General features: G+C 39.7%; 1 protein-coding gene, 1 long non-coding RNA gene and 1 pseudogene across 4 annotated transcripts; 1 reads left to right on the plus strand and 2 right to left on the minus strand.

The window, feature by feature from the left end:
* Window positions 1-23,693: 23,693 nt before the first annotated feature.
* DCTN4 (dynactin subunit 4) lies at window positions 23,694-56,717 on the plus strand. Of its 2 annotated transcripts, XM_027545934.1 has the most exons (14): window positions 23,717-23,892; window positions 26,425-26,495; window positions 28,618-28,796; window positions 33,675-33,718; window positions 35,803-35,910; window positions 37,087-37,107; window positions 37,499-37,572; window positions 37,792-37,904; window positions 38,206-38,315; window positions 42,332-42,405; window positions 45,210-45,264; window positions 46,287-46,394; window positions 51,135-51,232; window positions 54,124-56,717. In XM_027545934.1, exons 1-14 carry the CDS (start codon window positions 23,758-23,760, stop codon window positions 54,335-54,337), a joined length of 1,404 nt encoding a protein of 467 aa, XP_027401735.1. In that variant the 5' UTR covers window positions 23,717-23,757; the 3' UTR covers window positions 54,338-56,717. The 2 variants fall into 2 exon arrangements, with proteins under 2 accessions (XP_027401736.1, XP_027401735.1); XM_027545935.1 differs by lacking the exon at window positions 37,087-37,107 and having other exon boundaries at window positions 23,694-23,892; window positions 54,124-55,903.
* On the minus strand, window positions 52,958-53,158 carry LOC113896758 (annotated as a pseudogene).
* On the minus strand, window positions 52,963-57,798 carry LOC113895149. Of its 2 annotated transcripts, XR_003511766.1 has the most exons (3): window positions 57,650-57,798; window positions 57,412-57,567; window positions 52,963-54,041 (listed from the first exon to the last, which is right to left on the minus strand). It is a non-coding gene; the product is annotated as an uncharacterized LOC113895149 (long non-coding RNA). The 2 variants fall into 2 exon arrangements; XR_003511765.1 differs by having other exon boundaries at window positions 57,412-57,798.
* Between the last annotated feature and the right edge of the window lie 3,150 nt (window positions 57,799-60,948).

Genomic DNA, 60,948 nt, shown 5'->3' on the forward strand with positions numbered 1-60,948 from the left:
TTGTCAGTAGCTAAATAACCATTATTGGCTCCGTTGCCTCGCTTGTAAAATAGTAAAATAAGACATATTCCTCTGGTCTAATACAATTATTGAGTAAAGTGGGCCTTAGGAAGTATTGCTATGAACAAAGCTTGTGGAGGTGATGGAGCTATTTCAAATCCTAAAAGATGATGCTTTGAAAGTACTGCACTCAATATGCCAGCAAATTTGGAAAATTCAGCAGCGGCCATAGGACTGGAAAAGGTCAGTTTTCATTCCAATCCCAAAAAACGGATTTAGAAAAGGCAAAGGAACCTTTGCCTTTACATAGAGATCAAACCTTTGCCAGAGATCAAATTGCCAACATCCATTGGATCATAGAAAAAGCAAAAAAATTCCAGAAAAACACCTACTTCTGTTTCATTGCCTACACTAAAGCCTTTGACTGTGTGGATCACAACAAACTGTGGGAAATTCTTCAAGAGATGGGAATATCAGACCACCTTACCTGCCTCCTGAGAAATCTGTATGCAGGTCAAGAAGCAACAGTTAGAACCAGACATGGAACAACCGACTGGTTCCAAATGAGGAAAGGGGTACATCAAGGCTGTATATTGTTAACCTGCTTATTTACTTCCATGCAGAGTACATCATACAAAATGCTGGGCTGGATGAAGCACAAGCTGGAATCAAGATTGCAGGGAGAAATATCAATAATCTCAGATATGCAGATGACACCACCCTTATGGCAGAAAGTGAAGAGGAACTAAAGAGCCTCTTGATGAAAGTAAAAGAGGAGAGTGAAAAAGCTGGCTTAAAACTCAGCGTTCAGAAAACTAAGATCATGGCATCTGGTTCCATCACTTCATGGCAAATAGATGGGTAAACAATGGAAACAGTGTCAGACTTTATTTTCTTGGGCTCCAAAATCACTGCAGATGGTGACTGAAGCCGTAAAATTAAAAGACACTGGCTTCTTGGAAGAAAAGCTATGACAAACCTAGACAGCATATTAAAAATCAGGGACATTACTTTACCGACAAGGGTCCAAATAGTCAAAGCTATGGTTTTTCCAGTAGTCATGTATGGATGTGAGAGTTGAACTATAAAGAAAGCTGAGTGCTGAAGAATTGGTGCTTTTGAGTGGTGTTGGAGAAGACTTGAGAGTCCCTTGGACAGCAAGGAGATCAAACTAGTCAATCCTAAAGGAAATCAGTCCTGAATATTCATTGGAAGGACTGATGCTGAAACTGAAACTCCAATATTTTGGCCATCTGATGCAAATAACTGACTCATTGGAAAAGACCCTGATGCTGGGAAAGACTGAAGGTAGGAGGGGAAGGGGATGACAGAGGACGAGATGGTTGGATGGCATCACCAACTCAATGGACATGAGTTTGAGTAAGCTCCAGGAGTTGGTGATGGACAGGGAAGCCTGGCGTGCTGCAGTACATGGGATCACAAAGAGCTGGACATGAATGAATGAACAGCAGCAAGTATATATCTTTAGTTTGCCACCTTAAGAAATGTAAAAGTTATGCGTGTAGCCAGAGGAGGTTTTGTAATGTTTGTTTTGCTAGTAGCTAAATGTTTGTGTATTTCAAAGTGTATTCAGTTACTTGCTTACAGTTATCTCCATGAGGAAATAGAAGGCAGTTACATTGGTTAAATGTTGTAATTTATATGCTAAGAGAGTAGAACCTAATGTTCTCAGCACACTAAGGGAATGGTAACTATGTGATGGGATGGAGGTGGTAGCTAATATTATGGTGCTAATAATTTTACAGTTTGTAAATGTATCAAATCAACATGTTATACATCTTAAACTTATACAGTGTTAAGTGCCAATTATATCTCAGTAGTGCTGGAAAAAAAAGAGAAATGGGTATGATCTTTTTTTAAAAAAAATTACAGCATAGTTGATTTACAATGTGTTAATTTCAGGTATACAGCACAATGAGTTATATATTATATATAAATATATAATCTTTTTCAGATTCTTTTCCATTATAGGTTATTACAAGATACTGAATATAAATTCCCTGTGCTATGCAACAGGACCTTGATGTTCGCTTGTTTTGTATTTGCTGCTGCTGCTAAGTCGCTTCAGTCGTGTCCGACCCTATGCGACCCCATAGACGGCAGCCCACCAGGCTCCCCCGTCCCTGGGATTCTCCAGGAAAGAACACTGGAGTGGGTTGCCATTTCCTTCTCCAATGCAGGCAAGTGAAAAGTGAAAGTGAAGTCGCTCAGTCATGTCCAACTCTTAGCGACCCCATGGACTGCAGCCCACCAGGCTCGTCTGTCCATGGGATTTTCCAGGCAAGAGTACTGGAGTGGGTTGCCATTGCCTTCTCCCAAACTCCTAGTTTATCCCTTCTACCCATTCCCCTTTGGTAACTATAAGTTTGTTTTCTGTGTCTGTGAGTTTATTTCTGTTTTGTAATTAAGTTTGTTTGTATCATTTCTTTAGATTTCACATATAAGTGCTATCATTTGACATTTGTCTTTCTCTATCTGACTTATTTCACTTAGTGTGATAATCTCTAGGTCCATCCATGTTGCTTCAAATGGAATTTTTTTGTTCTTTTTCATGACTGAATAATATTCCGTTATAGGGGGCACCTCTTTTTTTCTCCATTCATTTGACAATGGCCATTTAGGCTGCTTCCATGTCTTTGCTATTGTAAATGCTGTGGCTATGAACATTGGGATACATGTATGTTTTCAAATAGAGTTTTCATCTTTTCTGGACACACACCTAGCAGTGAGGTTGCTGGATCAAATGTTAGCTCTACTTTTAGTTTTTAAAGGAACCTATGTAGTGACTTCACCAATTTATATGCCCTCCAACAGTATAGGAAGGTTCCCTTTTCTCCATACCTTCTCCAGCATTTATTACTTACAGACATTCTGATGATGGCCATTCTGACCAATGAGAGGTGATACCTTGTGGTAATTTTGATTTGTATTTCCCTAATAATTAGCAATGTTGAGCATCTTTTCATGTGCCTTTTGGCCATCTATGTGTCTTCTTTGGAGAAATGTTTATTTAGGTCTGCAATTTTTTATTGGGTTGTTTGTTTTTTTGATACTGAGTTGTATGAGCTATTTGTATATTTTGGAAATTAAGCCTTTCTCAGTCACATCATTTGCAAATATCTTCTCCCATTCTGTAAGTTGTCTTTTCATTTTGTTTACAGTTTTCTTTGCTGTACAAAAGCCTTTAAGTTGGATTGGGTCTCATCTGCTTATTTTTGCTTTTATTTCTTTTGTCTCGGGAGACTGACCTAAGAAAACATCGGTACAGTTTATGTCAGAGAGTATTTTGTCTTTATTTTCTTCTAGGAGTTTTATGGTATCATGTCTTATATTTAAGTCGTTAAGCCATTTTGAGTTTATTTTTGTGTATAATGTGAGAGAATGCTCTAACTTTATTGCTTTACACGCGCTGTCCAGCTTTTCTAACACCACTTGCTGAAGAGAGTATCTTTTCTCCATTGTATACTGATGCCTCTTTTGTTGAAGATTAATTGACCATAGGCATTGTGGGTTTATTTCTGGGCTATCTATTCTATTAGGATCCCATTTTATTCAATATGATGAAAACAAGAAAAATCTTTTTGAGATACACAAAATAAGATGCAAGCAAACATATGAACGTATCACTTTTCTAGAAGAAAAGAATCTAGTTGTGATAATGTCAGTTCTCTTCAAATAAATGTATAAATTTTAAAAAGTTTTAATTTATATGGGCCATTGAGACTATATTAAGAATTGAAGTAGCAAAGAAATATGAATGTGTATGTAAGATTATGAGCTTGGTTTTATCAACATAAAAGAGCAATTTGTCTTGAGGTAAAATAAATGACTGTGTCAGAATGTGAAAGATTAGTAAGAGACAAAATTTGAATGAGTACACTGTAGAAGTTCAAAGGAAAGAAAACTTTGTTTTCTATGGTTTATAATACCTACAAATAATAAGTCTCAAAAGAAGCAATGAAATACATTAAAATTTTGGCAAAATTGGTTCTGCTTTAATGGGCTTGTTAATCATAAAACTTGTTAAAAAGCTCTTTGATGCCAACTGTTATATTAATACAAGAGTAGAATTTGATTTTTTTTCTCTATGTTAAAATGACAAACTTGTCTTGGACTATTCAGTTTGTGGGCTTCTCTTCTGGCTCAGCTGGTAAAGAACCCACCTGCAATGTGGGAGACCTGGGTTAGATCCTTGGGTTGGAAGATTCCCTGGAGAAGGAAATGGCAGCCCACTCCAGTATTCTTGCCTGGAGAATCCCTGTGGACAGAGGAGCCTGGTGAGCTACAGTCCACAGGGTCGCAAGAGTTGGACACGACTGAGCGACTGAACCACCACCACCACAATTTAGTTTGTTCTCAGCAAGAGATAGTAAAAATTAATTTTAATTTCGGTGTAATCTGCCCAGATATCAAATATTATATATCTAACCAGAAGAAACTGTCTGTACTTTCTGCTGACTTTGTCGTGCCCTTTATTATTTCAAAACGAAACAATAGCAGAAGTTCCTCATTTTTAAACAGTTGAAGTTCCTTATAATTATACCTACAGTTATGTTTATTTAGTACCAGTGTTCCCTGGTAGCTCAGGTGATAAAGAATCCACCTGCAATGCAGGAGACCCGGGTTTGATCCCTAGATCAGGAAGATATCCTGGAGGACAGCATAGCAATCCACTCCAGTATTCTTGCCTGGAGAATCCCATGGACAGAGGAGCTTGGCAAGCTATAGTCTATGGAGTCAGACATGCTCAGTCATGACTAAGCAAGCAAGCATTGTCACTCTGGTTAATAAGTAGCCAAGCTACAATCATTCATTGTCCCCAGGTATCTGTGCTTCTGTTTTAAGCTATTGATGGTTCTTTGAAAATTCTTTTCAATATTACCTTCCCAAGATCTGTTTTGTCGCTTATAAAAATGTAAGTATTAATGTGTTTTTACATGTCAAACCATATTTGTTGTTTTCTATTTTAGATGACTAAAATACCAAAGGCTTGGCCTCTTACCTTACAATCCATGGTTTGTCATTCACAGTCAGGAAGGATAAGAACGTTACTTAGGTGTGTTTGATATGCTCTGTTTTCTTAATTGGCTTAATACTGTTGTAGGATACACATTATATATTAAGCCCACAAAATGGGACAAGCTGTTCCATCAAAAAAGGAAGTTCTGTCTTCCCTATGTCCATTTTTTGAAGTAGATTTATCAGTATCCCCATGTCCACAGTATATTCTTACCTTTGAGGAAACCCTGACAAAGTCTGCAATCAGTAGGATTTTAGAATAAAATCAGTATTAGTTGTTTTCTCAAATAAATTAACAGAGCCATCGGTCTGATCAAGATCAAGAGGTTTTGGCTTTCCTTGCATGCTTGCCTCAAGTCTTCTACTGCACGCTTAAGTCTTCAGCCAAGGACAGTCCCAATGTCTCGGTGGGAAAGACTGCACCAGGCACCACTTCTCCATACTAGCTGGCGTTGCAGCCACAAGTAGATACCCATAGACTGAACTACAGCACTGAGGCAGGATAGCTAGGACTCTTGCTAGTCCACAAGTGAAAGCTTTATGGAAGTACGCTTCTGGTCCAAGATTTGTGAGTCAAGAATAAATCATATAAGCCTAATGTTGATGAGGGGAGCATAATTGTGGACTGTGGTCATTTGTTGTAGAATATTGTCGTTGGACTATTTTTAATGGTTTATATTTGTTGTGCCTGTGAGAATAGCCTTTTTTCTCTTTTGCTTTTTTGCTTTCTTCCTGATCTCTCTAACCCCCAATATGGCAAGCTATGCTTATACAAACTAAAAGGAAATATTTAAAAATGATACTTCATTCTCACTGACCCCTTGGAATTCAAAAGTGAAGACTTTTAGTGAGCCCCTAGTAATTATTTGCAAAGAATAATGGCCACGAATCAAAGAATCTGCCCTTAATCTCTATCAGGATGTAACTGAACAAATCTATTGCACAAACAAAGCCATTCAAATAGTTTTACTTTTGAGAAAATATGATCATGTAACCATTAAGGTCCAGGAGTTGTACTTCCTTGTGGAAGCTAGACCATGAATCCTCCCAGGAGACTGGTCTGATAAACCTATTTTATGGCTTACAGAGCCCAGCATTATGCTAGTAAGATAGGAAGAAGTTCACTTGCTGGCAGGTCAGGAAGCTTAGCAAATGTTGGGGGCCTTGAGAAAAGATGAAGTCACTTACTTTTAGGGACTGCAAGTAAAATCTGATAGAGGTTAATTTCTTAGCTTTGGGTTTCTCAGGCTGGAATAGATGAGCAAAGAAGAGCAATTTTAAAATATCATTAAATTATAGAAAATACTACTTGATACAAAAGAAAACAGTAAAGGCGGAATGAAAGAACAAAAATGCATATGAGATATTTAAAAAATGAAATGGCAGGTGTACATCCAACTATACAAAAAGAGCCACTTTTATAATGGGTCAATCCATCAGGAAATTATAAACATATATGCACCTAGCAACAAGACCACAGATACATAAAAACATGACCAAGTGGGACTTATCCCAGAAATACAAGGTTGTTTAACATCCAAAAATCAATGTACTATGCCACATCAAGAGAGTCAAGGACAAAAATAACATGATCATCTCAGTAAATACACATTGATTCAATTTCTATCAAAAGCCCAAGTGTATTTTTCACAGAAATGGACAAGCTTGTAAATTAAATTCATATGAAAATGCAAGGGACCTTAAGTACCCAAAACAATCTAAAAATAAGAACTAAGTTGGAGTATTCCCAGTTTTCAATTTCAAAACTTACAAGGCTACAGTAATCAAAACAGTGCAGTATTAGAATAATGATAGATATATAGATCAATGAAATAAAAGTGAAGAGTCAGAAATAAACCTTCACATTTACAGTCAAGTGATTATAAGGGTGCCAAAACAATTAAGTGGGGGAAAGAACAGTCTCTTCAACAAAAGTGCTGAGACAACAGGATATCCTCGTGCCAAAGAGTAAAACTGGATTCCCACCTCATACCACATACAAAAATTAACTCAAAATGGATCAAAGGCATAAATGAAAGAGTTAAAACTGTGAAATTCTGAAAGGAAAACAGAGTAATTCTTCATGACCTTACAATGGAATATTACTCAGCAATAAAAAAAAAAATGAAGTACTGGTGCAGACTTCAAGATGAACCTTGAAAATATCATGCTAAATGGAAGATGCCAGTCACAAGGGACCACATATTATGTGATTCCATTCACATAAAACATCAAAAACAAGTGAATCAATAGAGGTGGAAACATTAATGGTTTCCTAGGGCTCAGAGTCGGAGAAGGCAGTGGCACCCCACTCCAGTACTTTTGCCTGGAAAATCCCATGGACAGACGAGCCTGGTGGGCTGCAGTCCATGAGGTCTCTAAGAGTCAGACACGACTGAGCGACTTCACTTTCACTTTTCAGTTTCATGCATTGGAGAAGGAAATGGCAACCCACTCCAGTGTTCTTGCCTGGAGAATCCCAGGGACAGAGGATCCTGGTGGGAGACTGTCTGTGGGGTCGCACAGAGTCAGACACGACTGAAGCGACTTAGCAGCAGCAGGGGTCAGAGTAGTTAGGGGGTTGAAGAGCAACATCTAAAGAAGGTGAGATTTCTTTCTGGAATAATGAAAATCTTCTAGAATGGATTGTTATGATAGTTGCACAACTTTGTGAACATATTAAAAGCCAACGAACTGCACACTTTAAGTGAATGAAGTGTGTGATATGTGAATTATATCTCAGTCAAGTTAAAAATATGTTCGGAATGATAGTGGGTAATGAACATTCAATCCTAGCTTCTTGTGAAATCTCAAGCAGAAATCGGTCCTCCAGCTGTGGTAGTTGTTCTAGCACCACGAGTTCTAGATTTGCTGACCACCATATAACAAGGAGTCTTCTATGTAAATGAGTCAGGTCAAATATCCCCAATGTATAATGAAACCAGCCATTTTTGTGATCATAAACAATTTTTAAAGTTTTTAGTCATAGAGGTGAACTGATGAAGTTACCCAGAACTCAGGAATAAATCAAAAGGATGACCAGATGTCTTGTCAACATCATTCAAGAGCATGGCCTAACAAGTTGCCTAAAGTTCATCTGATTCTCTAGAAATACATATGTTTGTTTGATTTACTATTTACTGTTAATTAGGGTCCAGAGATTTTATAATTGTACAAAGTTAGATGCTAACTTGTAGAATGTTTGATAAGGTATAGTTTGTTTGTTTGGTTAGTTGGTTGGTTGGTTTGTCCAGTAGAGATGCAAATTACTCCTGTCTGATAGAAAAGATAACCCCCAAAGTTGTGTTTTTACTGGCCTATGGGGCATTAACCAATTTTGCATCTAACAGCAATATTTTGTCAGCATTCTTTGTCATCTTATATTTCCTTTGTTTAAACATCTAAATCAAACTTTGATACATGCTTACAATATATATGAATACTTTTAGCATTTTCAAAATTATACCTGGACAAACTATTCGGAGAGGATACAGCACTAGGAATAGATCCTAGTTCTGGTACTTACTAACTATGTGACTTGGACAAAGCATTTACTGTCTATGAGTCTCAATTTTCTCTTCTTATGACTGGTAACACTGCTTATTGGTATACATCTGTTGTTCAGTCGTGTCCAACTTGTTGCAAACCCCTGGACTGCGGAACATCAGGCTTGCCTGTCCTTCACTATCTCACAGAGTTAGTGTGAGATACTAACTCTCACACTAACTCCGTGCTCTCATCCTGCTGCCCTCATTTCCTTTTGCCTTCAATCCTTTCCAGCATCAGGGTCTTTTCCAATGAGTTGGCTTTTCACATCAGGTGGCCAAAGTATTGGTGTTTAAGCTTCAGCATCAGTCTTTCCAATGAATATTCAGGGTTGATTGCCTTTAGGATTGACTGGTTTGATCTCCTTGCAGCCCAAGGGATTCTCAAGAGTCTTCTCCAGCACCGGTTAGAAAGCATCAGTTCTTTGGCGCTCAGCCTTCCTTATGGTCCAACTCTCACATCTGTACATAACTACTAGAAAAACCATAGCTTAGACTATTTGGACCTTTGTCATCAGCCAAGTGATGTCTTTGCTTTTTAATATGCTATCTAGGTTTGTCATAGCTTTCCTTCTAAGGAGCAAGTGTCTTTTAAGTTCATGGCTGCAGTCACTGTCTGCAATGATTTTGGAACCCAAGAAAATAAAATCTGTCTCTGCTTTCACTTTTTCTCTTTCTCTTTTCCATGAAGTGATGGGATTGGATGCCATGATCTTAGTTTTTTTGAGTTTTAAGCCAGCTTTTTCACTCCCCTCTTTGACCGTCATCAATAAGCTCTTTAGTTCCTCTTCACTTTCTTTGCTTTTAGAGTGGTATCATTTTCATATCTGAGGTTATTGATATTTCTGTCAGCAGTCTTGATTCCAGTTGTGATTCATCCAGTTCAGCATTTTGCATGATGTACTCTGCATATAGTTAAAATAAACAGGGTGACAATATACAGCTTTGTCACACTCCTTTCACTATGTATACATAGTGAATATAAATTATATATTCATCTATAGGTTTTTCCCTGAGCCCTAAAGTAGATGTTTTTATTGCCCTTTAGAACACTAACCAATTTTGCATCTAGTTTTATCAGTCTTATTTCAGCATTCTTTGTCATCCCATTGGTTGCCTGATACTATTTACAGTTCTTCCTTTCCTGAATTTTCAATAAACTGGGACACTGAATATATAAAATCAAAGGGAAAATTAACAATCATCTAATCCAATTCCCTCCTGTTACAGATGAGGAAACTAAACTGAAGCTCAGGGAGGGTGAGTGACTCCCCAAGGACACCAGCTGGCAATTGTCAAAGCTGGACAGGAACTCAGGACTATCCTGATTGCATTGTATCATACTGACACTCTGCACTATGATTTTGGTCAGAGTATGAGTTTAAGGTAAGGTAAGTGAAGTCGCTTAGTCGTGTCCGACTCTTTGCAACCCCATGGACTGTAGCCTACCAGGCTCCTCCATCCATGGGATTTTCCAGGCAAGAGTACTGGAGTAGATTGCCATTTCCCTCTCCAGGGGATCTCACCAACCCAGGGATCAAACCTGGGTCTCCCACATTGCAGCCAGATGCTTTACGTTCTGAGCCATGAGTTTATCAAGGCCCTAAGTTCAGAACTGTCTTTGCAATATTTTCCTTTCTATCACCAGCACTTGGTTCAGAATAATGTTCTCTCTGTTGAATGAATGACTGAAGGATGCTGAGAGGTCTGAAGTTCTGCCTAAAGGCAAAGTCCTACACTTGAAAACATATGTTAGTCAGGGTTATCCAAAGAAACAGAACCAATTGTGTGTGTGTGATAAAGATAGATGGGGGGAAACAGGTTGATTTATTTTAAGGAATTGGCTCATATGATTGTGGAGGCTGAAAACTTCAAAATCTTTAGGGTAGAATAGCAGGCTGGAGGCCCAGAGGAAGTGTGGTTGGCAGAATTTCCACTTCTTCAGAGGTGGACAGTCTTTTTCTTAAGGCCTTCAACTGATTGCAGGAGGCCCACTCACATTATGGATGATAATCTGCTTTACTAAAGTCTACTTATTAAATTAGCAATCTCATCTAAAAAAATACCTTCATAGCAACACCAAGAAGTGTTTGCCCAAGTATCTAGGTACTATTGCCCAGCTGATGCAGAAAATTAGCCATCACATTTGTGTTTACTTCTAGCCGTCCAGTCTCAAGGAAACCTTAACTAGGTAATTCTGTATGTACTTTACCAACAAAGGTCTGTCTAGTCAAAGCTATGGTTTTTCCAGTAGTCATATATGGATGTGACAGTTGGACTATAAAGAAAGCTGAGTGCTGAAGAATTGATGCTTTTGAACTGTGGTGTTGGAGAAGACTCTGGAGAGTCCCTTGGACTGCAAGGAGATCCAACCTGTCAATCCTAAAGGAAATCAGTCCTGAATACTCATTGGAAGGACTGATGCTGAAGCTGAAACTCCAATACTGTGGCCACCTGATGTGAAGAACTGACTCATTGGAAATGAGAAACTGATGCTGGGAAAGACTGGAGGCAGGAGGAGAAGGAGACGACACAGGATGAGATGGTTGGATGACATCACTGACACGACGGATAGGAGTTTGAGTAAACTCCGAGAGTTGGTGATGAACAGGGAAGCCTGGTGTGCTCCAGTCTGTGGGGTTGCAAAGAGTTGGACATGACTGAGCGACTGAACTGAACTGAGAATATAAAATTCCTCTCAGCTTCTAAAGCAGTCCAAAAAATACAGGATTATAAGAAACCAGGATGCAGAGATGGGGGGTTCTTGGAGGCCATGTGGACTCTGAGCAAAGCTCTAAGGTACACTGGGACAGAGAGAACCACCTTGAGGGCCAGCCTAGACCCAGAATGTCAGCCAAGGAGAAGCAGTTCTTAGTTCACTCTAAAGAAGAATTCTTTTTGAGCTGTCTGAAAATGGAACAGAATGAGCTTTCTTGGGGTGTCATGAGCTCCCTACATTGGAGGTACACAAATAGAGGATTCCGTTGGAATGGTGGAAAGTTGGGGAGTTGGAGGGAAGTGAGTGCCCCATGGACACAAAGTAATGGGCATAAAACTGCCACTGAATCATACTGTATTCTGGCTTCTTCTGCTGGCTCTAACTAGCTTACAAAGTGATCTTCAGTGAGTCCCTACCCCTCTCCGGGTCTTTTGACCCCAAAAGTGGGGGGGGGGAGATAAATTAGGTATTCTTTTAAGACACTTATTCCAAAATCCCTTTAAAGCTAAGACTCACGGATCATAAGATGACCACAGTTTTGAGTTAAAAGCATATGCATGCGGGGTGATTCATCTTATTCCAGGTATGGTTGTGGCCTGGCTCAGACATAAACTCCCTCTTTACAGGCCCCCAGACAGCTCAATTCTTTCCAGAGAGTTCAGGCTGTGGGCACAAGGATTCCTCTGATCACTGTGCTCCTCTGCTTCCCTTTCCCCTGGAAAAATTCTCAAGGTCTTTGTGCTCTACAGACCCTTGGGCAAAATGCCTTCTTACTCTGGGGAAGCCCCACTTGCTTGCTAATTCTGAAAAGAAATATGCTTTTAGTCTGAAAACTAGATACAGGCATTTTTTAATTGACAACTTTTTTTTTTTTTAACTGCAGCTGAAAGAACTTTCTGAACTAATGATTAGGCAAGAAGGTAAAATGAAATAACTCTCTCCAAATATGTGGAATTTGAGATAAAACAGGCTTCTGAGAGTACAGGAATAAAGAAAAGGAAATGAAAGTTTCTGTTTTATAGCTTTCAAGTGGAGTGGCGGTCATGTGGTCTCATTAATGTGGTTATTATTTGAATCAATTCTCATGGCTTAATTCCAGGATGTTCAATTATCACACAGTCATGTAGCTGAGAGAGAAGAGAATGCCTATTACTGGAAAATATCTCAGTCCAGTTGAACTAATTTTTGAAGTAAACTATGAGCTCAAGAAAAATATATGTAATAAAAGCCTTTGCCTTTTTTTTTTTCTTCAAAAAAGATTACTTACTTAAAAAACATTCCTTTAAGAGCACATACCATGTAGCTAGGATTCTACATGCATTATACCACTTATTCCTTGCAACAATTCTGTTGTGAAAATGTCAGTACCCTCAATGTTATTAACTTAACCTCCCAAAGAGGATAAGTTCACTTATCTAAGATAACCCAGCCACTAAGTGGCAGAACTGATTCTAAATGCCCTGCACCAAGCTGACTTTTACTGAGTTAAGTCCTCTCTGTGCCTCTGTTTTCTGCTGCATGTACTGGAGTAATTCCTGCCATGGTTAATGCACAATCAGAGCACTAGATGCAAGATAGAGGAAGTGCAGTGATAGAGGAAGTAATTGTGAGACTCAAAAGAAAAAGCAGTTTTGAAAGCAAACAGTGCTACTAAATTTTACAGAGTATTGGTAAATACTGTTGTTGTTCAATCACTCAATTGTGTCTGACTCTTTGAGACCCATGGACTGCAGCATGCCAGGCTTCCCTATCCTTCACCATCTCCCAGAGTTTGCTCTAACTCATGTCCATTGAATCGGTGATGCCATCCAACCATCTCACCCCCCTGTCATCCCCTTCTCCTCCTGCCTTCAATCTTTCCCAGCAACAGGGTCTTTTCCAATGAGTCAGTTCTTTGCATCAGGTGGCCAAAGTATTGGAGCTTCAGCTTCAGCATTAGTCCTTCCAGTGACTGTGCAGGGTTGATTTCCTTTAGGATTGACTGGTTTGATCTCCTTGCTGTCCAAGGGACTCTCAAGAGTCTTCTCCAACACCACAGTTCGAAAGTGGCAATTCTTCAGTGCTCAAGTCTTTTTTACAGTCTGGCTCTCACATCTGTACATGACTATTGGAAAGACCATAGCTTTGACTACATGGATCTTTGTCAGCAAAGTGATTACCTAGTTACTTTAGATATGCATGTAAGTTTTATTTGTCCCTCCAGATTCACCCTTCACACACTTCTCCACTCTGTGTTGTATATGGGGAGGGGCGTCTCTACTGCATCCAGCCCACATCACTGGGCCCTGTGGCAGACCCTGTTGATGCCCTGCCCAAAACCTTCAGACTTCACCCTCTTCCGTTCTCTGCAGACTTCCAACTGCTACTGTATCTGCATCTTTGTGTCTGAGGGCTTTTCCCAGAACCACACAAGGCCAATCTGCTGGCCTGGCATTCTATACATACCCAGGAATTAATAGTCATCCCCAGGAACAGCTCTCAACCAAAGACTTTAGAGGTATAAACACCCCCACTCCCTCACCCTTTGGTGAAGTTCTGTAACAGCAGAAATGATGAGACCCTTATGAGGCATGCATTTATGTTGTTTCCCTGAGTTGCTCTGTGGGACTCAGCTCCAGGCACCCACTCTGATAGTTGGTTTAGTATAACACAGACTTCCTGGCTACTTTCTCTTCCCTGCGTCACTTCCTCCCTTCTCTACTAGTTTTCCCTGAACCTCTCAAATGAATGACTTTTACTTATGCCTTTATTGCATAGTTTTCTAAGGGAAGCCAAACTAACATAGGTTTCCCTGATGTCTTCCTGCTGGATTTAGCTGAGAGAGAAGCACCAGCAGGAACTGAGGTGTTTTGCATTCTACCCTCCCAGCTGGCATGTCAATGCCTGGCTGGGTCCTGGACCGACAGGTCCAACTCCTGTCAGGGGGCCTTCTTCACAGAGTTCTCTCTGTCTCGAGGTGCCAACTAGTGCTCCCTCACCTTATTTCATCAGGCATCAGGCTGTAAACAGCTGCCTACCTCTACTAGCCCTGGGGTACTACAATATTCCTTACCTTCTGCCCTACTCACACTTTTGCAAGTAGTTGCTTTATTCAGCTTTTCTCAAATTCCAAGTGAAGTCCACAATCTGCTCCAACTGGTACCACGTGTAGTCTAGCAGGTTTGATGAGGTCTGAGTTTGACCTCAGGAGTGTTTGTGATGAGGATACATGTGAAGGCACAAGGTGATGAGACAAGGATGGTGGACAGGACAGAGATGGAACAAGTCGCAGTGCAAAAAAGACTAACTGTTGTAGTGGGAAAGGAAGCTGGTTATGTTATCTATTCCTGTGTGACAAAGTATCTGTAAATGTAGCAGCTTATCAGAAGAAAAAGAAGGCACTAACTTGAAAAGAGATCTGCACCCCTGTGTTCATTACAGCATTATTTACGGTAGCCAAAACAAGTATCCAGCCATGAAGGAAAGGATGAGAAAATTGTGATAGATATGTATGTATGTTCTTCATGGCAACATGAAGAGTTGTCACGAGTCCTTTGGCACATTCAGTTGTAAAGAAAACAATTTCTAGACTCTTGAATTCCTACCCTAGACAGCATATTAAAAAGCAGAAACATTACTTTACCAACAAAGGTCCAAATAATCAAAGCTATGGTTTTTCCATTAGTCATGTATGGATGTGAGCGTTGGACCATAAGGAAAGCTAACTACCAAAGAATTGATGCTTTTGAACTGTGGTGTTGAAGAAGACTCTTGAGAGTCCCTTGGACAGCAAGGAGATCAAACCAGTCAATCCTAAAGGAAATCAGTCATGAATATTCATTGGAAAGACTGATGCTGAAGCTGAAGCTCCAATACTTTGGCCACCTGATGCAAAGAACTGACTCATTGGAAAAGACCCCGATGCTAGGAAAGATTGAAGGCAGGAGGAGAAGGGGATGACAGAGGACGAGATGGTTGAATGGCATCACTGACTCAATGGATATGAGTTAGAGCAAGCTCTGGGAGTTGGTGATGGATAGGGAAGCCTGGTGTGCTGCAGTCCACGGGGTCGCAGAGTCAGACATGACTGAATGACTGAATCGAACTGAACTGACTTCTTTAAATGACGTACCTGAGTTTCTGACAGGTAGGTTCTCCTTCCCCATCTCCTCTTTCTCAACAGCCCTTCTCTCATTTTATAGAAGAAACACAATCCTCTTTCCCCTTTACCCCCAATGTGGCTGAACTTGGTGCATTGCCCCAGGGGGCAGAAACCTCTGAGCACTAAAAAACTGGGCCAGCCAAAACAAGGGTGTTGATACAGAAAAATGAATGACTCCAATCTCTGCCTTACAGGAACTTTTGCAACACAAGTGGTTGCTAATTCTTTGCTTTCAACAAAATTGCTTAAGTGACTAATGGAATTGTCAGTTAATGAATCATGAAAATTAATTTCTGAGGATCATGATGGAATTTTTGGTACATAACTCAGAGGAAAGCAATTTTTGGTACATAAAGAATTGTGTGACAGTGCTGTGAGAAAAACTTCATTTTTTCCTACCTATTCATGTGAACAAAACTTCTTAACATTTACATTTTTCAAAAATGAAAGAGTCAAAATAAAATTGATAGTGAACCCCATCTCAAAAAAAAAAAATTAGCAGCTTAAAACAACCATTTATTATCTCACAGTTTTGAGTGTCAGAAGTCCAGGAGCTGCTTAGATAGGCCGTTCTAACTCAGGGTCTCTCAGGAGACTGCAGTCAGGCTATCAGCTGGGTTTGTAGTCATCTCAATACTTGACTAGAACAGGAGAATCCAGTTCCAAGCTCACACACTAGTTGTTGGCAGGCCTTGCTCCTCACTGGCTCTTGGCAGAGGCTTCAGTTCCTTACCACACAAGCCTCTTCATAGGGCTGCTCACAAAACAGCAGCTTGCTTATCCCAAACAAGAGATAAGAGAGCACTGTACCCAGCAAGAGGGCACCCGCATAGAAATTTCATAATGTAATCTCACAAGTGTCACCGCCACTTTGGTTGTATGCTATTGGTCGCACAGACCAAACCTGGTACAGGGAGGAAGGGGATATACAAGGGTATAATACCACTGAAGGACAAGCTGCAGGCTGGCTTCTACAGGTAGTCAAAAGTAACAAAATATCCCATTGAGCTTCCCTGGGAGGGCAGAAAGAGTCTCTGATGCAAAGCAACAGCTCAGAAGTCTAAAAGAGCTTCCCAGAAATGAGCTGTAAGAGGCACTCAAGAGGCACAGATGAGAGAGAGGGTGGGAAAGCCTGGAGATCCCAATCGTCCAAACATAATAAAGGAAAGCAGCTCAGTGTTCACTGAGTAAGCCGGAGATGCGTGTAACTTCAGACAAACTCTTCCTCCCTCTGGAACTATTTTCTCACTTGTAAATGAAGAGACTGGGCTAAACTCTGTGGCCTCAGAACAAATGCTAAGGTAGCAATTTATCATGTTCTGTCATGTCGCTTTAACTTTCAACACACTTTACTTGCACGATGAAGGGCAAAACTTGTTTGGAAGAGCTCTTGGCACCATTGCTAATGGGTTGGGTGCTCCCACACCAGCTTCCCATTCTCAGCCTGAGCTGCAGCTCTAAAGATCTGATTCATGAGTTTGGTAATGGGCTGGCTCCTTCTCTGGGCCTCTTGTGAAATATGCTTTCCTGTGTGGCAATCATCGTATTTTGTGACTTGGAACACAGTTAACTAGAGACCAAACAAACTAGCTTCATCCGCTTCCTTTAAACATAAAACTGTCTAATCCTTTCCGTGATGCTTTTTTGTTTTGATCTCCGGCACAAGAAACAGAGAGTCTTGATAATTTCTGAGGAAATAATCTCCCAGCAGCTGAGTTTGGCCAAACCATGAAATGGATTTTCCCCCAGCCCAACAAGGACATCTCTGATGAGACTCCAAACTACCCTTCATATGCCAGTCTCTATACACGTCTTTCCAGAGTTTGGCATCAGGAAATCCTGTGAGCTCTACTTCAAAATATAGTCAGAATCCCTGGTCCATAACACTGTTGCCTGTTGCTTGGGTCACTGCAGTAATCTCCAGACTGAACCCCCGCTTCTATCCTTGTTCCTCTGAAGTCCATTCCCAAAACAGCATCCAGAGTGACACTTGTTAAATGTACTTTAGATCATATCACTGCTCTGTTTGAAATTCTGTACTGGCCCCCTACATCTTTCAAAGCAAAATCCAACGTCATTAAAATGCCTTCAAGGTCCTACATGAGCTGCACCCCTATACCTCTCCCCCTTGCTCCTCCTTCTCAGCCCCGCTGCCTCCCTGCTGTTCCTCAGTTAGGCCTTAGAAACTTTGCTCAGACTGCTTGGAAACCTCTTTCCCCAGATGGCCACCTGGTCCACTCCCCACCTCCTTCAAATCTTCGCTCCCATCTTACCTTTTCACGAGCCCAACCCTGACCACCCTATTTAAAATTGTGACCAGCCTCCTTCTCCTCTTTCTTCCTTTACCTTCTTAAAGAAGTTACTTAAAGACCAAAAAAAAAAAAAAAAAAATTTTTTTTTTTAAATTTAGGGGTTTCAGATAGTTGAAGATTGTATTACTGATTTAGGCTGGAATCTAATTTTCAATTCTCTTTTATTCAATTCAAGCAATACACTGGCAGTCTCCTAGAAGCAAGCTTTAGGGTTGGAAGGTGAACTGTAGAGAGATGGAAGTCCAGCTAAATGTGGAAAGGGTATAAAGTTGAAACAGGGATCTGCATTTGAGCCCTAGCTTCACCTCTAACGTCCTTTGGGAATCTGGGGTGGATCTCTTCCCTTCTCTGGGCTTCAGCTCTCCATCTTGAAAATAGGGGGAGAGGATTAATTAATCTCTAAGGTCACTTTCCTTTTCTCCTTTGCTTTTCGCTTCACTTCTTTTCACAGCTATTTGTAAGGCTTCCCTAGACAGCCATTTTGCTTTTTTGCATTTCTTTTCCATGGGGATGGTCTTGATCCCTGTCTCCTGTACAATGTCACAAAGCTCTGTCCATAGTTCATCAGGCACTCTATCAGATCTAGTCCCTTAAATCTATTTCTCACTTCCACTGTAAAATCATAAGGGATTTGATTTCGGTCATACCTGAATGGTCTAGTGGTTTCCCCTACTTTCTTCAATTTTAAGTCTGAATTTGGCAATAAGGAGTTCATGATCTGAGCCACAGTCAGCTCCTGGTCTTGTTTTTGCTGACTGTATAGAGCTTCTCCATCTTTGGCTCCAAAGAATATAATCAATCTGATTTTGGTGTTGACCATCTGGTGATGTCATGTGTAGAGTTTTCTCTTGTGTTGTTGGAAGACGGTGTTTGCTATGACCAGTGTGTTCTCTTGGCAAAATTCTATTAGCCTTTGCCCTGCTTCATTCCATATTCCAAGGCCAAATTGCCTGTTACTCCAGGTGTTTCTTGACTTCCTACTTTTGCATTCCAGTCCCCTATAATGAAAAGGACATCTTTTTTGGGTGTTAGTTCCAAAAGGTCTTGAAGGTCTTCATAGAATCATTCAACTTCAGCTTCTTCAGCATTACTGGTTGGGGCATAGACTTGGATTACTGAGATAGTGAATGGTTTGCCTTGGAAACAAACAGATCATTCTGTCGTTTTTGAGATTGTGTCCAAGTACTGCATTTCGGACACTTTTGTTGACCATGACGGCTACTCCATTTCTTCTAAGAGATTCCTGCCCACAGTAGTAGATATAATGGTCATTCCTGCCCACAGTAGTAGATATAATGGAACTATAATGGACCATTCCAGTCCGTTTTAGTTCGCTGATTCCTAGAATGTCGACGTTCACTCTTGCCATCTCCTGTTTGACGACTTCCAATTTGCCTTGATTCATGGACCTAACATTCCAGGTTCCTATGCAATATTGCTCTTTACAGCATCAGATCTTGCTTCTATCACCAGTCACATCCAAAACTGGGTATTGTTTTTGCTTTGGCTCCATCCCTTTATTCTTTCTGGAGTTATTTCTCCACTGATCTCCAGTAGCATATTGGGCACCTACTGACCTGGGCAGTTCCTCTTTCAGTATCCTATCATTTTGCCTTTTCATACTGTTCATGGGGTTCTCACGGCAAGAATACTGAAGTGGTTTGCCATTCCCTTCTCCAGTGGACCACGTTCAGAAAACTAAGATCACAGCATCTGGTCCCATCAATTCATGGGAAATAGATGGGGAAACAGTGGAAATAGTGTCAGACTTTATTTTTTGGGGCTCCAAAATCAAGGCAGATGGTGATTGCAGCCATGAAATTAAAAGACGCTTACTCCTTGGAAGAAAAGTTATGACCAACCTAGATAGCATATTCAAAAGCAGAGACGTTACTTTGCCAACAAAGGTCCGTCTAGTCAAGGCTATGGTTTTTCCAGTAGTCATGTATGGATGTGAGAGTTGGACTGTGAAGAAACCTGAGCGCCGAAGAATTGATGCTTTTGAACTGTGGTGTTGGAGAAGACTCTTGAGAGTCCCTTGGACTGCAAGGAGATCCAACCAGTCCATTCTAAAGGAGATCAGTCCTGGGTGTTCTTTGGAAGGAACGATGCTAAAGCTGAAACTCCAGTACTTTGGTCACCTCATGTGAAGAGCTGATTCATTAGAAAAGACTCTGATGCTGGGAGGGATTGGGGGCAGGAGGAGAAGGGGATGACAGAGGATGAGATGGCTGGATGGCATCACTGACTCGATGGACGTGAGTTTGAGTGAACTCTAGGAGTTGGTGATGGACAGGGAGGCCTGGCATGCTGCAATTCACGGGGTTGCAAAGAGTCGGACATAACTGAGCAACTGAACTGAACTGAACGGAAGGTCACTTTTGGCTCTGTAGTTCCATGACTGTGCCCTTATCTCACTCTCACTGAGAGCTATGAACTTCTTGTGTCAGTTTCGAGTTCTCAGGGGTGAGTGGACAAACAAGCGGGAGTAAGGGATCAGTGGCACAGAGAGTGCATGGCCATGAAGTATCTCTTATGAGCCAGCACCTGAGGGGCCTGCGGTCTGCCTTCAGCACCAGCAGCAACTGGGCAATGGCTGCAGTGTTTAACCTGAAGTCACCTCTGCAAACTTTAGCCAAAAGAGGATGCCATCTCAGCTCCCTGTATCCTCACCAGAGCACAGAGGAAGTGTTCCCTGCTGCCACAGAGTAGCATTCGGAAATTTGGAAAACTCAGCAGTGGCTGCAGGACTGGAAAAGGTGAATTTTCATACCAATCCCAAAGAGAGGCAATGCTAAAGAATGTTCAAACTACTGCACAATTGCACTCATCTCACACACTAGCAAAGTAATGCTCAACATTCTGTAAGCTAGGCTTCAACAGTATGTGAACTGAGAAATTCCAGATGTTCAAGCTAGATTTAGAAAAGGCAGAAGAACCAGAGATCAAATTGCCAACATCCGTTGGATCAAAGAAAAAGTGAGAGAATTCCAGAAAAACACCTACTTCTGAGAGACAGGAATACCAGACCACCTTACCTGCCTCCTGAGAAATCTGTATGCAGGTCAAGAAGCAACAGTTAGAACCAGACATAGAACAATGGACTGGTTCCAAATGGGGAAAGAGGTACATTAAGGCTGTATATTGTCACCCTGCTTATTTAACTTCTATGCAGAGTACATCATGCGAAATGCTGGGCTGGATGAAGCACAAGCTGGAATCGAGATTGCAGGGAGAAATATCAATAGCCTCAGATATGCAGATGATACCACCCTTATGGCAGAAAGTGAAGAGGACCTAAAAAGCCTCTTGATGAGTGTGAAAGAGGAGAGTGAAAAAGCTGGCTTAAAACTCAGCATTCAAAAAACTAAGATCGTGGCATCTGGTTCCATCACTTCATGGTAAATAGATGGGGAAACAATGGAAATAGTGACAGACTTTATTTTCTTGGGCTCCAAAATCACTGCAGATGGTGACTGCAGCCACGGAATTAAAAGACACTGGCTCCTTGGAAGAAAAGCTATGACAAACCTAGACATCATATTAAAAAGCAGGAAGATTACTTTACTGACAAAGGTCCAAATAGTCAAAGTTATGGTTTTCCCAGCAGTCACGTATGGCTGTGAGAGTTGGACTATAAAGAAAGCTTAGCACTGAAGAATTGATGCTTTTGTGTGGTGCTGGAGATGACTCTTGAGAGTCCCTTGGACTGCAAAGAGATCAAACCAGTCAATCCTAAAGGAAATCAGTCCTGAATATTCACTGGAAGGACTGATGCTGAAACTGAAACTCCAATACTTTGGCCACCTGATGCAAAGAACTGACTCCTTGGAAACGACCCCGATGCTGGGACAGACTGAAGGCAGGAGGGGAAAGGGATGACAGAGGATGAGAAGGTAGGATGGCATCACCAACTCAATGGACATGAGTTAGAGCAAGATCTGGGAGTTGGTGATGGACAGGGAAGCCTGGAATGCTGCAGTCCATGGGGTCACAAAGAGTCAGGCGTGACTGAGTGACTGAACTGAACTGAAATGGTTAGTCCACCAAGCAGAGGAAGTGGGGGGAAGGGGACAAGCCTTGGTTAGGCTTGAGGTATGCTTGGGAAATTCCTGTTGAAGCCAAGCAGAGAGCATTCTAGAGATGTGAAACTCATGTGTCCCAAATGGGAATGATGCAATCCCAGCAAACTTCCAGGGCAAAAATGAGTAGGCTATTCATTAATGTTCCACTTTTTTCTCTTTCTTCTCTTTTTAGGACAGCAACTGGTTTCCTACTCAACTGTAAATATGAATGAACTGACATAGTGTGCAAGGAACTGCATTTGTGGAATCAGAACACAGAATACTACTTTACCAGGAGTGAGAAACCCTGGGGCATGTTCCTTTGACTCTCAGGACTTCATTTTCTCTATTTGAAAGTTACAAGGATTGAACTAGGATCTTTCTAGTATATGATAATTGTCAGTTACCCGGTCTACTACACCAGGAAGCAATAGCACGCATCAGCAAACTCCAACCTGTGGCTGTTGTCTGTTTTGGTAAAAACCTGCCAGCACCACTGACGCAGGCTGGCCCTGTGAGCCTCAGAAATCAAGCCGGGTATCCTCCTGTGACTCACTTTCCCCTTCTGTTCCCAGTGCCTGCCTCCCATGCCAGTGCCTGGGCCTTGCTGCTTCTCAGGGCCCAGGCTGGTAACTATCCTATGCATTAGGGATTCTGCTACTGGTGACTACTAGTCACAGAGCAGAGGAATCTCAGTCTGCCCCAGTTATGGCCAGGCTTTCCAGGGAGAAGAGAAGAGCACTGGGATCTCACTGTCCTGCATTGTGAGATAAAAATAATGATAGCACCTGCCTTCTGGAGTTCTGGTGAAAATTAAATGAGACTACGTAGTTTTGACACAGTGTCCTGCATTCAGTAAGTGCTCAATAAACGTTAACTATTATTACTCTTCAGTTCTATTTCTTCTCAGTCACCAACTCTAATATCAGACAGATAGTAATACACTGGGCTTCCCTTGTGGCTTAGCTGGTAAAGAATCCACCTGCAATGCAGGAGATCTGGGTTCAATCCCTGGATTGGGAAGATCCCCTGGAGAAGGAAAAGGCTACCCATTCCAGTATTCTGGCCTGGAGAATTTCATGGGTATAGTCCATGGGGTTGCAAAGAGCTGGACCCTACTGAGCGACTTTCACTTTCAATTCTAGTACAAAGAGAAAAGCAATAAACTGAAGCAGGTAACATGGGTTCCAGTCTCTGCCAGTCTAGCTGTAAGTGGTCATTTTACATGTCTAAGCCTTAATGCATGCACTGGAAAAATGTAAATGACACCTAGCAACACTATTCATTGATTTCATTGCTTCATTAACATCCACAATATAGACTTGGTTCTAATGCTAAATATGGAAAACCAGGAAATGAGATACAGCTTCTGCATGCAAGAGCTTGAGCTAAGAAACTACAAAGGAGATAGTATCTGTGAAAGTTTCCTATAGGTCAGTAGTAAGATTGTCGGAGGGGAAGTGCTGGTGTGCACTCTTAAGTTTCTAGTTTCCAAGAAACTCTGTCTCAGAAACCCTCCATCTAACTTCTGGAGATTTGTTTGGAAAGTGAGAGCGGGAGAGTTTTAAATAAAAGAGCAACCTTCCTGTTAGAAATGAAGGAAAGAACAGTACTGAGTCTGTCTGGATTTGATCTGCGATTCCACATCTAGCAAAACAACGTTCTGAGCTCCGTCCGGGCGGTTGACACTCACAAAAATGCCGGAGGGGGACGAGCTTGGGGAGCCGAAGTTTGGAGGACAGGCCCCAACCTAGGGTAGAAAGCTGGTATCCCAGCTGAGCATGCGCATTTTGACTTTCGTCCTGCGCAAAGCCCCACTTGCTCGGAAAGCTTACGTCAAAGTCTACGTTGAAATACGTAAGGAAGGAAGCTAGGAAAACGCCGGCCCTCGGGTCACGTGATGCGACGGGAGCGTCGTTGACTCCTCCCCCACAAGATGGCGTCCTTACTGCAATCGGAGCGGGTTCTCTATCTAGTCCAGGGAGAAAAGAAGGTTCGGGCCCCGCTGTCGCAGCTTTACTTCTGCCGCTATTGTAGCGATCTGCGGTCGCTGGAATGTGTGTCTCACGAGGTAATGCAGTCGTCCCGTGAAGAGTGTGTGTGTTGGGGGATGGGGGAGGCGTTCCCCCTAGTCACCGCGACCAGCGGGGAAGTTCTGGCAGTTGGAGGCGGGTAGTCATTTTCCTGGCATGCTGATTGGCTTTGTCTTCCGTCACTCAGTTTTGTCTGTGATTTAATTTGCTTATAATTTGTCACTTGGAAAGGAGGAGCGGCCTTGGGTGGGGCTGAGCGGCCTTTCTGTTCCAGCGCGTCTTCTGATTGGACAAACTAGACTTTGGGGACCCTGGCCATCTGCTAGGGGGTTTGGTAATTGGGCAGGTTGTGGGGGGGAAAGATGTGGGGGTGCTTAGTTAAGGCCCCTTGAGGGGCGAGATACGGTCTTCCCAGGATTGATTGAGGTAGTGGGAAAGTCTGCGGTCGTTCTCATCCAAGCGCCTCCTATCCTGGAAGTTCTGCCTGTCCCTCCTTGGGCAGAAACCCCGCCTTCTGACTGCCTTGTTCTGTTTCCTGGCCCAGCCCACGGCCTGCTGCAGAGAAGAGGGTTGGGATGGAGTGAGCTGAGAGAAAAGCGTTTAGAATCGGATCTCTTGTTTAAGAAGCTCAAAGTATTATATTTATGGCGCTCCTCCTGGGGGTACATTCCTGTCCTTTACTGATACAAGTGGGCTTTGGAGGTGGGATTGCTCAGAATGTAGAAGACCCCACCCTGGGGAGGGAAAAATCATCAACGAATAACAAAGCCCCAAAACGTCTGCAGCACTTGGCACGTGTTCATTCAGTAAGCTTTGGGGATTAAAAGACGGGTTAAGACATAAATCCTGCTCTTGAGTTACTTGCAGGCTCCTGAAGGAAAAGCTCATTAGTATTAATAATACATAGTTTCTGCTTATTCAGTACTTTCTGTATGCCATGTGCTTTACGTAATCTTCTTTAATCATTCTACAAACCAACAGAATAAATACCTTTTTTAAAAAACCACTTTACCGTTATAAGGGGTTTCATGGTGGCTCAGTCTGTAAAGAATCCGCCTGCAGTGCAGGAGACGCTAGTTCGATACCCGGATGGGGAAGATCCTCTTAGCGGAGGGCATGACAACCGACTTAAGTATTCTTACCTGGAGAATCCCATGGACAGAGGAGCCTGGTGGGTTACAGCCCAGGGGTCGCAAAGGGTCGGACAGGACAGAAGTGACTGATGACTCTTGTACTTCACAGTTAAAGAAACACACATAATGTTTGCATTATGTCACACAGCCAGAAATTTGAGGAAGGAAGGAAGGACCAGGATTTGAAACCAAGCAGCCTGATTCAGTGGACTTCAGTCAGGATCCCTGGACTGTTAAAAATGCTTATGAGAATATGTCCTATACTATAAGCCATTTTACACATTATTAATTACAATTTTATTGAGAATATTTTTCATACTATTCAGAATAGTCAGAAAAAGCAGTTAAATAACACAAGGGAAAAAGAAAAATCAATGCTGTATTATATACAGCATTTGTTTTTCTCTATTAGCACTTTGTATGCTTATCCCTTTGGCAGGTCCTTTGTCTCTATGATGCCTCCCTGTCCAGCTTCACCTCCAGAATTTACTGATTAGATTCTCATTTGGTGATCAGTAGGGAGCTAGTTTTCATAATCTGTAAGGACACCATCAGCTAGGACATTCAGTCTGTGACTGTATCTTTTATGGACTGGTGTGCACCTGTGAAACAGAAGCCATTAGGGTTTGGGGAAGGATGATGCCAATGAGGGCTGAAGCAGTCCAGAAAGTTCTAATGGGGAGCCTAAAATTGGAGCTGCACTTGAAGGGAGGAGCATAATTCAGAAAGGAACAAAAAGAAATGAATTACATTTTGCCTTTTATGATAAGTAAGTGCAAATATAAGTTAACAGTACTGTATTTGTGTTCCTGGTGACTATTTGAGCAGCAACTTCATCAGTGAATTTAATTTTTATACTATGTTTTCGAGCTAAATACAATAAGACTATCTTGTTAACGTAGTAGTTTAATTTGCCATTTAAAAATCTCTAGTTGGTTGGCTATAGGTGACTTTGTAACTGTTAGTTTATGCTTTTCTTCAGTGAACATGTAATAAATATATCAGTAACTAGAGAACTTTTAAAATCTCTCTTAACTATTAAAGTGCAGTCCAGTTATTGCAGTCCCATAAAGCTAGATTAGATAAAAGGATATTTGATCACAGCTTCATAAATTGGATTATGTGTTAATCTATTTAGATTATCATAGAGTCTTCTTTAACATAAACATAGTTTAACATGTCTAATACATAAAACCCTGGTGAAAGGGAATAGGAAAATTCAGAAAAGAAAAATAAAAGGATTTCAGGAAATTCAGAGGTTAAGAAAAAAACAGGTGATTTTTATAAGAATAAACCCTATGCTGGAAACAGTCCAAGTTCTTTGCCACAACGATGGTCTCTACCTGCTGCTGCAGAATAATTTATTTTAAATTTCACTATTTGTTACAGGTATATACACAAGCCAAGATGATTTTTTGATTTCTTGTTTCATTCTAGGTGGACTCCCATTATTGTCCCAGTTGTTTAGAAAATATGCCATCGGCTGAAGCCAAACTAAAAAAGAACAGGTAAGACTGGGATCCATTTTTCCTATTTTCCACAGCTATGTTTTAATAGCTGGTAAGAAAACACATGAAATTAGCTGTTTTTCTTTTTTCAGCATCATTTTTTTTGCCAAAGGTGACTCTTGCATTTAAAAAAAAGTAAATTGTATTTTATAACAGTTTTGGACTTAAGAGTATTGTGAAGATGATACAGAGAATTCCCTTTAATCCTCACCGTGTCTCCCCTGTTGTAAATGTCATATATTAGTATGGTATTATTTGTCTCAATTGATGAATATTATTGGTAGCATTATTATTAAATTTAGATTTCCTCAATTTTTCTCCTAATCTCATTTTTTTGTTCTAGGATCCTATTCAGGATACCCACATTGTATTTAATAGTCATATCTCTTTAGGCCCCTCTTGCTGTGAAGTTCTGTTAGACTTTCCTTGGTTTTGAGGAGTACTGGTAAGATATTTTGTAGAATGTCCCTTGATTGGAAGTTGTCTGATGCTTTTGTCATCATCTGAGAGAATGTGTTATGGGGACGAGGATCACATAGGTAAAGTGTATCTCTCACCACATCATATCAGGGGTGTATACCACCAATATGACTTTTCACTGTAGATGTTAACCTTGATTACTTGGCTTGAGCTATTGTTTGTCAGATTATTCTGATGTAAAGTTACCTTTTTTTTAATCCCCTTTTCGTTTTCCATACCATACTCGGGAAGGAAATGTACTAATACAGCCCACATTTAACTAGTAGCGAGCTATGCTTCCCTTCCATAAGAGCTATCTCCATGAATTATTTGGAATTCTTTTACATGGAAGATTTTTCTCTTTTTTCTTTTTTATTTATTTAATCATTTACTTAAAGCAGTGTGGACTTGTGAATATTTTTGTATACTTCAGGTTATACTCCAATACTACTGTTTTTTTTTAACTCAGGTTGTTCCAGCTTTGGCCATTATAACCCTCTTTTAGTAGACTTCTGTCTCCCTTTGGCGTACCCCCATCATTTTATGGCATTGAGGGGGAGTGAAGCGTTATTCAGTTGTTTGAGAAATTTCCTACTTACCCCAGGCTTACCTATATTTTCTGTCCCAGAGCCATTTCTCCAAGGAGCCCTTGTGCCTTTTACTAGAGATTGGTATTAAAAATCAAGATCTGAGTAGTAGATATGCTCATTGTTACTGGTGCCATTTTGGTTTTTAGCATGGTATGGAAGTCCTTTGCAACCAGTCACACCTTATACCTCCATGGGTATAAACCACTATTTGTCCTTCCTGTCCTGGAGAAACAGGTCCATATAAACCAGCTTTGTATGCCATCCATACCTTAGTTTTATCATTTAATCCTCAAAGTATCCCTTTAAGGTAGGTACTATTATTATTCTTACTTGAGAATATTGTCCAGTAGCAAAATATCACAGAAAATTGGAGTTATGGAACTTTAGAGCAAGTCTATGACTGAAGGTACAGTCTTGATCATCTCAGATGGTAGAAAAGTAGAAAACTTTCTACTAGAAAAACAAAAAGGCATGGGGGCCACTGTAGGGGAATGTTGACTGGTTCACTAGGAAAAGTAATGCCTGAAGAGAGCAGAAAGCCCTGAAAATGCCACCCTTCTGAACCATTTCACCTTGGTAGCATTATTTGGTTTCTGTTTCAGCTCTCTGGCACAGCAAACAAGCAGTTATTTTCCAAACCCAATTTCACAGCTTATTGAATTGTTGGCTCTCAGTTTTCCATTGTTCAATTGGTCTCTCCTGTCTAAAGTCATAAGCTGTGACGTTTCTTTGTCCACAGAATCTTTGTGGTCTGTGCGAGCATAAGAAGAGTCTAAAAGTTAACTCCAGACTGCTAACAGTGATTCCCTCTGTGAAATAGGCTTGGGTCATGCTGTAGTTATCAGGAACTTTGGTGATGATGGCACGTTTTAAAAAATAATTAGCATGTAATGTTTTTGAAATTTTAAAACAGTTTATAAAAGTCTCTACAGAGTACTTTTTGATTTCTTTTTGTTTGGGAGCCACCCTTATATTTCTCTCTTAAATTCCTGACATACAGAACAATGTCTTGACGTAGTAGATGCTTGGTAAATATTTGTTGAATGAATCAGTGGTTGTTTGTTGTATTCTAGATGTGCCAACTGCTTTGACTGTCCTGGCTGTATGCACACCCTCTCCACTCGGGCAACAAGCATCTCTACACAGCTTCCAGATGACCCAGCCAAGACCACCATGAAGAAAGCCTACTATTTGGCCTGTGGATTTTGTCGCTGGACATCTAGAGATGTGGGCATGGCAGATAAATCTGTGGGTGAGTGAGGTGGACTTCAGCATGAGATTTTGTGAAATCAGCAGAGTTGTAATTGCACACAAATCATGAATTCTGTTACTTGTTGGGAGGTAGGTGATAAATTCAGAGTATTTTGCCACTAAATCTTCTATGTTCCCAAATTCTCATATTTATGACCATGATATTTCATTGGAAACTGGGTATTCTTAAGGTTGGTAAAATAGCATTTATATATCTGACATGTTTTTTTACAATCAAAAGATTAATGTTCTTCATAAAAAATAATTGCTGCTGATGGTGAAATACACCATGAACAAACTTAAAAGATTAAAGTGGCCAATCGTATATCATATTTAACAGACTACAGATAAATAACCAAAAATAAGGAACCCTTATAAATCAATAGGGAAGCTACCCAAGAGAAAAAAAAAATTATCAATATGAACAGCAGCCTCAGAAATGGAAATAAAAATGTTCAATAACCAGAATGTGCAGAAATCATTGGAATTTATTTTTTTGCACACAACTTGGTGAGATGATTTCTTTTAAGTCAATAAATATGCAAAAGGATATGTTTCAGTTTTACTAGTAATCAGGAAAATGCATATTAAAACTTAATCCATTAATTTGGCAAAATTTTTAAAATCTGGTAGTATGACAGAAATATAGGAAAATCGTTTGTCTGCTACCACCTAAGATAGCAGTTTGACATTTATTAAACTTTTAAATTGCTTTTATTCTTTTCCCCAAAAATTCCATGTCCTGGAACATTCAAACACATGCTTAAAGAGACATCTATATATATCATAAGTGATACAGAAAAGTTATGTGTGTTTGGACCTAAAGACAGTCTAAAATGTTAATTACCTTTCCATCATTTTTGTGTTTCAAAGCAGAGGTTGCACTTAATCTTTACTAGGAAACTTCCTTTATTTTTTCATTTTCTGTACTCCATGGTTAATAACAGAGACACACTCTTTATTACAGTCAGTTCAGAATCTTGAGTTGCTATTTGTTTTTTATATAAACAGTAGCACTGCTAACTCTCCATTGTCTTTTTTCTTTCTGAAATTTCATTAAGTTTCTAAAAATTTTTTAGACTTACTAAAAATTACCATTTTTAGGTTTTCATTAAAAATGTCAGCTTACCAAGAAGGACCTGTTGTATAGCACATGGAACTCAGTGTTACGTGCTAGCCTGGATAAGAGGGAGGTTTGGAGGAGGATGAGTCCCTGTGTATGTATGGCTGAGTCACTTCGCTGTTCACCTGAAACTGCCACAGCACTGTTAGTCGGCTGTACCCCAATACAAGATGTTTAAAGTTTGAAAAATAGTCAGCTTACTAATACATGAGGAAGCCAATTAAAAAGCTACTATGTTACTTGATGTAACTCAAATAAAGATGGACATTAGGTAAAAATTTCCTATAGTTTCTTATATAACTTGGTAGTAAAAATGGGTGAAGTTCTTTCAGATTCAACTCTGTTCTTAAAACTTCATTCTTGATTTTCTCGAGTTTGCGCTTTGGTGTAGAAAGCCTGAGCTCTTGGTTGTTTTCCTAATTTCATACATTATATTGATAAAACATTCTTCAAAAACAAAAATTTAACAAACAAGTTTCTTAAAGTGTTTGTTGGCGGGTAGGTATTTCCTGAAATATGATATTTATATTGGAAAGTTTCTGTACCATCTTTTTAGATTGTCAGTAAATATTTGTGTCTTAATGTCAGTGTAGCAAGTAAATTGTTTAAATTTGTTTATGAATTTAAGTTAAACGTAAAAAACAACCTCAAAGTGGCACTTAGTTCAGTGAATTCAAGTATATTTTTTCCATGTTTGTATTTTGTTTGTTTTTATCAGATTAAACAAAACCTAGAAATCCAAATAGATTTCTCAGTTTGTTACTCCGTAAGTCTTTTTTTGATACTTTTTGAACTATAAACCATTAGGATTGGATAATTTATTTTTTAGAATTTAAAGCCTGTGCTTATTTCTAGAAATCTAGCTTCTGTAAGGGTATCTTGACAGTGATAATTGAATACTCGGAGCTCTTAAGAAGTACAAATAATTTCATTTCTTCCATGATGTCATTGGTATCTGAGAAGCCCTGAAACCACTTTAGTTACAACTATTTGTTTATTTATAAGTAAGCCTTTGTGTCAGTAATGTGCAAAAACTTATAATGAGATCATAATGGCTCTCAAATTTGTGTTTAGAATCAATCAGCAGTTCTAAAAATGCAATTAGGTAAAACTTAAGATTTTTCTAATTACTGAAACATTTTTTTCACATAATTATTTTTCATGTTTGCCCTAAGTAAAACAGCTTTTAAAATATAAATATTGTACTAAAGGTTGGTACTGCTGCCATTTCCTGCAAGGAGTTACAGTATCACCTTCAACAGGAGTCGTTTTTATTTGGGAAAAAAATTATTTTTGTAAAAATAATACACATTCATCAACTTACCACTCAGCTTAAGAAATTAAACAGAACTAAAACAGTGTCAGCCCAGTATAACCTTCCTCCCATTCCATCTGCCTTCTGTTTCCTAGAGAGAGATGGTCATCAGTCTTGAATTCATGTTTTCATCAGTTCTTTACATATTTTTGCAGTTCTCCACATAACATATGTAGCTATTAGCAAGTGTGTTTCTCAACTTGAAACAAACAGAACCTTGTTTTATGTATCCTGCTACAACTTCTCTCTATCCAGTTTGTTTGTGGTGTGATGGTAGTGATGGTCAGTGATTCATGCCTGGCTTAACCACAGTTTACTTCTTTAGTCTCTTCCGAATGGACGTTTAGGTTGCTTTCAATTTTTTGCCTCTAACAACAGTGCTGTTAGAATCATTCTTACATGTGTTTCCTGTCACAGGAGCAAGGATTTCTCTGCATAACTTAAAGTAAAATTGCTGGTTGTAAGATGTGTACATCATTAGCTCTCCAAAACGTGTTTACCAATTTTTGCTCCCACAAATATATGAGTGAACTATTCACTGCTCCACATCCTTGGCAGCTCTTGGTACTGTTGACTTCTTTCAAGTTTTTCCAAATTCATGGTTGTGAAATGGCACTTCCTACTTTTTTTCCCTTTTTTGGCTTAGCTTTATTGAGATATAATTTACATATAATGAAACTCAGCAATTTTAAGTGTAGAATGCTTTGATTTTGGACAAATATGTATAGCCACATAGCCACCTCCACAGTAGTGATATAGAATATTTCTGTCACCCCAAAAAAGTTTTCTCATGCCCCAGTCAGTTCCTTCCCCGCACCTCCTGGCCCTTGACTACAACTAATTTGCTTTCTTTCACTGTAATTTTGCCTTTTTTAGAAGTTTACATAGTTGGAGTGTTTTAATCTTTTGTGTCTGGCTTCTTTCTCTTAGTATAGTGCTTCTGAGATTCTTTCATGTTTTTGCTGGGTTTTTTTTGAGTTGTATTCTATTGTATGGGTATACCATATTTTGTTTATTCATTCTGGAGTGGATAGACACTGAAATTTTTTCCAGTTTGAGGCTCATATGAATAAAACTGGTTATGAACATTTGCTTACAAATTTTACTGTAAATATGTATTTTCATTTTTCACAGGTGTTTACCGAGGAATTGAATTGCTGAGTCATGGGGTTAAGTGTTTGTTTACCTTGACTGAAAACTGTTTCTCTAAGTACAGTTAGAGTACTGTTTCTCTAAGTACAGTCAGGCTGTACAGTTTCACGTCCTCGCCAGCAAAGGAGGAGAGTTCCATTTTCTCAATAACCATTAGTACTGTTGGTCTTTTTCATTTTGGCCATTCTAGTGAGTATAGTGATACTTCATTGTGGTTTTAAGTTGCATTTTCTTAATATGCTTATTTGCCATCTATGTATTTTTTTTGGTGAAGTGTTTGTACAAATCTTTTGCCTATTTGCCTGTTTTTAAACTGAGCTTTTATCTTTTTTTGAGTTATGAGAGTTCTATATTGTGGATACAAGCCCTTTGTTGAATATATGTTTCACAGATATTATCTCCCAGTCTGTGGGTTGCCTTTTTATTTTCTCAACAGCATCTTTTGAAAAACACAAATTTTTAATTTTGATGAGGTTCAGTTTATCAATTTTTTTTATATATAATTTGTCCTTTTGTGTCTTAGTGGAGAAACTTTAGCTTAACCCAAGGTTGTTAAGATTTTCACTTTTGTTTTCTTCCAGGAATATTATGTTTTAGCTTTTAAGTGTGAGTTTATTACCATTTCATGGCAAATTTTGTAAATGTTGTGAGGTTAAGGGTTGAGGTTAATTTTTTATAAATTTGTGTAAATTGTTACAGTACCATTTGTTGAAAGTATTCGTTACGGTTTTACTTTCAGCTTTCTGGAATAATTTTTTCCTTTATGATTTGTTTGTGCTTTTGTTTCTTATGTTAAGAAACTCTTCTCTAAACCAAGGTCATAGAAATTGCACAATATTATAGGTAAGGGCAAATTCTCTGGAGTCAGACTGCCTGCGTTTGAACTGTGGCTTTATTACTTACTATCTCCTTGACTTTGGGCAAGTTATTTAACTCTCTGAGCTTCAATTTCCTCATTTGTAAAATGAGACTAATAATGAAAGTCCCTACCTCAGAGGGTTATTATGAGAATAAAATGAAGTTTGATACATTTCAAATACCTGGCAGAGAAATTATACATGTATTAGTTGTAGAGGTGGTCCTAGTGGTGGTTATTATTATCACCATCATTATATTTAAAGAAAGAATTTAATTCTAAGCACTCTGGCCTATGTAATTTCTAGGACTCTTTCTTGAAAATTCTGTGATTTTATGTTTTTAAGTTTAAGTCTGTGGCCTGCAGATGACCTGTTTTTGTGAAAATAAAATCAGATTATGTAAGCCTTGTTTAATATTCCTTTATTTTTCAGCTAGTGGTGGTTGGCAGGAACCTGAAAATCCTCACACGCAACGGGTGAGTAAAGGGTCATCAGAGAGAGGATGACATGAGGAAAGATGAGGAAAAAGACCATTTTATCAGTGAATATGGCTTAGGCTTATAAATCCATGGTGTGTGTTTTGGTGTCTTTTACACTTAGAAAGTGCTTCTCGTGTAAGACACTAAATCATAATGACAGTTTTTTTCCAGCCTGACTTAAGTTAATAGAGAAACCTAAGAGTAATTTTATTTCTGTACGCTTGTGAATTGGAAAAAGGAAATAATATGTTTCTGTTTTCCATATACCCATGAACTAAGTTAAAGGTCCATTTGTTCTCAGAAATATCATATCATCAACATGTAAACATATCAGCATATAAACATCTTAAGTCTTGGAAACACCACTAATTTAGAAGATGCTCTTGAAATCAGTAGCAATCATGATGTAGACATCCTTTAATAGTTCACAGTGAATTGATCTCTGCCGTGTAAATTAGGACTGATTTTGTTGCCTCGGAAGCAGAGTATTAGAAAGATGGTGAAATGTGATTGAAATGAAGTTGTACAGTCAAACTGGAAATTAAATAATAATTAATAATTATTCACCTATGACCTCAGCTAAAATTAGAAATACTGAAAATATCCTGGATGGGAGTGTATCCAGTTGGACCTTTTCATATACTATTGTCAGTGTGAACTAGTACAGTTTTCTTGGTCTCTCAGCAGTATCTACTTCCTGGACTCTGACATACAGAAATACTTGTACTTATGCACGAAAATATGTATATTCAGTTACCAAGCAGTTATCAAGCATATGCTCCATTCTGTGTGTCAGGGACCATGCTGAGCAATAGGAATATATGACCTTTCCTCTCACAGAGTTTAAGACTGATGGGAAAACAAAATCAGTTAATCCCCAGGTAAAGGAAAAACTCAAAGTAATGTGAAGGAGAGAGAAGCTGTGCGTGTGAGCATTTATTGTAGGGAATTTGAATTAGATAAGTCTACATCTGAGGATTGCACTAGGATCTGAGGACAACAGGCAGAGAAGGGAAAGAATTTAGGGTGGAGGAACACCCAAGGCAAAGAGCTTGTAAGTGGAAGGAGCAAGTTGTAGACCAGTGGGCAAGTGTGCCATAGTGGAGCGTTGCGGTAGGTGAATAGAGAAAAGGATTTGGAGTCAAACTGTGCAGAACTATGTGGACCAAGTTAAGGCATTTGAGAAGCCTTTAAAGCAGAAGAGCTGACAGGATCAGATAAGTGTTTCTAAAAGATAATTACTGTTGACTTGATAGAACAAGAGTGGGTATCAGGAGACCATTTAAGTGCTCTCAGAGGAAATGGTTAAATACCTTTAGGACACCTGTACCATTTAATAAGATGCAACCTTTAAAAAGAATGAGGTGAATCTATTAATATATGTACTGAGTGGAAAATTCACACATAAAGTAAAAAAGTTTTAAAAGAGCAAGTTTTTTTCCCCTTATATGAAAAATATAAAGATCTATATTTATTTTGCACATATAAAAATTCTATGTCTATGCCTGCATTTTTTAATGTATACAGAATATATCATACCTGTGCCTGTGTGTAAGAAAGATTTCTAACCTGTAGTAGTGGATACCTGTGGTGAGGAGAAGAATGAACATGGGCATGAGACATAAAAGAGAAATTTTCTTTTCTATTCTTTATATTTCTATACTGCTTGAACTTTTCACAGTTGTATGTCTTTTATGATTAAACTATATTTTTGAAATGAAAATATATGTTGGAGTCGAGAAAATAGAGTATGAAATGTCACACTTGGAAATAGATGGTCCCGTGGCCATGCCAGGAAAATAGGATTGGTTGTGAGGGGAATTAAGCAGTGAAGTAAAAGAGCAGTGAAAAGAGAACATGGAATTTTCAAGCCTTTTCATTGCTCATTTCTTCTGTTGTTGAACTTGAAAGTTCCATTTCAATTCTGAAAATAGATCATGTAAGGAAGACCGATTCTTTTCTGGGAGGAGACACTTGCCCACTTTAATGTGTCTTTTCTATTCATTATATCTCTAGTCAGTTTACTTGATGTATTTCCTAAGCTTCTTGTTAGCTGTTTCAAATACTTTGATTTCTTACAGATGAACAAACTGATTGAATATTACCAGCAGCTTGCTCAGAAGGAGAAGGTTGAGCGAGATCGCAAGAAACTGGCACGGCGTAGAAACTATATGCCTTTGGCTTTTTCGGTGAGAACTTGGTATAAAGAGGAGTTTCCAATTCACTGATCAAGACCAGTATGGCATAAGAGTGGTGAACATTTAAGAAAGTGGCCATTGTCCCTGGATTCCTGAATGATGGCTAGCAAAAAAAGGTCCCTTAGGTGATAGGTGTCTAAGTCCAACGGGTATGCTTTTGCCATATCATTAGGTCTGTGAGTTCTTTGAGTTTTAAGTACATTTGTGTTTCTTTCTCCATCACTCCCCTCTATATCTTCTTATTTCCTAAAGAGGTTACTATTAGTTTTGTAGGCACCCACATTTACAGCTTTTGCATATTACAGAAAGTCAGAAGAATATGAACAAATGGTAGATTTTACTCATGTTACACATGTAGTCCACCCACCTCTGGCATCCTGGTAGTAGTGATTTCTGGACTTCAGTTATCATAATTTTTTGGCACCTTCCAGTATTTTTCCAATGTGAAAAATACTGACTTTTATACTGAGCTTTTTTATGGTTAAATAAGTAGTAATATATACAGGTGTAATTTTGATAGAAATTACTGATCAAAGTTATTCTCTACTAGTTTGTAAACTACCAATTAGAAATGAGAAATTAGGGTTTGAAGTTTTTGCCGTTGTCCCCCCAAGTTTTATTTGCTCCCAGAATAATTTACTTTTTGTGTGTTTGCTTGGAGCCAAGCAGGTTGGCATTTAATAAATAATGTTTCTTGAATGGCAGTGATGTATCAAACTCAGTGCTGAGTTCTTTATACATATTACTGTGCTTAATCCTCACAACAGTCCTGTGTAGTAGGTGGTATATTCCCATTTTACACTGAAGGGAATGAGACTTGTAATGGTTAAATAAATTCTTGTACTGCTTCTGCCTGAGAATTAGTTAAGCCATTAAAACCCTAAGAATTGGTAAGAGTCATATAAAAATGTCTTAGAATTTAATAAAACATTACAACTTGCAAAGCATCCACATTTGCCAGAGATTTTTATGACATCTCCGTGAATTTTTTTGAACAATCCAGTGGTATAATCAGTATGTGTAGTAGTGTATTTAGGGAGGAATTGGAATTAAATGTGTTACTCTTCCAACTTTCCCCTATGACCTGCCTGCTGTATGAGTTTGCTTGTATCTTATCCTGCATTTTTTTGTCTCTGTTGCAACCTGCTGCTATTTTGGTGCCTACAGCAACATACTATTCATGTAGTGGTAAGTTCTTTTATGATTCTTGCTGACCCTAAAGTTAGCAGATGATCACTGGTGTTCCAAGAAGACATTCGTCGTGTGTCTTAGATAGTTCACATAGTTTTCTGGTCTAAGCCATTGGTTAGGTATTTTTAGATTAAAAATCACATTTTGCTCATTTTCACTGTATTAATGTAGTTTCAGTCTCCATGTTTGGTGCTTTTGTTGTCATTTTAAGAATAAGATGATGTGGGGCTACACTTACTCTCTTTAAAAGAAGCATTTATTAAATTAGCTTTTTTTATTTTTTGCTTATTCCCTGAGCTTCTCATGCTGTCCCTCCCCAAATTCTTTATTTGATACATAATGTTTATACAAATAGAATTTCTAAGAGAAATTTCTTAACTCTGTTTAGGACAAATACGGTCTTGGAACCAGGCTTCAGCGACCACGAGCTGGTACAACCATCAGTACCCTTGCTGGACTTTCGTAAGTTTGGACATTAAATGGCTTTGAGGGAAAAAGCTAGTATCAGAATGAATGTTGAAGGAATGTGGTTTTAAAGTAACGTTGCCAGTGGGGAAGAAGATGCTCATATTTAGGAAAAACCTAGCCAGAAAGAATATTCTACAATAGAGGAGTACTTCAGTTAGCGGTATCATGGACTTTTAGGTGGACCCTTGAGAAATGACTGCTTTTATCTTTTAGCCTTAAAGAAGGAGAGGACCAAAAGGAGATAAAGATTGAGCCAGCTCAGGCTGTAGATGAAGTGGAACCTCTACCTGAAGACTATTATACGAGACCAGTAAATTTAACAGAGGGTAATTTTATACATGATTCTACTTGGTTTCTATTTTACATCTAATTCTGTTTTTGTTACTTCTATGCCTTGTGATTTTTATTTTTGATTTGAGATTTTTAATGGTATAGTTGTTAGTACTAAAATGAATCATGCAAAAAATAAGATAGAGGTAATCATTTGAAGAAATGTCTGTCAAATTTCCATATTTTTTTTGAAGAGTGCTAGTCACAAAGGCAGTGTTATTTTGTGTAGTTATCACATATACATCTGATTTTGAGCGAGTCACTTAAACTAAGCGTGGTTTCTGCCTTTCATGCTAGTGACCACCCTTCAGCAGCGCCTCTTACAGCCTGACTTCCAGCCAGTCTGTGCTTCACAGCTCTATCCTCGTCATAAGCATCTTCTGATCAAACGGTCCCTGCGCTGCCGAGTAAGTATTCCTCTCTGTAGAGTTGTTATTTTGTAAGAGAAAAGCAAAAATAAATGCACTTGGGATCTGGTCAGTATCAAAACCTCTGGAAAGTAGTAACTAGAAAATGTTTATAGAGAATGTTCCAGTGTGCAGGCACTGTTTTAAAGCTTTCAAGATAAGCTTAAAGCCCCTAACTCAGTGAGGTAAGTACTGTTGTTAGCCTTATTTTACAAAAGTGGAAGCTGGGGTATCTGACGGTTAAGTTCATACTGCTAACCCCTAAAAGAATACTGAAAGAATATAAAGCTTTTAGGAGAGTAGGGAGGAAACAAAAAGGACTGATTTTTAAAAATCAATTTAAAAGAAAAGCAAGAAAGAAAAATAAGCAAATCTAGGCTCTGGGAATCTATGAAACATCAGTCTCTTCAGTTAATAGAAAAAATACTGTAAAAGGAAAAATACCCAAAAAAGGGAAAGGAAACATTTTAGATGAATACCATCCAACAGAACTTTTTGTAGTGATGGAAATGTCCCTTATCTCTACAGTCCAGCATGTTAGCCACAAGTCGTATGTAGCCTACTGAGCACTTGAAATATGGTAGTGCAGCTGTGGGTCCTGAGTCTTTCTAAGATGAAATTCATGTAAATAATGACATGTGACTAATAGCTGCTATTATCAAATAACACAGCATTAGATTAGAAGAGACAGGCCTGTCAATCAAACAAATACAGTATATAGACTTTAATTCCTGATTCAAACAAAGCATAGAAAGAAAGAAAGAAGGGAGAGATAGAGGAAGGAAGGGATCAGAGGAAAGAAGAAAATATACCATGCTAATACTAATCAAAAGCAAGAGTAGCCATATTCATTTTAGACAGAGCAGACTCCAAAGTAAGGACAGTTACCAGGGCTAAAGAAGGATATTACATAATGATAAAGAGGTCAGTTCTCCAAGAAGATATAACTATTCTTAATGTACATTTGCCCCACAATCGTGTGTCAAACCATGTGAGGCAAAATCTGATAGAGCTATAAGGAGAAATAGATGAATCCACCATCATAGTTGGAGACTTCAACACCTGTCTGTCAGAAATGGACAGATCCAGCAGGCAAAAAATCAATATTGTATTGACCCATCAACCTCCCTGGAGATACACCTCTACAAATACAAACCAAAATATGTCGAGATTAGGATGCTGCTACTGCTGCTAAGTCACTTCAGTCGTGTCCGACTCTGTGCGACCCCATAGACGGCAGCCCACCAGGCTCCCCCGTCTCTGGGATTCTCCAGGCAAGATCACTGGAGTGGGTTGCCATTTCCTTCTCCAATGCATGAAAGTGAAAAATGAAAGTGAAGTCACTCAGTCGTGCCTGACTCTTAGCGACCCCATGGACTGCAGCCTACCAGGCTCCTCCGCCCATGGGATTTTCCAGGCAAGAGTACTGGAGTGGGGTGCCGTTGCCTTCTCCGACCGAGATTAGGATACATCTACCCAATGAGTACTGTAGATCTATAAGAAATAATGTCATAACATGGGATGTATTTATAAATGCAAAAAAACAGGGTGTATAACAGGCACATAACTTTTTATGTAAGAAAAGAGGGAATATATACATATATACACACATACAAAAAATATTTGTTTATGTTAGATTTATAGACTGTTGAAACAGAATAGAGAAAGCAGAAATAGACTTATGCATGTCAGGAAACTTGATTTTACCAAGTAATGGCCTTTCAAGTCACTGGGGAAAGCATAGCTTGTGAAACCATCTCAAATGATTCTGTGAAAAAAAAAAAAAATGGGGCCTCTAACTTACATGATACACAGAAGTCAATTTTAGGAACCTTGAAAACTTTAAAGAGTAAATATGAAGAGCAATATTTCTAGAAGGAAATATGGCTTTATGGCTTCTGGTTAAGGAAGTAAGTAGTCCATAAGTAAGATAAACCATAAAGGATAAAATTACATATTTGACACATTAAAATTTGTACCCCCATTACAAGGAAAACCCATAAAGAAATGAAAAGAGAGATCACAGACTGAGAAGAGTAATTTGTAAAGTATGTAATTGACAGAGAATTAGTATCCAGAATATATGAAGAAGTATAACAAATCAGTAAGGAAAAGATAATACCCCATTATAAAATTGACAAGTAGATACTAATGTGCCAGTTATGGCAGACGGAATCCCAGTTCCCAGTAAAGAGGAGAGATACTCAAACATGTACAGTAATCGGGAAGTGTATATTAAAACTGCAATGAGAAACCATTTCATAATCATCAGATTGGCAGAAGTTAGCAATTTGGCAATATCCATCAAAATAACAAATGCACTTTTAGGAAATTATCCTACAGATATATATATGCATGTGGGAAGTGATTTCCATACAAGATTACTCATTGCTGTGTTATTTGTAGTAGCAAAATTGTGGAAGCATTTATCAATTTGGGTCTGGTTAAATAAGTTACAGAATTATTAAATAGGACACAGAGATACCTCTGTGTGTGTTGGTGTATAATTTGCGAGATAGATTTGGTGGAAAAGGCAGAAGAATATAAAATGTTCTCTTTTGTGTTACTGTGAAAAAGAAAGATGATGTATGTGTATACTTTTTATGCTCATCAGCTATACATGAGAAACTAGTTGGCTCTGAGGAGAGGAACAGTAGGATCAGTAACTGGTATCTTTACACTGTTCTGTTTTTTTCTAGAGTTAAAAAAAATTTTAACTGGATATAGGTGGAGCCAATTCAAGATAGTAAGCAAGTAATTGTTTATTCTAAAGCATGAGATCTGGAATCACAGCACTTGGATTTAAATCCCAGCTCCAAGTCTTACTGGCTCTGTGACGTTTGCTCAGATTATTTACCTTTCCCCATTTTTTTCATCTGTGAAATACAGACAATATTTACAGTACCTACACCTACCTCCTGCAAGTCAGTGTGGTGTTTAAGTTCACTTAAACCAAGAATGGGTATCTTTTAGACTAGTAGAGAGGAAATTAAAAAGGACTAATAAAAATAACATAAAACAAAGAAGGGAATTCCCTGACAGTCCGGTGGTTAGGACACCATGCTTTCACTGCAGGGGTAATGGGTTCAATCCCTGATTGGGGAAGATCCCACATGCCACTGCAAGCCACAGCCAAAAAGAAAAGAAAACGGGAAAGAGGAAAACTCAGCAAAATTCACATTGTTCACACTTAATTAGAAGTGTGTGTTAGGGACTTCACTGGTGGTTCAGTGGTTTTGAGTCCACCTGCCAATGGAGGGGACACAGGTTTGCTCTCTGATCCGTGAAGATCCTGCATGCTGTGGAACAACTAAGCCCTCGAGCTGCAACTACTGAGGCCCTCGAACCTAGAGCCTGTGCTGCTGCTGCTAAGTCGCTTCAGTCGTGTCCGACAATGTGTGACCCCATAGACGGCAGCCCACCAGGCTCCCCTGCCCCTGGGATTCTCCAGGCAAGAACACTGGAGTGAGTTGCCATTTCCTTCTCCAGTGCATGAAAGTGAAAAGTGAAAGTGAAGTCGCTCAGTCGTGTCCGACTCTTAACGACCCCATGGACTTGCAGCCTACTTCCTTGGGATTTTCCAGGCAAGAGTACTGGAGTGGGGTGCCATTGCCTTCTTCAAGAGCCTGTACTCTGCAGCAAGAGAACTCACCACAATGAGAAGCCCTCTAACCACAACTAGAGAAAGCCTGTGCATGGCAGTGAAGACCCAGCATAGCCAAAAATAAATTTAAAAATTAAAAAATTTTTTAAAGTATTTGTTAGTTTTTATTTCAATTTGAAGCACTAAAGGTTATAATATTTGATAGTGTGGTTGCTTATTTCCAAAAGTCCAAAACATCATCTTTCCTATATTTTGGTTATCAGTTAATATACACTGTTTTAAAATATATGTGATCTTGCAGCAAAATCAAACTGTATTAAATGCTGTGCTTTTGAATTTAGCAGCTGTGTAGATCAGCAGGTTTTATTCTTGTTTTCCTCTGATACATATTATGTATTTTTTTTCTTTTTAGAAATGTGAACATAATCTGAGCAAGCCAGAATTTAATCCAACATCTATCAAATTCAAAATCCAGATGGTTGCTGTGTGAGTATTTGGGATTGATGTTTCAGATTACTGTTTTGTTTTTCCCCCACTATGAAATGTGCTTACTCTTGGCTTAAAAAAGAAGAGACAAGCTACATCAGAGTAATCTTGCTATTCTGTTCTTGTTTTGGTTTTGAAATACATAACAGGAAGTTTAAGGCAAGTCTACAGACACAGAATCCAAGGTGTTTATATCAGGGACATGTAGTAGTATGGTCTCTGGCAATGTGGTATGTTGTTGGTTGGAGAGTCATTCATTCCAGATGATAAAGTACCTAAGTTTGGGAATGATCTCTTTAAAAAATAAAGTAAAAAAATAGAAGTATAGCAGATGGAAGAGTATCGCATAACACTATTATTGAACTATGTTCTGATAGTGCTTTGTTGCATGGGATGAAAATAATTAAATTGATGTTAACTCACTGGGACTTGTCAGTAGAAGGGAATTTTGTGTATGAAAATCATTTATCAAAAAGAATAATTAGTAAATTATTGTCTTGACTTTAGGGTGAGAGAGCCCTTCCTGAATAAGGCAGGAAGCCCAGAAGCTAGTAAGGAAGATAGCCAGCTTTGACCTTAGCAGAAAAATATGAGTTATAAAAAACAAAATTGACAACAAAGTCCTGAGACAGTCGAGTAAGAAAGAATATTTGCTACTGCATGATAAATAAAACTTGAATATCCCTGGAATGGGTGGGATGGGGAGATGAGGTGGAGCAAAGGATTTGAATATGTAGCTCACAGAAATTCCAAATGGCTGGTAAATACATGGAAAGATGCTGGGACTTGATAGGAAAATTTTATTTTTTATTTTTTATTTTTTTTAGGAAAATTTTAAATATTAGTTCGGAGTGCTCATGGGAATGTGGGTAAACATACTTGTACATATTGTTGGTAGAGTGAATTGCTAGAGTCTTTCTGGAGAGTGACTTGAAATATCAAGACAAAATGACATACACATTTTAACCAGGTAGTACTATCTCAGGAATCTATTCTATAGAAATAAAAGCAATATATAAAGACCGGTAATATATAAAGATACATTTTTAAAAGATGTGTGTTGTAACATTTTAATGGTAAAAAGCTGGAAACAGTTTTAATGTCAAACTGATTAACCATTAACAAAGAAATAGTTGATTAAATTGAGATACATGCATGTAGAGTATTATACAACAATTAAAAAGAAATCATTGGCAGTCAAATGGCAGATAAGTGCTGGTCTGGTAACTTAGGAGGAAGGAACTAGGAGGGCCAGATATGGGTTCTGTCACAGAATTAGTCTAAACTGATTTTCCTCATCTCTGAATGGGCATAACACCAGTCCTGCCATCCTCTTATGTTTGTTGCTGCTGCTACTGCTTCTAAGTCGCTTCAGTCGTGTCCAACTCTGTGCGACCCCATAGATGGCAGCCCACCAGGCTCCCCCGTCCCTGGGATTCTCCAGGCAAGAACACTGGAGTGGGTTGCCATTTCCTTCTCCACTTGGGTTTGTTAAGAAGGATCAAATGAGCTATTACGTTTGCAAATGCTTTGTAACTGTAAATCCCCATACAGTATGTTCTGTTTTCCTCACTACTGTTATTTAATGCATGACTGATTAGGACTACAGAAGTGACATGTGGTATGAACTCCTTTCCTAATTAAGAATTATACTCCTTGCAGAAATCCCGAATGGCCAGATGTGCTTCACATCAGTTTCTTAAGAGTTCTTTGGGGAAAAAAGTGTTTTTTTTTTTCTTTCCTGGCATCATGGCAGAGTCACCAAGGAATCTTAATACATATGTTCTGGCCACAAATCAGACCAGCTAAATCCAAATCTTTGATAGTGGGGGCCCTTGAATTTTATATCAAGTTACTCAGATAATCGTGATGACCATCATGAAAAATACCTAGTCGGAAGTTAAAATACCGTAATGCTAAGATGCCCTCCTACACGCACCCTCTTGAAGTGTTTCTGCAAAAGATTTTATCTTCAGTTAATATTTGCATGATAACATTTATGTGTGCTTTGTTCCAAGTACTTTTTGTACATACTGTTTATTCTTCACAATAAAAAGGAACTTTCGATGTTCTCATTTTATGATTGAAGAAACCAAGACACAAAGAGCTAAATATCTTGCCCTGCTCTTTACAAAGGAATATCTTAGTATATAAATACTAAGTTGGAATTTGAACCCCAATGGTTTTGAGTCCAGAACAAGCACACATAAGTACAATACTCTGTTGTCTTATTCAGAGAGGTAGCATACAGAGCGGTTAAGAGCAAGACCCTGCAGCCAGACTGCCTAGGTTTGAATCCTGGCCGCTTCCAGCAGGCTGCTTCTCCATCTTCATCTTTATAATGGGGATAATAGTAATACCTGTTTAATGCAGTTGCAATGAGGATTACATGAGTTAATATTTTTAACAAACTTCAAATATTGCCTGGCACATAGTAAATGCTACATAAAAGTGTTTGGTTAGTATGTGGTATTGTTTTTGTACCCCTGTAATGTATTATTAAATCAGTGTTGGATCTTATCGCCAGTTGCCTTATAGATTTACAGAAATGAATTAATAAAAATCTCAAAAGACATATCTAATAAATACATAAGGGAGATATCCACCTTGATGCGTGGATATATAGAGGTTCTCGTGAGATTTCAGAAAGAACTCATTACCGGTTTGATTTCACGTCTTAAATTCTTATTGTAGTGATAGGAAGAATCTTTAAAATTTTCTCTGACTTGTTCTAATTAACAAGAAGTAGTCATTTCTTACAAGAGACTGCAGTGAACATTAATGCATTTTTTATTCACTTACAGCAATTATATCCCAGAAGTGAGAATCATGTCAATTCCCAACCTTCGCTACATGAAGGTTAGTACCATGTATATTAATGGGAAGAGAAAGAGTTAATTGATCGAGGAGGTGTGCTTAGTGTATGTGGTGGCTGTGCATATTTGACAGGGGATTCAATGAGCAAGAGATAGAAAAGAAGAAAGTTTGAAATAATAAAGGGACTGAGATTTTAAGTGTCCTTAAGCTGGGATTCTTGATTATAGCATCTTTGAAATATATGCAGAAGGAGCAGGGTGCACATTACATGGTGGTAGAATCATGGCTGGTAAAAAAGATGTTAGACCCCACAGGCAGCTTCAGCTCTCCTCCTGTGTGTGTGTGTGTGTACACCGTGTGTGTGTATGATTCTCTAACATCTGTGTGTGTGTGTGTGATTCTCCACCATCTGTGTGTGTGTGTGTGTATTGTCATAGATTTCGTTACCGCAGCCCCTCTGTTCTTTGAGTCCTTAACTCCCACACATGCCTCCCAACAAATTACAGAATGTTCTGCAGCAATAAAGATACTTTTATAGTCCTTGTTCATTTCAAAGATTTTTTTTTTTTTTGCTAGAGCATGCCAAAAAAGTTCAAGAAATCTTAAAAGTCCTCTATAGTCTTGATAAGCCTTTTTTTTTTTTTTTTTTTGCTATATTAATACATCTGGCTGGCCTGTGGCTTCTATATTTTATTTATGAGGGCTTCCTTTTAAGTCCTAGTGACATCCTGGGTAGGGTAAGAGTTACAAACTTTAAACAGTCACTTAGATAATGTATATTTCTCAGAATTTCTGGATCGAGTAACTGGCCCTTTTTATGGAATCTGATTCATTTCCTCAGTGAAATAGCAACTCTAGAGAGTATATAGTCTAGTGTATAAGTAATATAGGAGTTGATGAGCATTTAAGAATGCAGTGATGCAGAGGTACAGGTGGGGTGCTCAAGAGTGATGGTGGGAGGCGGGGGCACACGGGGTGATGATTTTGTGGTATAATCATGAGAGAAGGTGGACCTAGGTGGCAGCAGGGGAGCATGTTTGAAAGATACCTTTCCTTTTCCCCAGGAGAGCCAGGTCCTCCTGACTCTCACGAATCCAGTGGAGAACCTTACCCACGTGACTCTTTTGGAGTGCGAGGAGGGGGACCCTGATAATATCAACAGCACTGCTAAGGTAGGAGTGTTTTGCTTCATTCTGAGTGACTCTGACTTCCCTAGAGTGGCCTCATTTGACCTGCTTTAAAGGATTCCACACTCATTATTTTCACATCCAGTCTTCAGGTTCCCTTGATTTCACCTCTAGGGTTTTCTACTTCATCCGCAGGCACACTGCCACTGCCCTTTTTGAGGGTTTCATCATTTCTCACATGGACTAGGACAGTAACTTTCTAACTCCCTTTTTTAGTTCACCCCCACTTCCACTCCAGCCCATCTTCTCTCTTGCTATTAGGATGATCTTTCTAAGATTTAGCTTTGATCATGGCAGGCTGCTTGTTTGGTGTCTCTCTGACATTGGAATAAACTAAATTCCTTGGCAAAGCTTGCTGCTGCTGCTGCTAAGTTGCTTCAGTCGTGTCTGACTCTGTGCGACCCCATAGACAGCAGCCCACCGGGTCCCGCCGTCCCTGGGATTCTCCAGGCAAGAACACTGGAGTGGGTTGCCATTTCCTTCTCCAATGCATGAAAGTGAAAAGTGAAAGTGAAGTCGCTCAGTTGTGTCCGACTCTTAGCGACCCCATGGACTGCAGCCTACCAGGCTCCTCCATCCATGGGATTTTCCAGGCAAGAGTACTGGAGTGGGGTGCCATCGCCTTCTCTGTGGCAAAGCTTAAGAGCTCCTTAATATCCTCATCTCTTTTCTTCCATTACGATCTTCCCTAGAACAACTAAATCTAGCGTTCTCTAGATCATGCACATTAATGGTTGATATCCAAGCAGATCCAATGGGTCATAAACTCTAATGTTCCTGGAGAATTATATATGCTACTCATTTTACCTAGAATTCTTAATTCCCATCCCACTCTTCTGACAGACATGCCCATACCTCTCTTTCTGCCTGAGGCATACTCATTCTTCAAGAAGCAAAGGAAATGACATTTCCTTTTAAAAGCTGATGTGCCTCAGCTAGATGCCCTCTGCTTACATAGAGTATGCATGTGTGTGTGCATGCTAAGTCACCTCAGTCATGTCCAACTCTTTGCAACCCTGTGGACCATAGTCTGCCAGGCTCCTCTGTCCATGGGATTCTCCAGGCAACAGTAATGGAGTGGGTAGTCTTGCCCTCCTCCAGGGGATCTTCCCGACCCAGGGATTGAACCCGCGTCTCATGTCTCCAGCATTGGCAGGTGCGTTCTTTACCACTAGCGCCACCTGGGAAGGCCTACATAGAGTATCAGTTCAGTTCAGTCGCTCAGTCGTGTCTGACTCTTTGCGACCCCATGAACTGCAGCACAGCAGGCCTCCCTGTCCATCACCAACTCCCAGAGTTCACTCAAACTCAGGTCCATTGAGTCGGTGAGAGTATACATGGCACTAAATATTAAAATAGGCGATTCTGACTCACTGTTACTTGAATGAATGAACTGAGACCTTTCTACATTTTATTTCATGATTCATTTAGTACTTGAAATTTTAGAACAAGAACTTTTCTCTGTAATAGGCCATTTTATTGTCTCGTAATTCAGCATGGTATTCATAACAAATCAGCAGAAAGGATACCTATATCTTTAATTAGTTATTTGAGTTATGCTTATTAGTAGAGAATTTATCTCTTTATTTTTCCTTCTGCTTTTTAATGGAATCATTTCCCGGCATCACTTCCAAAGAGAGATGACACTCATCTGTCCTTGCTCCTTTTTAAAATAACACTAATGAGCTGTCTATCCAGTGTCTCTATCCAGATAGAAATAAGTACCTGATAAATATACCCAGCTTATGAATTTGCTGCTTTTCTCTCTCTTTCAGCTCCCCAGCCACATTTATTTCCATAATTAGAAATGTTATTAACATTGTTATTTGTTAACCTCTAACAGAGCAAAGTTGAAGCCTAGTTACAACCAAAGGCTAAGTGTGAAGAAAACTGTTTTTCATGGCCATAAACATAGCCAGTATTCCCATTTCAAAAAATATGTTGGAACCACTGTTTCTCCTTTCACTTCAGTTTAGTCGCTCAGTCGTGTCTGACTCTTTGCAACCCCATGGACTGCAGGACTCCAGGCAGTCCATCACTAACTCACGGGGCTTGCTTGCTCAAACTCATGTCCAGTAAGTTGGTGATGCCATCCAACCATCTCATCCTCTGTTGTCCCCTTCTCCTCCCGCCTTCAATCTTTCCCAGCATCCAGGTCGTTTCCAAGGAGTCAGTTATTTGCATTAGGTGGCCAAAGTATTGGAATTTCAGCTTCCACATCAATCCTATCAATAAAATGTTCAGGACTGATTTCCTTTAGGATGTACTGGTTTGATCTCCTTGCAGTCCAAGGCTCTTAAGAGTCTTCTCCAACACTGCAGTTCAAAAGCATCAATTCTTCAGCCCTCAGCCTTCTTTATAGTCCAACTCTCATATCCATACATGTCTGCTGGAAAAACCATAGCTTTGACTAGACAGACCTTTGTCAGAAAAGTAATGTCTCTGATTTTTAACATGCTGTCTAGGTTTGTCATAGCTTTTCTTCCAAGGAGCTAGCATCTTTTTATTTCATGGCTGTAGTCACCATCTGCAGTGATTTTAGAGCCCCCCAAAATAAAATGTTACTATTTCCACCGTTTCCCCATCTATTTGTCATGAAGTGATGGGACCAGATGCCATGATCTTCGTTTTTTATATGTTGAGTTTTAAGCCAGCTTTTTCACTATCTTCTTTCATTCTTATCAAGAGGCTCTTTAGTTCTTTTTCCCTTTCTACCATAAAAGTGGTGTCATCTACGTATCTAAGGTTTTTGATATTTCTCCTGGCAGTCTTGATTCCAGATTGTGCTTCATCCAGCCTGGCATTTCACATGATGTACTCTGCATATAAGTTAAATAAGCAGGGTGACAATATACAGCCTTGACTGATGAACTCCTTTCCCAATTTGGAACCAGTCTGTTGTTCCATGTCTGGTTCTAACTGTTGCTTCTTGACCTGCATGCAGATTTCTCAGGAGGCAGGTAAGGTGGTCTGGTATTCCCATCTCTTGAAGAATTTTCCACAGTTTGTGGTGGAAACAGCCACACAGTCAAAGGCTTTGGCATAGTCAATAAAACAGAAGTAGATGTTTTTCTGGAACTTTCTTGCTTTTTCTATAATCTAACAGATGTTGACAGTTTGATCTCTGGTTCCTCTGCCTTTTCTAAATCCAGCTTGAACATCTGGAAGTTCACAGTTCACGTACTGTTGAAGCCTGGCTTAGAGAATTTTGAGCATTACTTTGCTAGCGTGTGAGATGAGTGCAGTTGTGCAGTAGTTTGGACATTCTTTGGGATTGGAATGAAAACTGACCTTTTCCAGTCCTGTGGCCGCTGCTGAGTTTTCCAAATTTTTGGCGTATTGAGTGCAGCACTTTAACAGCATCATCTTTTAGGATTTGAAATAGCTCAGCTGGAATTCCATCACCTCCACTAGCTTTGTAGTGATGCTTCCTAAGGCCCATTTGACTTCACATTCCAGGATGTCTGCCTCTAGGTGAGTGATCACACCGTTGTGGTTATCTGGGTCATTAAGATCTTTTTTGTATAGTTCTTCTGTGTATTCTGGCCACCTCTTCTTAATCTCTTCTGCTTCTGTCAGGTCCATTACCATTTCTGTCCTTTATTGTGCCCATCGTTGCATGAAATGTTACCTTGGTATCTCTCATTTTCTCGAAGAGATCTCTAGTCTTTCCCATTCTATTGTTTTTCCTCTATTTCTTTCCATTGATCACTGAGGAAGGCTTTCTTATCTCTCCTTGCTATTCTTTGGAACTCTGCATTCAGATGGGTGTATCTTCCCTTTTCTCTCCTTTAGCTTATCTTCTTTTCTCAGCTATTTGTAAGGCACCCTCAGACAACCATTTTGCCTTTTTGCATTTCTTTTTCTTGGGGATTGTCTTGATCACTGCCTCCTGTACAACGTCATGATCCTCCGTCCATAGTTCTTCAGGCACTCTGTCTATCAGATCTAATTCCTTGAGTCTGTCACTTCCACTGTATAATCAAAAAGGATTTGATTTAGGTCATACCTGAATGGTCTAGTGGTTTTCCCTACTTTCATCAACTTACGTCTGAATTTTGCAGTAAGGAGTTCATGATCTGAGTCACAGTCAGCTCCCGGTCTTGTTTTTGCTGACTGTATAGACCTTCTCCATCTTTGGGTGCAAAGAATATAATCAGTTTGATGTTAGTATTGACCATCTGGTGATGTCCATGTGTAGAGTCTTCTCTTGCGTTGTTGGAAGTTCTAAGCTTCCCCTTTATGTGTTTTTCTCCTTTATATGTTTTATGTTTCTCCTTTGTTTTATGTTATATGTTTCTTCTTTTTATGTTTTATGTGTTTCTCCTTTTTGTTTTTCTTTTTGTATACCACAGAGTATAGAGAACAGTATACAGACACCCATGTTCCTCCAGCCCCTTAAGAAATGAAACAGTGAAGGCACAATTGAAGCCCCCGTGTCCTCCCACTTGAATTACCCATGGCAACCCCAGTGAACTAAGCACTCTCTTGACTTTTTCATTCCCTTAAATTTCTTTGTTCTTAATCTTTTATCATAAATGTCTGTATTCCCAAACAATATGTTTTTAAACTTTTTGTAAGTGAAGTAATGTTGTATGTTTCTTGAAACTTGCTGCTTCCTTCTGTATGTCTGGGTCAGGGCAGTACTTTGCTGTATTCTGTTGGATGAATGTTGTGCAGTGCATTGACCCCTTCTGAGACCAGCCTCTCTGTGCTGCTCTCCAGGTGGTGGTGCCTCCCAAAGAGCTCGTTTTAGCCGGCAAGGATGCAGCAGCAGAGTATGACGAGTTGGCAGAACCCCAGGACTTTCAGGACGATCCTGAGTAAGTGATCTTTCTGTGACTCGCCCCCGACCCACCCACCCACATACCACAGTTGGCTGGTTTACAGGAGGCCCACTGATAGATCTCAGTTTTCTTACCTGAATTTAAGTAATATTTTCTTCCTATTTATTATTATTAACTGATATATATGAAGATATATTAGTGAAGTGAAAGTGAAAGTTGCTCAGTCGTGTCCAACCCTTTGTGACCCCATGGACTATAGAGTCCATGGAATTCTCCAGGCCAGAATACTGGAGTCGGTAGCCTTTCCCTTCTCCAGGGGATCTTCCCAACCCAGGGATCGAACTCAGGTCTCCCACATTGCAGGTGGATTCTTTACCAGCTGAGCCACGAGGAAGCCCATTTTTATATGATATATTAAATCATATATATGAAGAAGAAAATAAAATCTCACCACCAGAGATAAACACCAGTAACATTTTCATAATTAGGATCATTCTGTAAGCACAGTTTTTTTAACCTGTGTTTCCCATGGTAAAAAATTTTCAGGTGTGTGTTTTTTAATGGTTGTGTACAGGGTACAGTACTCTGTCCCCAGAGATTTATCGTTAGATTTGTCGACTTGCCCACCACCTTTCCCTCTGAGTGAGTAATAGATTTTATTCTCTCATACCTAATACTTCTCAGTTATTAACTGAGAAGTAAAAGCGAAACCTTTCCCAGATGAGGAATACTTTGGTTAGCTTTCAGTCTAAAAAACAGAAATCACATCTGTTATTTGAACAGAGAAAATTTAATATGAAGACTTAACTGGGTAACTTTAAAAGTTAAAAAGAAATCTGAAATATCCCAGAGATGGCAATTCAGTGAAGCATTTACCATCCCTAGGGCTAAGAGGATAAAGAGAAATGGTTAAAATGATTAGAATTTAGAAGCTTGAAGGAAGGAGGAGTCCCGTGGAGCTGCAGCTCAGACCTCTGGGAAATGGGGGGGGAGGGGACACTGCCTGACTAGTGCTGGCATGGCAGGCTGGCAGAGGAGGAGTGGCGTGCTGAAGCTGGTTATGCAGTTGGAAAACTGCACCTGGAGATGCCACTTCCTGAGTGAACATGCATCGCTGGAGTGCTGCCCGCTGGAGCTGCACAGAGATAGGAGGCTCCCCCGGAGGAGCAGCCCTTCTTCCCACAGGCTACTGGTCTCTGTTAGAGCCCCTGAAGGGAGCCTGACGGGGAGCCAGCCTAAAAAGCAGGAGTGTGGTTAGCAGAATCCTGTGTCACAAAGCAAGATACAGAAAGTGGGCTTAGGGAATTCCCTGGCAGTCCAGTGGTTAAGACTGCACACCTCCACTTCAGAGGGCCCAGGTTCCATCCCTGTTCGGGGAACTAAGATCCCACAAGGTGTGTGGTGCAGCCAAGAAAATAAGAAAACAAAGAATGTGCTTTGAGCTGAAAAGCAATAGCATTTAGTACACTAGTATAGGGCATATTTAAGGCTTTTTAACAAAATGATTAAAAGCTTCCTCACCAAGATACTGGAGAGAACAAATATAACAACATGGGCCAAATTAGAAAAACCAAGTGACTGCAAAGATGAGGTTAGTACAGTGATTGCAACACTTGGGTTAACTTCAGAAAGCACCAGGTTGGGTGTTTAAATTTTTTTTTTTTTTTAATTCCATATAGAGTACCAATCCCCACAGCTTCTCTTCAGCAGGTCTAGGTAGGCACCAAGAATCTGAATTTTTTTTTTTTTTCTTTTTTTTTTCTTTGGTGCACCGTTCCTGGAAGTACTGCAATACCAGGTCGATGCGTGGAGTGGACGGAGCAAGCTCCTATTCCAACTCCTAATCCCCAAAATCCATTTAATATATTGTCCTCGGACAGAGGATGTATCAGATATTAAACTGATAAGAACAGATACTACACTTGATCAGTGGTTGCCTGGGAAATTAAGGCTAGAAAGAATTTTTTTAAACTATTTTTAATTGAATTTTTTAAATGAATCTAATATAAATAAAAGATTTAGTTGGTTCAAAATGGTTGTGCTAGTATAATGCTTAATTATATTTCACATTATTGTACTTTTTAGGACTTCCAGATGTCTGGAAATTAATAGTAACATAATAGTGGATAATATGTAAATGTTTAGTTTCAGTTACTTTTCTTAGAGTAGTTGAGTATCATTTGGATAGTAGATCAAGTTCTGTTTATTTCATTGTTTTTTACTTTTGAAGGTAAACTGTTTAAACACAAACTTCAAGTGCATATCAAAAAACTGAGGTGGAAACTTGAACTAGAGATTTTTTTCTCTTCTAAAAATTCCTAATTCACAGAGGCTATTTACAAGACACACTGATTTATGATATTCTAGAAATTGTTCAAAACTCTGAGTTAGCATTAGTCTGTATCCTGTAGAAATATTACCACATGTTTGTAAAAGTTAATGTGAAGATACGTTTGTAACAGGAAATCGGTGTAAACAAATTATGGTTGCTATGCACCCATTAAGTAAAATGGAGGAGATCTATGTGCACCAATATGGACAGGTGTTTGTGATAAACAGTGGGGAAAAAACTTGTTACAGAATAGTGTGTCCCTTTTGTCTTGGTTAAAAAAGCATAGAAGAGTAAGTGCGTGGAAAAATACGTAGTAGGTTAAGAGCCAAACTGTTGACAGTTTTTCTCTGTGTACTGAAGAAGAAAATAAGAAGAAAGATTCACTTTTTCATATCTTAAGTTTTATGACTGTATTTTACTTTTGTAATAAAATAAGGAGATCGGCATTTTGCTGAAGAAACTCTTCATTGTTGACAAACGGGATTCTGGTCATATTTTGTTGTCGGAGATTTCCTGTGGGCCATAAAATGACTGTGAGTCTAACTGGCTTGGCTGACCTGTGACCTGCCTAATCTGTGCTTATTTCCTTTCATAGCATTATAGCCTTCAGAAAGGCCAACAAAGTGGGTATTTTCATCAAAGTGACCCCACAACGTGAGGAGGGCGAAGTGACCGTGTGCTTTAAGATGAAGCATGATTTTAAAAACCTGGCCACTCCCATCCGCCCCATCGAAGAAACTGACCAAGGCACAGAAGTCATCTGGCTCACCCAGCATGTGGAACTCAGCTTGGGCCCGCTTCTTCCTTAAAATGTTCCACTGGCGGGCAGATCCCCAAGGACAGTATCACCACGAACCTGCGTTAAAATGTGGAAGCCGCTGCTTCGTTAGACCTTGTTTATAATGATGTACCATGCACTACTGAGTCCTGTTCTAGCAGGGTGGGCGTGTAGGCAAGGCGTTAGGAACACAGCGACTGCTGTACCTCTGGCTCTGTCCTCTGTTCACACCCGTAAGTCTGTGTCTCCCTCACTGAACCCTGCACGTTGACTCACAACAGCATAGTTCCATCTCAAGAAAGGATGTGGCTGTTCCTTGGAGTGGCATTCAATTGACCACTTGAGAAACTCCATCCTATCTCCCAACCTGATCTCATAAAGGATCAGTCTCACAGATGAAAATGTAAAATAACCAAAAGTTAGACCTGCTATTGATGACCTGGCACTGGTCTCAGTGTTGTACCAACTGCTTTTTGCATTCCACTGGATATACTCTAGCACTCTAAATATATATATCCCTTCCCTTGCCTCCTGGCTTCCATCCATTTGACAGGAAAATAGAATTGTCACGTTGTTTTTAGTTTTGCGATGATTGGAAGGACCTGTGAAATAGTTAAGGCACCTTCATTTGACCTCTTTAAGTGAATGTAGGATACTTATGTATTAGTTGCTGTAAAAATCTTTTTCCCAGCAGAATATGGAACTTTTCTCTTAGGGAAAATTTGAGAAGGAAGCAATTGCATGTCATGTCACTGGGGTGGCAAATTCTATTCATTTTAACTGTTGCCACAATATCCAGGGATTGATGCTGCCACAGGGAGGCATGCTTTATATGTCTTACTCCATACCCCTTCTCCTCTCTGCCTCTTTAACTCAGTAAGTTGTTGAGTATTTGGGACCCAGAAAGAGCCCAAAGAAAACTTGGTGGGCAAGTTCACTTCTGGAATGCAGAAAATATCTTAAAGGTTAGATTTTTATCATGATCTGAGCTAATGTTCTTTCCAGTGATTGAAGAGGAAAGTAACATTTGTAATCTCTTGAATCCAAAACTGGATATTAAGAAAAAACCTTCCTCCTTCCTGAGTTTATGACTTTTATCGTAGGTTTGTCAAATAAGACCATTTTGATCATAAACCATAAAATAGTTCAACAAGCAGCCCAGAATACTTGCCTAACAACACACATGCTGTTTTCACTTGGTATCCTGGAGTTGGCTTGCCAACCTTAGTTTCTGTGATGTTTTCTAAAATGAGACTTGACAAAGTAGACCACCACCTGCACCATGTTTCCATAAATGTATTGTTAGCAAGTGGCCAACAGACTTTTGGGGGAAAGAAATTTCCTGTTTATACCCTGGTTTTGTTTCTAAGTTCAAGCCTTTAGTTTAAAAAAAATGTATATAGCAATTTAAAATATAGGACACAGTAACTTTTCAGCTCCCCTTGGAAAGTAGAAATATTTAGGAAACCTTTGAAAGACACTAAATAGTACTCTTAAGATCAAACCAATATTATGAAACAATATTCCACAGAGTAATATATATGCTGCAGTGTAAGAAAAAAAGAACTCATATCTCTAATATTATGACAGTAGTAAGGCTTAGTCTCTTAGGAGTTGGGGCAGCGTGTTGTATAATGACAAATTTGCAAACTGTAGAAATAGTTGAAGTTTTTGTGACTGTACAAAGTGTCAAATTAATTTCTATTTCACTGCCCGCTACAGCCTGCCGTGACGCCAGTGCCGCATATTTGCCAGTGGAGGAGATAAGCCTCAAGGTAGAGAATAACGTCCTGTGTTTACACGTTTGCACAGACTACACACTGTTAGGCATTTATGGCATATAGCTGGTGTTTGTTCCCAGAAATAACAGTGTTGAAGTAACGGGTCTCATCACCCCCATGTGACACAGAAACACAAAAACACTTTTGATCATAGAATTGTTTCCTCAGAAGCCAAATTAGCTTGCAGAATAACAGAGCTCTTGATTTACTGTTTGCTCGAGATAGTTTTCACTACAGGCTGGTAATTCTGTGTGTTAGGAGAAATGGTTCAATATCTGCAGCTGGTGAATTTGGACTTTTATTTGTTCATTTTTTATATTAGATCAGGTGCAAGATTTTTAAAGTATGGTGAGTGTGTACCACTGCAAGCAAATTAGATGTCATTAGCACTAGAAACTGCAATTTGGGGAACTTAATCTGAATTTGTGATTTGATTGGCCCACTAGAGTTTTCTTTTGTTCAGACTGTTTATAGACTTAATGAGCTAAATGTCACGCATATTTGTAAAGAAATAGACTTTTTGGTCCATTTTGGGAATGAGAGGCACTCCTTGGTCTTTATGAATGACAGGTTACTATTTTGCCTTATTGCTTAACTTCGTGTAGTGAAATAAAGCAGACAAAGCTTGAATGTGTCTTGTTTGGTTTCATGATGGCTGATTGGAGTAGCATGCCAGTGCTTGGGGAGGGTGGAGTCCGCAGTTAGCCTGAGAGTCAGTGGGGCATGCTCCCTTCTCATTTCTTAAAATGAACTAAGGTAAAACCTCAACTTAGTTCACTGTAACATTATATAGGTAGATGTTGCTTGAGCTCCCTATCCCAGAACTGTTGTGTAAATGTTACATTGTTAGGACTCTACCAACTTTTCTCCTGGATCATTGCTTGCAAAGATACCTTTTAAATGTACAAGTAGCCACTCATCCACTTTCATTTGTACTCAGCTTTTCCCTCGTCTTATTGTAGTGAATTGTTCATGTTCCTCTTATCTAAAGCCAGTGCCACCACTTACTGTGCTCAGTCTCACCTCCTTACCTATTCAAGGAATGCACTTCAGCAGTTTCTCCCCCTCCCTCTCTTGCATCATTTCCATTGGCATGCTGTGATTTATCTTAAAAAATTGATCTAACACCCCTCTTCAACCACCACTCCATTTTTCTATTCCCTTTTCAGCAAAGCTGCCAGCTTTACCTTCTAATTCCTCCTCCCATTTTCATCTGAACCCATTCCACTTAGGCTGCCACCACCACCACATCACCAAAGCAGTCCTTGTGAAGGTCCCCAGCAGTCCACACCGTTAAATACAATGGTCAGTTGTCAGTTCTTACCTCTTTAGTGCGTGGGTAGCATCTACCAGCGGATGCCTCCCTGCTTGAAAGAATTAATTCTCTTGGTTTCTGGAACACAGCTCTCCCGGTTTTCCTTGTGCCCTTCTGGCAGCGTTGCTTCTGTGCCCTTTGCTAGTTGTGGCCCATCTTCCTAACCTTGGAGCATACGCCAGGTCTTATTTCTATACTCACTGTGAGTGACCTCACCCATTTTCCAAGCCATTCCCAATTTACGTACCAGCCCTGGTCCGTGAAAGTCCAGAACCACAGTCTGGATGTTCTGTTGCCGCATCTGCCTCTCCAGCACATTCATCCCTAACTAGATGTCTTCCAGTAGGTGGCTCAGTAGTAAAGAATCTGCCTGCAAGGCAGGAGACACCGATTCAATCCCTGGGTGGGGAAGATCCCCTGGAGGAAGAAATGGCAACCCCCACCAGTATTCTTGCCAGGAAAATCCCATGGACAGAGGAGACTGGCAAGCTGCCGTCCATGGGGTCACAAAGAGTCAGACATGACTGAAGCAAATGAGCGGGTGGCAGTTGTGTACCTTCAGTTGCTCACATCATCACACATCACCAGTGACGACTCTTACATGCCACACCTGGTAAGTCAGCAAGAACCCCTTTCAGTTCTGTCTTCAAACTGTGACCACTCCACAGCCTCTCCAGTGTTACTATTCTGGGCTAAGTCAGAGTCATCCACATAGACCCCTAGATGATTAATCCGGTAAGGTCTAAATTGATCTTGAAGCCATCCTGGTCCCTGCCCCACTCTTTAGTCAGTTCTCAGCATAGCAGCCAGAATCATTTTGCTGCTTAAAATCCTTAGGCTTCTTAGCTTGCTCAAGAGCAAAACAAAGTCCTTACAATAACTTAGGAGGACCTATAGGAACTGAACCCCACTGCCTCCCACTACTTCCCTGAATTCATCAAGTACATCCCTGTGTTCACTGCATCCCAGCCACAGGGGTCTCCTGTTCCTGAGTCACCCCAGGAGGCACCCTCTCAGGGTCTTTGCACTGGCTATTCCCTCTGCCTGGAGAACTCTTCTCCTAGACTTCTGTACGACCCAAACCCCCACCAGTCAGATCTATGTTTAATTGCTTCCTCCTTAGGCTTTCTATGACCTCTCTAGGTAATCATGTAAACTGCCCTCTGCTAATAGACACATATCCACCTTTTTTGCTGCTTTTTTCCCCAGTAGCACTAATCACCATCCAGCAGTATATACTACTTTATTGATTCATTGTACTAGAATATAAGCTCCATAGTGTTTCTTTTTTTTTAACTGATAGATCTGCAGAGCATAGAGCTGCTGCTGCTGCTTTGCTTCAGTCGTGTCCGACTCTGTGTGACCCCATACATGGCAGCCCACCAGGCTCCCCTGTCCCTGGGATTCTCCAGGCAAGAACACTGGAGTGGGTTGCCATTTCCTTCTCCAGTGCACAAAAGTGAAAAGTGAAAGTGAAGTCGCTCGGTCGTGTCCGACTCTTAGCGACCCCATGGACTGCAGCCTACCAGGCTCCTCCATCCGTGGGATTGTCCAGGCAAGAGTACTGGAGTGGGGTGCCATTGCCTTCTCCGAGAGCATAGAGCAATGCCTGGCAAGTAGCAGGCAACTAGTATTTGTTAAATAATACCATCTGCCTTTTTCTTGTTTACATAGCTGTTGACCTTTTATCTTTAAAATGTATATATAATATGTATCTTTTATAGATATATAATATGTATCATACATATATGCTTTTTTTGGTCATAAGCCAAATATCTTACTTGCTTTGACCTCTCTTGTGCTGGTGTCACCTCTGCCTAGGATACTTTTTCCTCTCTGTGCCTTCTCCAGAGTTAATTTCCTGCTCTCACCTCTCTCTCCATCCTATTTAGATGTGGTCTTAATCTTTAGCACCTAACCTTTCCAGGGCATTTGCCGCTTCCTAATACTGGGTTTTGTATGTGTATCGCTCCTTTGCTGTATTGCACACCCCTACAGAGCCAAATCCAGGCCCTTTTGTAATGTTTCTTCCACTGGATTGACCAAAAAGTTTGTTAGGCTTTTCCCATAAATTGTTAAGGAAAAACTCAAACGAACTTTTGAACCAACCCAGTATATTCCAGTCAAAGGGTAGACTGGAGTAAATTAAAAAACTCAAGAGCTAAATCACTTGCTCAATTGCAATATAGTTGATACTTGAGTAGTGCACAGTGCAGGGGTTAAGAACACTGCCACTGGGGTAAAACCTGTGTGTAAGTTTATAGTTGGGCTCTGTATCCATGGATAAAACCAAGTTGCAGATTGTGTAGTACTGTAGTATGTGTTTATTGGACAGGGGGCAGGGAGTGTGTATGAGTGGACCCATGCAGTTCAAACCTGTGTTGTTCAAGGGTCAACCTTTATCTAGCCCCCTTTATCTATCCCCAGGGACATCTATAGTGAAATTTATTTTACAGTATAAACTGTCTACACAAGACAGTGAAGCAAAAGTAACATTAAATAACATGGACTCAAACAGTCAAAAAGTTGTTTCATTTTCATGCCCTGCTCCCCTCCCCACCCATCTTTCTGTTACATCAAAGGTAAAGTATCAGTTCTTTTATGTAACACACACACACACACACACACATACATATATATATATATATATATATTATTGTATTTATTCATGGCTGTTCTGAGTCTTGATTGGTGCTCCAGGGCTTTCTCTAGTTTTGGAGAGTGGGGGCTACTCTTTGTTGAGGTCCCTAGAGCACACAGATTTCAGGAGTTGTGGCACACAGCTCCACAGCATGTGGAATCTTCCGGGACGAGGGATGGAACCCATGTTCTCTACATTGGCTTGCAGATTCTTATCCACTGGGCCCCCTGGGAAGTCCTATGTAACACTTAAAAAACAACAACAACAACAAAAAAAACGGGCTTCTGGCTCAGCCTTTGGCAGACAACAGTAGCTTACTGAAAAGTACTGTTTCGTTTTCATTGTATCTGTTCTTAAGGCTACATCTACACACATGATACGATTTAACATTACCAAAGTGATTTTAAAAGTGTTCCTCTTAAAATATATTAAGTAAAAGGAGACTCAGAAGTTCCTCTTATGCCTGTGATGTAGATATCTGGAAAGGGTATCACCCTGACTCAAACAGAAAACTGGATAGATGACAAAATCATGCATTTTATTGGGTCTGTCAGATGGCCAATGTGGCACGGCAGTCAACTAGCCTTAATTTCAAGGATGGACAAACCCCTCCAAAGAGACAGGATGTAGACTTGCTCACCTGTAGCAGAGCATGGGAGAAGTGTTGACCACCATATACGCAGATAAGAGAAAATCGACTAAAATATTAAAGAATTGCTAAAGACCAAACTGAAGCTAAGATGATAGTATAAAACCCCTGGGAGCCTGAGATATAGAGGGACCATGGATGCATGGACCAGCTCTTTCCAAAAACTCTACCCCATGTTCGTGAGAAAGACTTGGGAGGAGTAGGGGTGCTGGACCTCTGTAGAGCCTCCCTGGGTTTGGAGACGTGCAAAGGAAGG

This window comes from Bos indicus x Bos taurus, chromosome 7, assembly GCF_003369695.1.
Source record: "Bos indicus x Bos taurus breed Angus x Brahman F1 hybrid chromosome 7, Bos_hybrid_MaternalHap_v2.0, whole genome shotgun sequence".
Classification (NCBI taxonomy): domain Eukaryota; kingdom Metazoa; phylum Chordata; class Mammalia; order Artiodactyla; family Bovidae; genus Bos; species Bos indicus x Bos taurus.

What these genes read in the sequence shown, in the direction of transcription:
- DCTN4 (XM_027545934.1), top strand. Translation starts at nt 23,758, where the DNA reads ATGGCGTCCTTACTGCAATCGGAGCGGGTTCTCTATCTAGTCCAGGGA. An exon ending in AGTACCCTTGCTGGACTTTC is followed by an intron (nt 37,573 to 37,791) that starts GTAAGTTTGGAC and finishes TTTATCTTTTAG; the next exon opens with CCTTAAAGAAGGAGAGGACC. An exon ending in AAAATCCAGATGGTTGCTGT is followed by an intron (nt 42,406 to 45,209) that starts GTGAGTATTTGG and finishes ATTCACTTACAG; the next exon opens with CAATTATATCCCAGAAGTGA.